General features: G+C 39.5%; 9 protein-coding genes across 9 annotated transcripts; 6 read left to right on the top strand and 3 right to left on the bottom strand.

Annotated features, from left to right (window-relative positions):
* Positions 1-21,007: 21,007 nt before the first annotated feature.
* Positions 21,008-21,244, top strand: K441DRAFT_573756 (uncharacterized protein; the record flags this gene model as incomplete). Its single annotated transcript, XM_067644065.1, has 1 exon — positions 21,008-21,244. A coding segment is annotated over one exon (237 nt), but the record flags the coding sequence as incomplete, so codon positions are not given.
* An 18,254-nt stretch (positions 21,245-39,498) lies between these two features.
* K441DRAFT_698336 (uncharacterized protein) lies at positions 39,499-41,796 on the top strand. The gene is made up of 3 exons (XM_067653054.1): positions 39,499-39,702; positions 39,763-39,913; positions 39,959-41,796. Exons 1-3 carry the CDS (start codon positions 39,609-39,611, stop codon positions 41,433-41,435), a joined length of 1,722 nt encoding a protein of 573 aa, XP_067501301.1. The 5' UTR covers positions 39,499-39,608; the 3' UTR covers positions 41,436-41,796.
* K441DRAFT_573984 (uncharacterized protein) lies at positions 41,494-41,826 on the top strand (the record flags this gene model as incomplete). Its single annotated transcript, XM_067644080.1, has 1 exon — positions 41,494-41,826. A coding segment is annotated over one exon (333 nt), but the record flags the coding sequence as incomplete, so codon positions are not given.
* A 573-nt stretch (positions 41,827-42,399) lies between these two features.
* On the bottom strand, positions 42,400-43,166 carry K441DRAFT_202126 (uncharacterized protein). Its single transcript, XM_067640489.1, has one exon. The coding sequence runs from the start codon at positions 42,870-42,872 to the stop codon at positions 42,477-42,479; it is 396 nt and encodes a 131-aa protein (XP_067501299.1). The 5' UTR covers positions 42,873-43,166; the 3' UTR covers positions 42,400-42,476.
* A 1,584-nt stretch (positions 43,167-44,750) lies between these two features.
* On the top strand, positions 44,751-45,051 carry K441DRAFT_688777 (uncharacterized protein; the record flags this gene model as incomplete). The annotated part of the gene is made up of 2 exons (XM_067652227.1): positions 44,751-44,901; positions 44,954-45,051. 2 exons carry the CDS (start codon positions 44,751-44,753, stop codon positions 45,049-45,051), a joined length of 249 nt encoding a protein of 82 aa, XP_067501298.1.
* Positions 45,052-46,371: 1,320 nt separating this feature from the next.
* Positions 46,372-46,716, top strand: K441DRAFT_664410 (uncharacterized protein). The gene has a single exon (XM_067649346.1). The coding sequence runs from the start codon at positions 46,501-46,503 to the stop codon at positions 46,705-46,707; it is 207 nt and encodes a 68-aa protein (XP_067501297.1). The 5' UTR covers positions 46,372-46,500; the 3' UTR covers positions 46,708-46,716.
* A 6,515-nt stretch (positions 46,717-53,231) lies between these two features.
* On the top strand, positions 53,232-53,951 carry K441DRAFT_202016 (uncharacterized protein). The gene has a single exon (XM_067640488.1). It carries the CDS (start codon positions 53,410-53,412, stop codon positions 53,800-53,802), a length of 393 nt encoding a protein of 130 aa, XP_067501296.1. The 5' UTR covers positions 53,232-53,409; the 3' UTR covers positions 53,803-53,951.
* An 827-nt stretch (positions 53,952-54,778) lies between these two features.
* K441DRAFT_574016 (uncharacterized protein) lies at positions 54,779-54,955 on the bottom strand (the record flags this gene model as incomplete). The annotated part of the gene is made up of 1 exon (XM_067644082.1): positions 54,779-54,955. A coding segment is annotated over one exon (177 nt), but the record flags the coding sequence as incomplete, so codon positions are not given.
* An 855-nt stretch (positions 54,956-55,810) lies between these two features.
* Positions 55,811-55,993, bottom strand: K441DRAFT_508466 (uncharacterized protein; the record flags this gene model as incomplete). Its single annotated transcript, XM_067642068.1, has 1 exon — positions 55,811-55,993. A coding segment is annotated over one exon (183 nt), but the record flags the coding sequence as incomplete, so codon positions are not given.
* Positions 55,994-71,938: the final 15,945 nt, after the last annotated feature.

Genomic DNA, 71,938 nt, shown 5'->3' with positions numbered 1-71,938 from the left:
ATAACCCCGAAGATTAACTCGCGACTATATATAACTAAGCTGTCTTTGCCTTATTCTCTAGTATTAGATATAACCTACATTATAAAATAGACCTAGCTATATCTATAATAGATACTAAGGTTGTAAAGGTGCTAAGGAAGCGTTCTTATTAGAACGTATATTCTTATTCTAATAATAATAAGAGACCTTAATGCTACTCCTAAATTTGCTTAAATTTGCGTTTCCGTCCTAGTAATAGGCTGTCCCTTATTGTATATGCTTTCTAAAGGACCTATTTTCTATCTTCCTCTTTAAGCCGATATGGATCCTTAAGTTTAAAGCGTACGTCTTTAAACTCCGGAACCTCCCTAAACGCCTAGAGAAAGTGGAAAAACTCGACCTCTTCTTTTTTACCCGTTAACGTCTTAACCGTAAATAACTTCATTGTAAGGCGCCTTGGCTGCGTTCTTCATTTAGTGTGGAGTGTATTGACAAAGTCTAGCAAAATGGAGCGTTTGGCATTCTTGAGGTTTTAAATATTTACGAAAATCTTAATATTGTTAACGTATTGAAACGCTTTTCTGCCGAGCAATTGGAGGAGTGTGGATATATTCTATCTCCATCCTAAGCCGCGTCTGTAGTAATATTGGCCGCCCTAATAGAAAGAATGATTATTGATGCTTAAGTCGTCCTCCTTATATTTAAGTCGAAGTGGCTTTATACCATATATTAGACTTATAAATTCTTTATAGACCTATTTGTTAACCTTAAGAAGCCCTATACTACTTCCTTTATACTAAGAAATAAGCCCTAAAAATGGAGGAAACGCGTACTTATAAATTTCGTTTTAGATTTCCCCTAGAAGTTCAAGCAGCTTAGACTGTCTTTTAGGCTGTAATAGGTTGTGGTTACTGTAGTACTATTGTTAGTCTTGTATATCTATACAGACAAATAGCTGTCCGCATTGATGCCTATATATAAGCATTGCTATATACCGGGCCTAAAGGGAATGGGGATGTTTTTAAACGCCACGCTGTGACTATGCCGTGCGCTCCTATAAAAATAACAGTATTATACCAAAGTGAAGTTTATATTCTGCAAAATAAGACTTCTCCTTAGCGCTTAATATAGGTGTATATAATTGCTTATTAATAGTCTAGGTGTTTGCTAGACTTTCATAAAGTAGAGGGTTAAGTGCTAGCTATATCTCTCTATTAGGTCTTCCTTATGTCTTTATACTATAGAGTAAGGAAGCTGTAGAGTAAGGAAGAGCTAGAAAGGAGGCAGATAAGGAGTGTAGAAGTAAATAGTAGATGTTCTTAGAGCAGCAATTTTGAGCGAATATAAAGACCTTTATATATACGGTACGTCTAAGCCACTAAAAATGCTTTACGGATTACAGCGTGGTAATAATACTGTCGTTAAGTTAGAATAGGGTGGTACTCCTCTATCAGCAGTTTTAATTTAAAAGTTAGTAAGATCTATTTACGCCTCTAGCAGTAATAGAACTAAATTGGCGTAGATTGGCGGCAGCCTTTAAATCTACGCTAGCTAATATAATCCTTAGCGGCGCTCTAGGAGCGCTACTAGATATTTAGCTGTTAGTATAGAGGTCTTGGCACGATTTTAGTGTTGGTTGGGAAAGGTAGGTGGCGAATATTATAAAATTAACTATATTACTCCTCCTCCTCGTCCCCCTCTTTAGGATTGTCGCTATCCTTAAGTAGTATTACCTCGCTTAACGCGTCGCTGTCGTCGTCAACCTTAATAGCGGCGAGAGTCTTTTCCAGCGGCTTTTTACATATGGCGACAGCTGTTTGCTCCGCATTCTCTTCTGCCCTAATAGCCTCTTGCTTCGCGATACCTTAGTATAGCGAATGATACTAAGGGGGAGGTGGTAGTAGAGGTTAGTAGAGGGAGGAACGGCCTAATTAAGGGCGACATTGTAAGCAAAGCTGCGGTAGTAGCGGTAGGGAGTAGTAATAATTAGGCGTCCTTAATTTAGTAGCTAACACTATTGCAAGGGACGCGCAGTTATTACTTAATACTCCCCTAATTGGCTATTTACCGCGTACCGACCGTATAGCGCCTAACTTCCCTCCCGGTAGGGTATAAGCTATAGCGCGCTAGGAGCTCTATAAGCTTCAATCCACGCTATACTAGCGTTAAGATTAGAGAATCTAGATCTAGATCTAGCTAGAGCTCTACCGCTAATCCAAATAAACGCTAATCTAATTCTATTACTACCTCTAGATTAAATCCGCAAGCCTTAGTAAGTACGCCTAAGCAATACTAATGCTATGATTTGATAAGCTTGTGGTAGTAAGTCGCCGCCTAATAGCATAAAACACTATCTGCTACTACCGAAAGATAAGACGCAGCCATAAAGCTTGCTATTTAGACTAGGGGGTTTATATCCGCCTTATATAGTAGGGGAAAGGAAGGAGGTGTATAATAGGTAAATGTATATCTAGGATCTGGAACCTATACTTCCTAATAGAAACCCCGTCCGTATTAGAGGCGTAGATAAGGTAGACTGATATATATTATAAACCTATACCGGAAATAGCTTTTATCTAAACTAAGCTGTAAAATTTAAAAACTTTTAACAGCCTTACTTTATAACGTATTACCCTTTACTCCTCCGTGCCTTTATAGCAAGCTACGCTAACTAAAGAACTATAAAATCCCCCTTACCTTAATACTAAGTAAGATAAGTATGCACGCAGCCGGAATAATGCGGCATTTTATATTATACAGTACTGCCTGCCTATCTCTACCTAGGAGGTAGCGGTGTGCACCTAACGATATAGGAGGATATATAATATAGAGTTAGGGATATTAGTGTTTATGCCTATTAAAAACTCCGCTATTATAGGAGCGCTAGGCTATAGCAATTAATTAACTTTAGAGAAGATAAGGGCTTTAAGTCTGCCTTATACAGTAATAGTGCGGATAGGCAGCTTATGCGAAGAAGTGAGGGAGGGCGTAAGTCTATACGATCTCTCTTTTTTAAGAATTAGCTCCTACCTGCTACGGAAATATAGATAAGGGGGTGATAATAAGTCCTATGTTAAACCTCGCTAACTAGTAGGAGGTATAAAGGAAGTATATATTAAGGGCTGACGCACTATAACGCTAAGGGTGTTGAGGTCTGCCTTATCTCTTATTGGCTAAGCTAAAAAGAAAGATATAAAGGAGCTTTATACCTTAAGCAATTTTTAGGCCATCTAATTCCCCTATTAAGCTCTTCTATACCTCTTCCGCTAGAATACGGCCGCTTGCTATACTCTCTTATTAATATATTTAGTAACGCTTCTACTTGCTTTATCTTATCTTATATCTTCTATAATGCTATAATTGTAGCCTTTTTAGCTATCTGCTTCGCTTTCTTATTTACTTCCTTATTTAGATTCTAGCCTACTTTCTTAGTTACTTTCTCGTCTTCTTTAACTTTATTATTATTCTAGAAAACCCTCTTACACAACTATAAAGAGGGTAAGTTTTTTATTATTTTTATTGTACCTAGTGTGCTTACTATATTGGATAGGGCTAGGTACTAACTTACTAATATTACTTCCGCCGCTTAGGTTACTAGTAAATTTTACGCTTCCTAACGGAACTAAGCTTATAATACCTTATAGGCTATTAGTTAAGTAGGATCCTAAAGTAGGGGTAAGTACTATATTCTTATAATGTAGGTATTAGCTGATATTTTGTTTAGATTAAAGTCACATTGCCAAAGTAGTTAATCCTAAACTATTTAGGACCTTTAGAAAGTGGCACTAAAGTGGCCAGATAATAATAGAAGGTTTTGTAGCGGATAAGAGTAAGTCAAATTGTTTAATAATTGCCTAAGTAATTAGTAACTAATAAACTTGCCTTAGCAAGTCTTACTTAGGAAGGCCCGTTGCCTAAGAATCTAGCTCTTATTGCGATCGCCCTTATCCTTATTGAATTAAACTAATATACTAATCTTTCCTGCCCCTAGTTTATTCCCCTTTTCCCTTATATTATAATAGGTAAATTTCAAGTTTAAATTAGAGGTAGTTAGGCATAGATTTCCTACGTTAGAGGTTTTTAGTTAATTTCTCTATTTCTTAAACTACGTAAAAATGTATAGATGCTCTCTACCTTTTACGCCAAGTAGATATCTCTTCCGCTTCCTCTACTTAAATTTATACCCTTATACCATGTATATATAGATATTGACGCTACTACTTAGAAGGATTGGGGTGGATCTTTAAAGTTTTATAATTTTAGATACATTAGCTGTAGATTAGTTAATGGGTTTAAGAGAAAAAAAAGATATTGTCTTAAATTTTCTATTCCCCCGTAGCTAAGTTAAACCAAAACCCGTTAGAGCGTGCGTGCTTTTTATCTTCTCTACTCTATACCCTTATATAGTCTCCCGCTTTCTATTTAACATAACTAAAACTATTAGGGCTTTTATTTAATGTAGTTATATATAATTTAGTAGGGTTTTCCACTATACTAGAAAGACGTTAATTGTAGCGTTTAAATTGTTATATATTTTTACCTAAAAAATTATACTTAAGGTCGGACGCTAAGGGCTTAAGAGGAAGTCCGCTTCTTGTCTTTAATATTAGCAAAATAGGTAAGCATACTTATATTAAAAATCGATATATTCTATTCCTATACTAAGATAAGGGACGCAAAATCATTATAATTGCCGAGAAATTGATAGTCTACCCTAAAATCTTTGCTAAGTTTTGGAGGCTTCTGGTTAACCTATACCTTTATATATTCCTTACTGCCTAACTCTGCCTTTTTGCAAAGCCTATTTATAAAGTCCCTTAGATTACTAATCTTTAATCTTATTCCTATAATGATAACCGCGTTAACAGGCTAATATAGATTATTGTTAAAAGCTGCTAAGATCTCTAACTCCTTAGGACTGCATTCTCTGTAAAGCAGTACGTTTAATTAAAGGCTGCCAGTAGAGCGTTGACGTTTTCCCTCTAGCTCTCGCTGCCTCTGCTCTCTTTCGCAAATTAGGCATTGTTTATTTACTAGTTAATGAAATGACTCTACCGTAACACGAAAAGTATGCTGAGAACGAATACTGTATTTAAGAGTGTTGACCTAACCGTAAAGCATTACCGTTTTCTAAGATAGAGAACGAAGCCTATTGCTGCGGTAGTTAATATTTTGGGTATAATGTCGTTATACGCGACTATACTGAGCCCATGCTTCTATAAGACGGTTAAGTAATATTAGGCTAGAACTTGAAGCGGATTTAAATATAGTTAATAGCTGGTTGTGTAACTAGGTAGCTCGTTTAGGGATATAGTATATAGATAAGTGGAATAGGTTTTGGCTTAACCTTTTAGTCCTTAAAAAACTGTAGAAGTCGTCTACTATGGCTAAATCAGGATACCCTTCTAGTGGAAATGAATGGCTTTAAAACTTACTGCCTGCATTAGTAGAAATTCCGGCTCCACTAATAATTACGATATTTTTCTTTATACTTAGTTCCTTCTTTAGTCACTCTATTTATAATAAGACTTTAATTAATGTATTTAAAATATGGCTAGGTCTATTTTTCCTAACTTTCTAGACGCGTAAATATTTCTATTAGTGGAATCGCGAAAATAATTGCTTTGCCATTTTGACGTTGGAGATAGTGTTGTGTAAAGTGCTAAATAAGAGGAAGAAAAGAGCTGTAAGAACGGAAAAGAATATATGGTATAAGATGGGAAAAGGCCTAATTTATACCAAATACGTATAACGGGTCTAAGGTAGTAACTCGAGTACGGCTATCGGCTATTTTATGTATAACCTACCGTTTCCACACTAATTATATACGAGATCGGACTCTAACTAGACAGCTGCAGGCTGCGGCATTTAAAAGGATCTATTTAAGTTAATGTCTATAGATTGATAAGCTAAGCCAGTAAAAACAAGCCTTAGAGGTAGGGAAGCTTCTATAATAGACTTAGTCCTTTAACATCTACAGCATTAAGTGCTAGGTTTAGCTCGGCCCCTTTACTACCGCTTTAGCAAGAAATAAATGGCTAGCGTTTATTGCCGGCATTATAGCTATTAGGAAGTTCTCTAAATAAAACCCTCTTAATAATAGGCAGCTTAGTTATACCTCTAGTAGGGAAAGAAATATTTAGTGATTTTATAAACGGCTAGTAATCGTGCCGTTATAAGTATTAAGCTTAATACTTAAATTAAGAAAGAGTGGAGAACTAGTTTATAAAGAATTAACAAGTCTATAATTAAGAACTATCGTCCTAACGACCTCCATCTAATAGTAGTACTAAAGAGAAAAGTCAGGTCTATTAACAATTGAGCTAGTAAAAAAACTTAAATTAAGTAGTATAGCCGTAGTACTCTTATTATAAGAAACAATTCTGCTATATATATAGGCTAAAAACGACTACGTGTGTCCCTATACCGACAGATTCTTTCTCTTTACAATCTCCTTGAGCTTCGCAATCGCCGTCTTAATGAGTTTGTTAAAATCGTCAAGCAATAGAACATTGTCCTTCCGGCATAGATACTAGACATTTTTACGCTAATAATATCCTTCCGGGTAATAAATGTCACGTATCTATACATTGCTTAGCCGAAAACCCTACAACTTAGGTATTTAACTAGATGTTTAACACGGTTAATAACATTATCGCTTACAACTGCACTCAATAGGTCATTCTTTTTATTATAGATTATTTACGATTAGTGTTCCTAGTGGCGATAATTATTAAGGCCCATAACCAACTTTCTAGCTAATAGCACCCGTTCAAAAACTCTTCGCTTAACTGCCCTATTATCTACCTCCTTATTTACTACCATCCCATCTACTAAATATACTATAGTTTTATCTTTAGAAGAAGAAAGAGCTAAAAAATAAGACGAGAGGGCCTAATAACTCCATAATCTAAAGATTTAAAAGAGAGAGTAGGAGGAATAGGCACGGATCCGAAAGACGGAATAGGAAGAGGAGTTTTACTAGGTAAGGCTAGCCGCTTTAAAGCAGCCTACTCCACTAGAGTATACCTCTACTACTAAGGCAGATAAACTAGGTAAGTCCTATAACCTACTAGAAGGCTTAAACACGCTTAAGCTTAACCTCCCTAGCCTAGCTAGAAGAGGCCTCTATAATATATAGAAAGGATCCTTCCGCCTAGAAAACCTAGCCCGTCTATAGGTACACTTTAGCCGCCTAGACCTTTTTAATATAGCTACTATTAAAAACAGAAAGCTTATTTTAAAGAGACCTACTACTAGCTATAAGGTCTACAAGAATAAGGAAGTCTAGTTTACTAGATTTACGAACTACGTAGTAATCGTAAGCACTCTCTATATATGCCCAACCAACCTCCATATAAGAATGTTGCTCTAAATAAATAAGATCCGCGACTACTCCGCGACCTATAACTAGACCTCCATCCTAGACCTTACGCTTAACTACTATAGGTATATTATAGATTGCAATTAGCTTAAGCCTAGTAACTAGGACATGCCTACCTAGTTTAAGGCCCTATACTGCTAGGCAGCTAATATAAAGGTATAGAGCCAGGGACTTAAAGTCCGTAGTATAGTATTAAAAAGATTATAAAAGAATACCTCCCCTCCCCTCCCCTTTAGCAAGCCCTATTACAGCTAGAATAACCAGTAGGCTTATAGAGAAGATCTATATCGTTACTACCACACATACTCTAAATGCAACAAAAACTACCCATTAAAGTTATGCCCTAGGTAGCTTACTGCCGTAAGTAGTTAGACCTAGGATTTAATAGTAGATAAAGATATCTTTTTAGGTTTAACTATCTAGATAGACCTACTATAGACACTAAGGCTCCAAGGCAGGCCTAATTTAGTACCTCTTTTTAAAACTTACTTATAAACGACTTTCCTAGCTAACTCACTATCACCTCTAAGACCTCTTACTTGGAGCACGCTCCTTTATAGGTACCCTAAAAATCTCCCAGTAATTTTATAAGGCATTCTCACCTATAGGGCGGAGATAGGTCCCTTATTACCTATACTACCTAATATCTACAAAAACTACCTCTTTTTACACGATAACGAAGACCTTATCTCTAAAAAGATCGTTACTAACCTAGCCCTAGGCCATATACAGGCCACTAACTCTATAGTTACCTCACCCCTAGGCCTAGTGCCTAAGGCAAATGGCGGCTTCTACCGTATTTACAACCTCTCTTTACCTAAGGGCTTCTTAGTTAATAACTCTATTAACCCAGCCTAGGCAGCACTATACTATACCTAAATAAAGACTATACTAGCACACATAATTATAGCTAGTAGAGGCTGCTACCTAGTTAAATAAAACATCAAAGATACCTTCCAGATGGTGCCCATTTTAGTACGGTTACATTACCTACTTAGCTTTATCTAAAAGGGAGTTATATACGTTAAATGCTATCTGCCATTTAGCTTACAAATAGCCCTATTCCTTTTTAACTTATTCGCCAAAGGTCTCCACTAAATCCTAGCACAATAAATTAACTCCGCTATTAAGCACTACCTTAATAATTTTATATTCGTGGTTAAGTGTTTAACTATACTACCATTACTAAGGAAGGTATACCTCTCAGTTTAACTAGCTAGGGGTACCCTAAAATAATACTAAGAATATTAAAGGTACGGAGGCTAAAGTATTAGGTTACACTATTAATACTATAGTAATAGAGATAAAACTCTCACTAGCTAAGCAATAAAAAGCTATTAATTAGGTAACCAAAGCCCTCTAGAAGGGCTAGCTATTATTACAGTAAGCCTAATAACTAGTGGGCCGCCTAGTATAGTATACAAGAGTTATCCGCCTTAGGCGCTTATACTCTTACTCCTTATAGGACTTTATAACAAAATAGCCTACTAGGTTATTAAGAAATATGCCCTAACACCTCCTCCTAAAGCTAAAAGAAGACCTTAACCTCTAGCTTAAGGTTCTTATATTAAGTAATAGTATACTATTCTTTAATAACAAGGAAAGGCCGTAGTTTCACTTATTTACTAACGCCTTATTACTTAAAGGCTATAGAGGCTTCTACTTTAGTAGAGAAAACGGCCACTAGCCTAATTACGCGGCTTCCTTACCCCAGGCCTAGGCCTTTAGCTATTATCCCCTACTAGACTAGGCGGATAACCATATTAACCTAAAAGAGATATATACTATTACAAAGGTATTTAAAAAGTAGTTATTGGTTTAGCGGTATAGGTCTCTCTATATTTATATAGACAATATAGTTACTTACAGCGGCATCTAGAATAATATTATAAAAGGTTTTAGAAACTAATTACTCTAAAAGATACTTATATCTTTAATAATAAATAATATTACTATAATAACTATATAGGTCTCTAGCGCCAACAATAGGCTTACTAATGCTCTCTCGCGATTTAACCACAAGAAATTATTATTACTATACCCTAAGTGGCAAATAAATAACGGCTTCTTACCAAATAAAGGATGGCTTCTTACTGGATAAATAAAGGCTTCTTACTAGAAAAATAATATCTCTCCTCTAGGTGGCTGCTAACTCTTATAGTTAACCCAGAGTTATTTAATTAACCCCCCCTAACCTTTTAAAGTGAGATCGGTAGGTCTTATTACTTTTTACTACTTATATAGCATAGCTTAGCAGCCAATATAAGGAAAGGCTACTCCTCCGCTATTAAGAGCTGGGAGGCCTTCTTAGCCCTAAATGGTTTATTACCGTATCTGGCTAAGAAGATAAACTTAGGGGAGTAGATTACCCAACGAGCGTTTGGTACAGCCGCCCCTCTAATAGGCAGGATTAAGCTAAAAACCCTCTCTAACTATATTTCCGCAATCTAATCTCATTATATAGACCTAGGTTACTTAATCGCCGCCTTTAAAGACTATACTATTAAAAGGGCCCTAATAGGGGCTATATTACTATTCCTATCTACTAAGAAAACTAAACTACCGATTATAAAGAATATCTTAGACAAGATTATTACCTCTAAACCCTATAAGGCGAATATAAACATAGACGTGGTATTTATAATGGCGTTTACGGGTTTCCTATATATAGGAGAGATTACGTACCTAAATAGGAAAGCTAAGGACTTTAGCACTATAAGGGCCCTCCGTAATAATATTAGGATCGCCCCTAATAGCTATTTAATAGTCTTCTACCTAAAACAGAGCAAGATAGATAAAACCTATAGTGGCGTTAATATCCAGATCGCCGCTATATTAGGAGATTGTCTATACCCTATAGCCGCAATAATACGGTTATTTAACTATAACCCCTGGCCTCTATTAGATCTATTATTTAGCGTTAATAATAAAGCTTTTTTGGCGCTAGTAGTATATAAGATTCTATTAACCCGCTTAGCCGCTAGCGGTATCCTACCTAACGGCTACTCTAACCACTCCTTCTATAGGGGTGCAGCGCAGTATACATATAATTGTAGCTTTACAAAGTTATAAACGGCGTAGTTAGGTTAATGGATATTAGATACGGTAAAATTTTACTATAATACCTTAGAAACTAAACGACTTTAATTAAACTTAAATTTCTAGCGGAGTATACCTATACTAGCTAGGGAAGCCTAATATAGGGACTCTATACTTTCTATTACGGGACCACCCTATAACACCTTATATACGCTACCTACCGCATTCTACCGCAATCTGCCGCATTCTGCCATATTCTGCCTACTACCGCAAAATTATCCTATATTCGCAATACCCGCAATATTAGCAATATCCGTAACCTCTGCTAAGTTCTATTAAGTCTACTAAATTCTGCTAAACTCTGCCAAATTCTGCTAAGTCTGCCAAATTCTGCCAAATTCTGCCAAATTCTGCTAAGTCTGCCGAATTCTACTAAGTCTACTAAATTTTATAAAATTCTGCCAGGACTATAATAACGTATTAACTAAGCGACCAAGTTAACGATATATACCCATTCTTCTTATTTCCTTACCTTCTTTCCTTATATAATGTCTTGATTTTATTACACAGTTTATACTACGGAAATCGCTCCCGTTTTAACTTAATTCTTTATAGGTAGTAGGCGCTTCGCTGGTAGGCACCAGGTAGGATTTAAGCTAAATCTCCAAAGTTTAGGCCTAAAAAGCCTTATAAACGCTAAGATATTGCCTAAATCCCGCCCTATAGGCCTATACCCCCTACAATCGATATATTTAAAATGGATTATAACCTATTCGTGCTGTGCAAGAGATAGATATTACGTGTCTATACATTACTTGGCCGAAAACCCTGCAACTCAGGTATTTAACTAGATGTTTAACACGGTTAATAATATTATCGCTTACAACTGCACTTAATAGGTCGTTCTTTTTACCCACCCACCCCCCTTATAATGTATATTAGATTAGTTACTTATAGTCCTATTTAGGTCTAGCGGCGGGCTATCCCATTAGGGGCACCGGGTAGGATTTAGGCCAGATCTCCAAAGTTTAGGCCTAAAAAGCCTTATAAACGCTAGGATATCGCCTAGATCCCGCCCTATAGGCCTACACCCCCCACAATCGATATATTTAAAATGGACTATAACCTATTTGTGCCGTGCGAGAGATAGATAATAAGTTTTCCTAATTAGGAATAGCGGCCTAGCTCTATTAGTAAAACGGGGCTAATAGTATTGGGATAAAGGTAGAGAATAATAAGATTAGCCTTATTTAGATTTGTTATTTCCTAATCTATTTAATAATGGAGGTTCTTATCCTTAATATCTTGCTTTTAGTTAACGTTCTAATGGATATAGTAAGGGTTAAATACAGTAATAGGGAGAAAGGCGATTTTGTCTATAAAGGCGGCTTGCCAGTTAGGAGCTTTACCTATTTTAATACTGCCTCTAAGGAAGATTTATATATGGTTGCGAACGTCTACATTATCTAGAGGGCCGTAGTGTATAAATTCCGGATTTTGTTCCGGCTTGTCCGCTATATATAGAGATAAAGGCTCCCCCTAACTAGTTTCTAGGAACTTTATAGTAGAAAAATAATAACCGAAATGGGTAATAGTATGCGTTCTTTAAGGGAATTATAGTGATAGAAAAAGAATTCTCTTAGTTTATAGGCATGAGCAGTTATAAGTACTTTATTAAGCATTGCTCTTAGGCTAATTAGCGTAGCGCAGTACCAACTTACACTATTCCCGTATTAGCTTACTGGAGTATTATTGACTTTAATTAGCTATAAACTAAATTAAAGCTTATCGTATACTATAAGGCGCAGTAATAGTCTTGGTTTATACCTATTCCATTATATTAATATATTTAGGCTTAGCTAACTCTAGGGCCTATTTAGGACCCTAGTTAGATAGAGCCTATTTAAGCCCTAGAGGCGGCAGAAGACAGTAAAAAAAGATAAGTAAGGCTTATTAAACAACCTTATTTATGTAAACGCTAGCGCAGCTAGCTTTAAAGTTTTTCTAACTAACTTATAGGTTTTTCCTTAAGGACTGCTTTAGGGTTTAAGGAGGCTGGACTAAAGTAATAACCTAAGGTTGTAGTTGGCCTGGCCGGTAGTAAACGACTAAGGAGCTAACCTCCCCCCCTACGTAATAGAACACCCGCCGTGCTAGGACAAATCCGAGGTACTTTGACTTTAAACCAACTCAGAGTCTCCTCATATACTGTAATTCTTACATTTCTATATAAATTGCACTCTTTACCCACTTCTTAATATATAGAACCGTGTCTACCTTAAATATTACAAAAGCTTAGGTGCTAATTAGCTGATTTCTACAGAGTGTACGGAGTGCGCCTTAGGCGCCGCAACAATGTTTCCGTACTATAACGCCACTATTATTGCCTTTTCTTTTTAAAAAGTTGTAAAAAGGACCGATCTAAGTTATACAATCCGGTTATAATGCTGAAAAGCCTTTATCTAAAGTGTAAGTGGCGTTGGAAGCAATTTTAAAATATTTTACCGCGTAGGGCGGTACTTGCGACCGATTAAACTTCCCACTTTTAGCGATCTATATAGCCACGGTATGATTACACAGATATTTAATTGTAAATTACCGCTACTAAGCCAGACTCTCTAATCCTGCGCGTGGCCTTGGCAGCCTAACGCTCTTAGGTAAGGCGGAGTTCCCTACGTAAAGGCATGGTTACCCTGCTGAGCAATTTTCCCTACATGGCGGAGCGAGCCAGTAACTCGCAATTTCCCTACGTAGAGGAACGAGTTACTAGGTCCTTTAACATCGTAACTATCTTATTACTAAACATTGTAGTAGAACTAGCTCTATATCTAAAGGCCTTAAAATATCGAAAAGTAGAAATGGACCTTAATGTACGCGACGATTAATAAGCTAGCGACCGTATGGCCGTTTAAATACTACATACGTAGAACCATCGCAAGATCGTTAAAGATATAACCTCCCCCCCTACGTGCTGAACATCCCTATATATAGAGTGAAATGCGAGATACTTTCACTTTAAAGCGATATAGACTTGATACACGTAATAATATTTTTATAGCTTTCTATTAATTATGCCTTATAGCTACTACTTAATATCTATAACTAGTTTAATCTTAGGAAATTGGCTTAGCATAGCCGTTAGTTATTTATTTTCTATAGAGTACTAGTTCCTAGCGTAACAGAATTTCCCCACCTTAGCACTAACATCGATCTCTTATCGCTTATATAACTGGCCTTTGCCCTAGCCCTAGTAGTTACTTACTAGGCTAAAAGCTTATCTCTATCTACTTCTCCCCTACTATATATAACTTTTAATAACCCTATATAAGCAAAGCCGCACTAGTTCTAGCGGTGTGACTTCGCCCCTTTCTACCTTAATATAGGGTGATTGATAGAAATTTGTGCATTTTGGCTCTCCTTTTTAATTGTAATTTTTAGGCGTTATAGTATATTGTATCCCGATGGCAGAACTAGATCCTAAACGCTATACTGTCATATAGCTTGCTCCGTTAAAAATCGAGGCACAAGCTACTATATATATGCTTAATAATAAGCATAAAGGAAAATTTCTAGTAAGCTGTGGTAATGACTATATTTTTTAAGCTAGCGATTTATGTGGACATAATATCATTATTATAACTCTGCTAGCCGGTTAAGAATATAGGGTCGGCTCTACGGCAGCTCTTGCTAGCTAAGTTAAGAAGTTCTTCCTAAATCTTTAGTTTAGCTTGTTGGTTGGTGTTGCTGCTAGGCTTCCTAATTTCTCGCGAAGTCTACCGCTTAACATTCGTCTCGGTGACGTTCTTGTTAGTCTCCCTACGGGTGAGAGCGCTGGGCTTATAGTATATGACTTAGGCAAGGAGACGGGGGATGGCTTTTAACTTTTGCGCTTTGGAGAAGTGCTGGCCAATACGGAAACTGTTGTCCGATCGGCAATCAGCAGTATTAAACTTATGGCACTAAATGATATAGAAGCATTTTTGCCCTATTATAAGCGTATTAAAGATAAAGAATACGCTATAGGCACTTTTTCCGACCCTGGACAAGACTACGATAAGCTCTACAAAGTTAAGAATGATAAAAATAAGTATCTAGCGGAATGGAAGCGAAGGCCGGATTCTAAGCGCACTTAAGTATGGTATAGTCCTATAGGCTCCGGTAATAAGTTGATAAAGAATACCTAAAAACGGAATAAATTAAGGGATAAATATAATGTAATTGGCCTTAAAATAGAGGCTGCTAGTACTATAAACTGTATTCCCTTTAATGTTATCTAAGGTGTTTATGACTATAGGGACAAATATAAGAATAAGGAATGGTAACTATATACGGCTGCTATAGCTGCTACCTATGCTAAAGCAATCTTGTTTAAAATTAGACTAAGGAATATAGCTAGACCAGAATTAGTGTTTATAAAGAATGGTAAGTATTACGTATATTTATGGCCTAGATTGCTAATCTGTTTAGAAGGCTATCTGGCTTATAATACTATCTTAAAAATAGGGTTTAACTAAAAGTAGATGCTAAAGATACTTTAATAAACCCGCTAAATACTAGCTACTTAAAGAGCTTTCTTATACTATTTATATGGCCCCGGTAAGTACAAAGTCTTAAGGCTTTATAATGGTGTTACTTTTATAAGGACCCGTATTTAACGCTTAAAGAGCATTTTAAACCTAGAAAAGAAGAGGACTATAAAAGCTGGTAGGGTAGAACGTATTTGTTATACTACCCCTCTAACTCTTATACTATAACTATTATTATTAAGGTAAATTGGCTTAGTATTAGGGATGATAAAATAGACCTATAGAGTCCTATTATTGAATGGACTATAAAGACTCCGTAATCCCTTTTTCATCCTAGTATATATATAGGTCATATTCTGCTTACGAAACTATATCTAGGCCCCTTCTCGGACAGAAGTATTTAGATAGTTTGGAAATCGCCGATATTTTCACTATTTATAATATACAAGGGACGAATAAGCAGCGAAGGTAGTCTGGAAGAGAGCTCTCTATTCTAGGATTTAAAGGAAATATTCTACAGTCTAGCCTATTTTCTTGCCTTTAGTCCGTATAAAGGCTCTTAGGCTAATATTCCAGCACCTTTCCTATACCATTCTAAAACGGGTAGAGAAATGTTGACGTATTTTTATGTGTGCGAATCTAACCCTAACAAATTCGCTTATGCATTGTCTTTCTTTTTTAAAGTATTTAACTTACCTATGCCGGGTAAGGATGAATTTATTAGTAAGGGCTTTTATAATGGATGTCGGTAGAGCTCTATAATAGCTATTATAGAGTTACTAGATTTTTATAAGCGGCGTTAAGCTACTAAATAAGTTTAAGGAGAGTGGGACTATCGACTTACATTTTAGGAGGTGAACTCTTAGAGAATATGGGCACTTAAAGAGTAGAAATGGGTAGATAAGCTTATCTGTAACTATAAACTTATCTTTTTAAATCATTCTAGAGCAGACTACAGTAATGACCCAACTTGCACTTATAAAGTCTTCTACTTAAAGCTACTAAGTCTAATAGAACTATAAAATTCGAGCCCTGGCTACGCTTAGAGCGAAGTATATATAATGGCGCGACTAGCGTCATCGTCCAACAAACTAGACGAGAGTGTAACGGTAGTAGAAAATTTGCTAAAATTGCAAATTAAGCAGAGTGTAGGGGCTTATAAGGATAAGAAGCTAGCAAAGCGGAACTGTCTAAGGTGAGTTTAAAACATACCTAAACTAATATGCCAATGGCCTAACCATTGGCATTAGTAATTGGATAGACTTACACTATATAGTTTAGAATCACGACTTTAAGGCGGTTGAAACGATTATTTAAGTAGATAATTTAATCAATTAAACAGATCGCTAAGGATAGACTGCTCTACACTTTACTTATACCTTGCTAGATAGTAATATTTTCCTTTTATAACAGTCTATAGATAGAAACTTAAGTATAAGTATAAACGGATTGTAGACTAATTACTATCGTTAATGGGGCCCTAATTGTTATATGGACCTATTAGTCCATAGAACAAATAAGGAGAATTTATCGCATTATATAGTAAAGCTTTTACTATTACGAGGCGCTGATCTTAATACTACCGCAATAGCCAATTACACGCCGCTTATGTGCGCTGCGAGCAGCGGTTAGACCTAAATTGCCTAAGAACTTATCTAGGCTGGAGCTAGGGTTTACTCTGGATTGAAATGCGGACTATTATACTGGGTAAAAAACGGCAGCGGAAGTAATTATCCTGTCGCCGTATTACTTTAGGATAAACTTAGTCCCTAGGGATTAGAGTAGGTCAAAAAAGATTATAAGGCAATGTTTTATAAAGCGTAAGGTAGAATATAGGAGATAAAGGGGAAGCCGAAGCCGTAGCAACGTCTCTTAAGCAGATAGCCCTCGTAGTATAGTAACTAAAGCTTGAGGATCCTTATAGGGATAAAACTTAATAAGATATAGATCTATTAGAGGAAGCTATAAAGCTACGTCTTTAAGAATGTAAACAGTTTAACGTATTAAAACGTATAAGTAACCCCGAAAATATTTTTAAAAAGTTTGGGCTTAGTTATTAGGAAACCCCGGAAGTTATTTATAACCTTTTTTTCTAACAACTTCTATAGGATTCTTGGGATTTAATATACATTCTTATATATCTAAATGGCGAAGCGATTTCTAAATTTATGCTTTAGGCGGTTATCTAAAGAGCTATAAAAAGTAGTAAGCCTAGATAATATGTAGCCGATCGCTATAGAAACTTATAGAATCTTATTTTAAGTGGTTTTTTATATAACGTATATAACCGAAATAATACGCGTAATAAATACAGCGTAATCAACGCTAAACTTGTTAAAGTCTTGGCGAAAATTATTACGTTACGGCGAAACTTCCAGAATGCTAGCTATTAAGGACTAAGTATTAATAAAGCCTAATACGAGAGTGACTTATAGTAGGACTTCCGTTTTATACCTCCGAAAATTTAAAAAGCTCCTAAAGTTAAGGTTATAGCAGGGGCTAACAGCTCGTGTATATCTTTATACGATAAAAGAACTAACTAAGGAATTGGTAAAGACATTTGTAATTTTAAAGTTAAAAGTAGGAAATGTATTAAACAGAGACCGAAAATATAGTAGAATTGACGACAGATCTGTAAAAGAAGGGAGTTAGGTATACGATGTTTATAAGTTTAATGCGTCCTAGTATAGCGGGTGTCCTATTACGTAGGGGGGGAGGTTAATTAAAAACTAGTTCTACCTAGCTTTGTACTAGAGGAACGCATCGCCACTATAGCTAATATTATAGGAATTTATGCGGTTAACACTGCTATTTATAGATTAATACGTCCCTAGCTCTTAGACCGGATCTATAGTACCACCTAAGGTATAATATTAGTCTATAGAGGAGTAATACATATCTCTCTAAGGGCCTAATATTAGGAACTGTTATAAATAGCACTATAGCTAAAATAACTCCTTTATGGAAATTTTTCTAAAAGGGCTCTTTAGAAGGTCCTTAAATAGGACCCTCCTAATAATAGGAGCTTAGTTATACCTCTAAGTTAGTGACTTTAACCTCTTTTAACTAAATTTACATTCCCTAAAACCTAGGCTAGCACGAGAAACAATTTTTTAGTATTACTATAGATATCTAGTAGTTATACGGTCTTTAGTGTAAGTATTAAGCTTAGGATTTAAATTAAGAAAGAATGAGGAACTAGTTTATAAGAATTAACAAGACTATAATAACTATGGAGGAATGGAAAAGAATTAAAGCTCGAACCGGTACTAACGTCGCAGGCCTCGCCATCGTTTATGCCCTTCTCCACCGTTTTGATTTGCCACCTTTATCCTCGGTCTTTTCCCCGTGCGACCTCTTCGGTCTACTGGCGTCATCTTTAGACTTACTTCTTCTTATTCTCTTTAACTTGCCACCTTTATCCTTGAGATTGTCACTGCGTAACCTCTTCGGCCTACCAGCATTATTCTTAAACTTGCTTCTTCTTATCCTCTTTAACCCAACACCCTCATCCTTGGAATTCTTGCTATATGACCTTTACTACGGGCCTCTATCGTTGTCGAATCTACCTTTTACCCTCTTTGACCTGCCTTCTCCGCCCTCAATCTCTCTACTAGCTTTCCTCTTCCTTATAAATGTGCTAACTTCTTTCTTAAGAGCGTCTATAGAAACCCTAAGCTCCCTTAAACTGTCTATTTGCTTAAAAATAATACCCCGACGAACTCGAGGAGCTATTTAAAGTCGTTAGCTTCTAGATTCTCGACTTTAACGTCATATTAATAATACTTAAACGCTTTCTTTATATTATACAGTCTTGCGGGGTTAAGTGGAGGGATATATTAAAGACTCTAATTCTCTAGTCTTGTATATAATAGTTATTTATAAGTGGCTTTAGACGGGACTAAAAGTAGGATCTAATAGGATAATCGAAACTGGGCAGCACTATGGGACAAAACAGTCCCCTTAGGGGAGTTACATTCCAAATTTGTTACAAAATTTATTTTCAGTTTTTCTATATTTAGTGCATTAGCTCTACCAATCTCTAATTAATAGTACGGCTTTTACACGCTGCTTAACCTTTTCCCGCTAGCGCTTTAATATACACTATACTCTCTTTAAACTAGCTTCCGCTAAGCGTCTTACACCCTAATCCCCCTGTTAGATAGATAGCTAAGTACGCCACTCCGCCCTTAAATTAATAATAGTTTAGTAAATGTATGGAAGATAAAGAACATTAATATAATAACATAGGCCTAACCCGACTGGCTTAACTAGTCTTAATAAAGGACGACTGTTATTGTCCTTTAAGCTAGTTTAATGCTATAACTAGGAGAACCTAAAGATAAAGGGAATATAGGACCCTTAGTAGAACAAAAAGAATAAATTTTATATCTTCTCTCGACCGAAGAATATTCTTTACACCTTAGCCTAAAGAGGCTAATATCTAACACCCCCTAACGTTCCTCCTATATCCGATTCTTTAGTAGGACAGTTTTTTTTAGCAAGGGGTCCTAAACGGGTATAAAGACAAAGGGCAATAATAGGCTCGTATAAGGCCAATAATATATCCGTCAGTTTTTGCTATTTATAGTAGTACAAATTCCTCAAATAGGTCCTGCCTTAGGACGCTCGGCTATCTAACTTAACTGCCCCTTATAAATCGTTACTATCTATATGTATTAGATGCGGTATAGCCATATAGGCTATAATCCCTTTAACGATCTAATGTGTAATACTGCGAAAGCAAAAGCTAAAGGTATATAGTAACTGAGCGGATATATAAGCCTTATCCATATTAGCTTATGTAATAAAAGCGGGGTTAAAGACGTACCAGGAAAATCCCGTGGCGAATGTTAAGTTTTACCCTATCTAGTAGGGTAAGGTAAAGAAGTATAGTCGCCCTAACTAGCTTACACAGCGCCCCAATTGTGTTTGTAACAATAAAGAGTATTAATAACCCTTTAATCTCTTAGTTATTTTGCTCTAAGTTCTTAAATTAATAAAGGTTCTAGTATAAAATTGCCGTAGAAACCAGGGTGGTTTTGGATAAATCTTATCGCGATAAGATGTAATAAGTCTTGGTATACCCCAAATAAATTTTCGTCGCCTTTTTCTTCTTTATTATTGTATAAAATATAGCTTTAGAAGTGGAATTAGAAGCTCTCGACTCTATTAATACCTCTAAATTAAAAAATACAAGAGGTCTCTTAGCTCTTTTAATATAGGAGTATACCCGTCCACTAGGTAGTAATAAGCCCGTATAAAATAAAAAAGCCCGTCTTTTATTCTATTATAAACACTATATAGAGTTATATGCTATATAGTTAACTTCTAACTTCCGAAATTACTTGGCGTTAAAGTATAGTATTACGGTTAAGCCTAAAACTAGTTATATAAAAGAAGTAATACGGGATTAATTAAAAGACCTTTACCTTAAAGCGTTATCTTAAAACAAGATAGAAGAGCTAGATTAGGAAGTACTCCGAGCGGTCCTAAATAAGGAAGTTATTAATAAGGCCCTTATTATATTAATTGTTATACAAAACTTACTATTTTGGATAGTTAAGTGGCCAGAGTTCTATATTCTTCTATAGTTAATTAATCCTAAAGTAGACGGCTATATAACTATAGCCCATTTAGCAGTTAGTAAAAAGATCTATAACTTATAGCTATTATAAAAGGATATTATATAAAAGAGGCTATAGTCTACACTAATAAGTATTTATCTCTTCGTTAATATCTAGACCTCTCTAAATAATTACCTTCTCTAAATAATTACCTTCTCCTCGTAATTTGCGGCCATTTTATTAATAGCCAGGAAAAGCTTATAAACGCTCTTCTTAGCCTTTATACAGTAGCCTCTTATAGTGGGGACGAGTAATAAAATACTCTTTTTTTAGTACTTAAGGACTACGGGATTATATAAAAGCTAGGTACTGTTATATCTAATAACCATACTATAAATAATAAGCTCTATTATATAATAAGCGACTAGCTTCTTTAGGAAGAAGGAATTAAATAGAATTCTGTCTACTAACGAATCCGCTGTTAGGGTTATATTCTTAACCTTACCGTATAGGCTTTCCTCTTTAAAAACTTAATTAGTCTTAATAATATTAAGTTATATAAAGAAGGAAAAGAGCTAGATCTAAAAGAGGAGAAAGAGAAAAGTAATTTATTTCGGAAACTTGGTGTACTTAAAAAGCTTTATAATATTACCGTATATACCTATAGCTTAGCTAGTTATATAAGGGAGTTTAAAAGTCTTACAGGGAGAAGAATTTTGCTTAATAATTATATAAAATGGAATAGCTAGTATTTTATACTTAGTATAGCAATTTAGAAAGAGTCTACCCTTAATATATATACTAAGCATAACCTTAATACGCTTAAAAAGGACTATCTTAGTCTAAAGGACTAGGAGGCGCTTTGTACAATAAAAAGCTTTCTTTAAATATTCCACTAGGCAACCCTAAAATGCTAGGGATATAAAGCAACGCTTAAGAATTTGCTTTTTATAATAGATGTTATAATTAAGCACCTTAATAAATCCTAGATTAGTTTATCTCCCCTCTTTATTTCCTAGCTAATATATAATAGAAGGAGTATATATCTAATAAGGAGTTCTCTAAACGTATTAAAAATGCTTAAAATACCTTTAATAGGTATTACTATAAAACAGATAACTCGCCCCTTTACGCCGCTGCATTTATTCTTTATCTAGCCTATTATATAAGATATATTAAGCAGGTTTAAAAGAAGAAGTGGCGTAAGCCTGCACTTAATAGCGTTAAAGAGCTTTAGGAAAGATATTAGAATAGGAGTTCTATGCCTAGAAGTATATTATTATACAAAAAGTATAAGGTGAGGATGTGGATAGGGAGTCTAATAATAGAACAATAGGTATATTATATAGACAGAGACAAATCCTTAAGGGAAAAGGAGGAGTCTATATACGAGGTAGGAAGGGTTTTCCCTAGGTATATATAGAGCACGTACCTTACGGGCGAGTTACCCCTAGGTTGCCCTAGGGTCGCCTATACCTTACAGCTATATAACTATCTACTTAGGTTTTACCTAATAATGCCCCCCTCTTTAAAAAGGGTCGTCCCCAATCCTTTATATACTTAAGCCTTAATAAAACCCTATAAAAAACCTTAGTAAGGAAAAAATTTAGAGGGAAAAGAGCGTCTTAATTTTATATATAGAGAGACGGGTAGTATACGTGCGCGGCGTAAAGATATTAAGGAACTTTAACTAGCGGTTAAAGTTGTCTAATTAGTCAGATTTGCCTTATTAAGACTCCCCCGCATTTAACTAAGCTAGTAATAATTTTATATGCCTGGTATAGAAAATCCTAATTAGTCCATTTAGTAGGTAGACTAGTAGAGCTTAATACCGTCGCCTGAATTTAGTAGACCAGAAATATTCTAAAAGCTCGCTTAGGTAGGTCGCTAGTACCTTACGGGTCAGTTATAGGTTATTCGTATACAGCCAGATTTATAGACGGTAAGGCTATATACCTATTAAATCCGCCGCTAACCCTACTTTATCTTTACGCTATACCGGCGTAGCGCCGTATATACTTCGCGGGTAAGTTATAAGTTACTTATATATAGCTAGGTTTAGGACAGTAAGGCTATATACCCGTTAAATCCGCTATTAACCTATACTTTAGCCTTACGCGTTATCTGTATAGTATATATATAGAATAGTATAAGTTATTAGTATAGGTTACTACTAGTAGGTCATTAGTAGGTTATAGACCCTAGTTAAATAGACCCCGGCTATAAACGGGCCTGTTTTCTAATATATAAGTAATCTGCTTAGCTAGTATAGAGTAATAAACTAGGTTTAGGAAGGGTGCTTTCTAAATTAAGCTTCGTTGCCGGTATATGCTATAGCCTTACTTATAAGTCACCAGCATTACTAGGTTATATTAGAGTGTGGCTTATATAGGATATTAATGAATTAAAACTTTACCCTATATATACGCCGCAGTTCTTATAGCGATTGTTACTTATTCTTTAATTCTTTAAAACATCCTCTACTCCGCTTTAATATAGGTTATATTTTAACATTAGCGCTTACTTTTCGCCTACACTTTAGCTATAAGGCTAGGGTATCCTACTTACGGTACTTATCTAGCAGTTATTAACAATTCTTAAGTTCTATCTCGTATTTCCATTTATTATACTTATTTGGCCATCCTAGCTATTTAATAAAGTACTATAGTTATCTAGCACGATCTTAGTAGGTAATAATTACTTCTACTTCCTAGCTACCTTCCTTAAGCTCCTTTACTACTAGGGGTTAAAACCTAGGGCGTGACCTGTAAGGCTCTAGTAGGGAGATATAAAAGACTAGGTGGAGCTATACTATAGTAGGTAAAAGCTTTAGCTTATATACTTATTGCCCTACGCACTCTAAGATCTAAAATAGTCCTATAAACTTATAGTTAAGCTTTTTATAGGGACGTTTTATGCGGATATTCTTAGAGGAGAGTAGGACTTATTTACTAACGGCGAAATACTTAGCTAGATAGTGACGATTATAGTATTTTACCTAAAGCTGTTAGGCGTACATTATTAACGCCGCCGCTGCCTTATATATAAGGCGTAGGCGTTATAGATATATCTCTACAAGTTTAATATTTATTAACTTAGATCTCTTCCTACCTTATTAGGCGTCTTAAACGCCGTCAAGGACTCTGTCTAGGATGTTTAGTAGCTAGCTATAGGCAAGCTTAATAGGGGAACGCTTTATTATAGCATAGACCTTAAAGTTTGTCACGGAACCCCACCGCAGGGGCCTCCATAGGAGAGCCCCGTGCTCTCGCGTACACCTCGCGTACAGCTTATGTCAGCTACGCGTAGGTATATCACCTCCTTACGCCCTCGACCCTTACGATCGATCGCGTAACGTCTTGTAGACTCCTCGAATACATACGTCTTGTAGCCACTGCCCCGTCCCGTGACATTACGTTGCGCCTTTTTACCACCGACACCCAGCCTACAACCAATTCTACATCTTTGTAATACTACAGGCGCTACCAGAAGCAGCATGCCTATGAGTTACCTCACTTTATACTTCCAAGGAACCCACAATAGTAAGATAATATTCCTTACTAGCCACTATATTAAACCCAAAGAACAATTCAATACCTATACTTAACCTACGACGCCAATCAATCCCAGGAGAATTCAATTTATTAGCCCTAGCCTTAACCCCTAAGGAGATAGACACCAACAATATCTTATCTTTTATTGACTACACAACTACGGACAAGCAAGTGGAAGGGCTACTACCTATTAAAATTAAAATACGAGACGCTGAGACGTTCGTAAAAATGGTAGTACGAGAACCTAATAAATACTACCGCCTTCTATAGAACTACCACCTAAAGCTTATATGAGCCGAGATGCGTACTGCCTAAGATCGTGATATTATCCAAGACCTATAAGCTTATAAGGCGCTCGCCGACAACACGCGTTAAGAAACTAAAGACAACCTCCGCGTGTCTAAACGCGACATCCAATAGTTAAAAAAGGCTAAGATCGTACTTATTGCTACGGTCACTAAAAGAGAAGGCATAATTAAATACCTATAATCTCAGCTTAACAAGCACATTCGTAACAACGCTAGACACCTCTTTACTGTATATAACGCCACTTAAGTCTCTACGCCCCCGGCAACTTCACCTACTTAACGCTTAATAGAGGGTCAGCGCTAAGCAGCCTTACCTAACGGGAACCCTTACTAAAGTGATGATAAAAGCTATAACAACTAAACCTAAGCTACTACCGCAGGGTCTAATGCACGTTACCCTAATCCCCTAGTTTTCTAGGGAGACCGCAAAGAATACAGCCACTGGAAGATGCAAATCCGCGAGAAACTAACTTAGAGCGCCTGCCTTTTTCCTACGGAAGACACTAAGATTGGCTATATTATTGGGCGAATAAAGGGTATACCATTTAATAGACTCTTCGCCCAATAGGAGACCAATAGCCCTTAGAAGTGGCAGTCCTACTAAAAAGTCCTTAATAATCTTAACCTAATATACCATAACTATAACCTACTGGCCACCAACCGAGCTAAACTACGTGCCCTAAAGATAAGCCCTACTAAATTATTTAACGAGTTCTATGTTAAATTCCAGGAATACACCGAAGCCCTTACCCGAGATGATACTAAAGACCAGAAAGATCTCCTTAAAAAAGTCACTTATCGCCTTAGTCACGCAGCCGCCAGCTATAACTATAATAATGTTTATAATATGGTAGCAGCCATACGGAAGATTAAACGATGACTAAATTAGATCACTACTACAAACCCCTGCCCGAAGACCTCCCTATAGAAGCCCTCCGGACCTACTAAACTACTAACGCCTACTACCCTAAGCAACACTACTGGTCCTAATATCGACCTTTCTATACTAACCTTCCCGCAGAAGCTACTAAACGGAGAACGCGAGCTACTCTGGAAGCTAAAGCGTTGCTATAGATGTTGTTAAGAAGGTTGTTATAGCTATAGCCTAAACTGCCTAATGGCTAGGTTTAGCAGCCGCCGCCTAATATCTAATCTAGTACCTTAAACACTAAATATATCGCTACGTGCCACTACCGTATAAGACGAAGACGCAGTAATAGCAGTAGAGTTAGATACGGAAACGGAAAACGCCAAGTCCTAGCCCTAAGTCGCAGGTTGGGACGCCCTAATAATAAGGGGATCTATATATCGGCCTACTTAATAGATAACTTAGTAAAGATAAATAGACGGAAATAGATAGTTTTACCCGTAATAGGAACTACTACTAAAAAATAATATAAAAGCCGTTCCATAATTAATTGCGGAGCTACTAATAAATTTATAGATACCTAATTTATGCGCACTTATAACCTACCTACCTTACCCCTTACTAAAGCCTGCGCCCTATAACTCGCCGACGGTAGTTATACCGCATAGAAGATTACCTATATAGCACAACTCTACCTAGATATAAATGGGCACCAGGAAGAACTCTAGGCCTATATTACACCACTTATAGCAATAATGCAAATAAAGGGCCTTTCCGCGAAAGGAAGAAAAACACATCTACGTTTTATCTGGACGCCTAAATACGAGAAGGCGTTCTAAGATCTTAAAGATGCTTTTACTAAAGCACCCATCCTAGCTCACTTTATACCAGGACGACAACTCTATCTTAAGACTAACTCCTTAGACCATGTCAACGCAGGCATCCTCTCCTAAATAGGCAATAACGGTCTCCTCCACCCAGTCGCATTCTATTCATCTAAGCTTACACTATAAGAATGTAACTATAAGATCTATAATAAGGAACTTCTCGCGATTATATAAGCGTTTAAGGAATTCCGACCGGAACTTTCCTTAGCAGAACCTAACTAGCTAACTAAAGTCCTTATAGATTATCGCAACCTTAAGTACTTTATAACTATAAAATAGCTAAACTAACGCCAAGTACGCTGGAACGAGTTCCTCTCTAGTTTTAACTTCAAAATTATATATAGGCCAGGAGTACAAGGTACTAAGCCTAATAGCCTAACACGCCGCTTATAAGACCTTCCTCAGTCCAAAGATAACCCCCGCAACCAGTTCCAACAACAGACAATCCTAAAAGCATAGAATTTAGCCCTAGGTATATTACCTATAATAGAGCCAACTATACCTTAGCTCCACACCATAGAACTAAAATTACCTCCTAAAATTAATGAGCTTATTACCACAGCATATAACACCTCTGTTGACCTATTACTATATTAACTTATTACCGTAAAGACCGCTAGCGCCTATACGCTACTGACTAAACTCCAAAGCTTAGGCTAGATTAATATAGCAGCCTTAGAAGTAAAAGAGAACAGGCTCTATTATAGAGGCCGTCTATTCGTCCCTAACTTAGAAAATCTACAATAGTAACTAATCCAAATGGCCTACAACCTCTGATTAAGCGGCCACCTAGGTAGAGGAGGAACCTATAAGCTTCTTAGCCGATACTACTTCTGGCCTAAAATAATAGACTTAGTCGAACGCTTTATAGGCGCCTACTACGGTTATAAGCGCGCTAAGGCCTTTAATATAAAGTACTAAGGACTACTATACCCTCTACCAGTACCCATATAACGATAGGCAGATATCGCTATAGATTTCATTGTTAACCTACCACCCTGTAAGCGACATGGCCGTACCTATAAGAACATCCTTATAATAATATACCGACTTATAAAAGAGCGCCACTACGTCCTAACCGAAGGCGTAGCCGTTAGCGACGTCACTAACGCCTTCCTCCGCGAAATCTACCGATTACATAGGTTACCTAACTTAATTACGTCTAACTAAGGCACACAGTTTGGCTCTAATATATAGAGACAAATCTACCAACGCCTTAGCATCTCCGTCAAGATATCTACATCCTTCTACTACGAAACTACTAGGCAACCGGAAAACGCTAATGCTAGCATAAAAGCGTACCTATGATAGGTAGTCGCCTATAGTTAAAATAACTGGGTGGATTACCTCCTACTGGGTAAATTCGCAGCAAATAACCACATCTTAACTACTACAGGACTTACCCCGTTCTTCGCGAATAAGGGATATTACCCCCAATCCGGCATAGAACCACTAGAACCTATTAATAAGAAACTGCTATATGGAAAACGCCTTAAGATGCTATTTGCTAACCAGCATGCAGACCACATAAAAAATCTACTTGACTACTGTAAGGGAGAAATGGCCTAGGCTTAAGCAAAGCAGGCCTACTTCGCCGACCGTTATAGAACGCCACCACCGGAGATGCGTGTTGGCGACTGGGTATGGCTAGATATACGCAATATCTCTACGCAGAGGCCTATGAAGTTACTTAATTATAAGAACCTTGGCCCCTACCTAATTAAACGAGTTATTGATAGGGGAGCCGTATACGAGCTAGAGCTCCCGCCTACCCTAGCCACCCGCGGGATATGGCCTGTATTTCACCTATAGCTACTATACCTTTACTAGCCTAACCCCTTACTGGGGCAGACACAGCCCGAACCCCTACCAGTATTAATTTAAGATGAGAACGAAGACGAGAACCACAAGGAGTGGACTATTAAACGAATTATCGACTCTAAATACTTTAGCAAAGGCAGAGGACGATGGCTCTACTACAGAGCTATATATACAGGATTCGACATAGATTAGCCAGAATGGCAACTATAGGAAGACTTTAAAAATGCAAAGGATCTAATTAGCGACTTTTACCACGCGAACCTATAAAAACCGGGCCTAAGCAGAGATTTTATACCTAATCCTCTATAGGAGCCCTTATAGAGTTAAACCGTTATATATTACCACGTAGGGGCAAATTGCCGTTAAATTGCCGTTAGATTGCGGCAAAGTGCAATTACGTAACCGGAATATCGTTAAGATGTCCAGGAACTTTAACCGGCGGTTAAAGTTGTTTAATTGGTCGGATTCTTAGATGCCAAGCCTTATTACATAACGTTATTTTAAGCCTTCAGCGATACCCCCCTTTCTTCTTTTCTATACCCTAAGTGTCCCTTCTATATATATATAGTAACTACAGCGTCACCGGAGCTCCGCCTCTATANGAGGGGGGGTAGTGTTACGGAACCCNACCGNAGGGGCCTCNATAGGAGAGCCCCGTGCTCTCGCGTACACCTCGCGTACAGCTTATGTCAGCTACGCGTAGGTATATCACCTCCTTACGCCCTCGACCCTTACGATCGATCGCGCAACGTCTTGTAGACTCCTCGAATACATACGTCTTGTAGCTACTGCCCCGTCCCGTGACAGAGTTATAGGTAAAAGCTACTTCTTTAAGTAGGGAGGCCTAATTAGACTATTCCTAGTTCGTAAATATATATAGGTATACCTTAAGCTCCTAGTTCTAACGCTCTATCTAACTATCTATCTGCGGGTAAAATGCGGTACTAAGTTTATATTAAACGCGGAGATAGTAGTATATAATGCTCTAGTACTTGCTTATAAACACACTACCCTTATTAAAGACAATATTATCTAGAGGCCCTATTTATATAAAGACTCTAAATAAGAGTTCTGCGAGTTGCGTAGTATTAATTATCTTATATACTAGATAGTAGCGTACTAGCTTTATAAAACGGTCAATAAGGATAAGGATAGAGTTATACTCTACGCTATTAGGAGTTTTAGACTCTAGGAGATCCGTAATAAAGTTAAGTAAATAATATTGCTAGGCTTAGGTAGGGACCTAAAGAGGCTATAGCTTACTATAGGGTTTATAGTGGCGTGATTTGGAGCGTTAGTAAGTATTATAATTATCTAGGTATTTATAAAGGTCCTAGGTAAGGCCGTTCTAAGTATACTTCTATATAACTACCTTAAAAGTATAGTTAAAACCATAGTGGCCGCCTATAGAATTGTTATAATTCTGCTTAAGGATCTCCTATTATAATAGCACCTAGACCTTATTATTTTGCCTTAGGAGTCCTTAATTATTAAGGGTATAGTCCTTATTACTAGCAGGAACTTATTTTTAGGTTAACTAATTATATATAGAGCGTATAAAGGCGTCCCTTTTTTATACTCTATAAATAAAATTAACTAGTAACTTAGGGGGGTGTTCCGTAAACGCCGTTTTAGCTAAAGTAGCTACTACTATCTCTTGCTATGGCGCGAGACTTTATATAAAGTTAGTGCTAGCGAAGTAATATATAATATATAGGTAACTCACTAGGTTGTTATAGGGGACTGTAGCCTAGGCTAAGGGGTCTTTCCTAGGGTTAAGCGCTATTAGGCTAGTTAAAGTAGTCTTAGAGAGAATAGCAGGACGCTCTAGTCCGCTAGCGCCAATTTTATAAGGGTTGCTTGTATACTGCACGCATACTACTTACTAGTATAGTGTAGTAGCACTAAGGCCGCCCATAAGGCCTATAACCCGCAACTTTTGCTATAATATAGGCAGCATAGTATTAAGGATTGTCCTCTTACTACTATCTTTAAAGCCTTTAGCATAATCTAGGCGCTAAAATAGTATATTAACGGGATTAACTTTACCTAGCTTATATTTAATCTTAAAATTAAACTTAACTAGTTCCTTAGCGTACCGGGCCTAGTAAGTAGATAAGCTCTTAGTGGTTATAAAGTACCTAAGATTGTTATAATTGCAGAGTANNCGCGTNANATACGCGGNNTATTTAAGGTANTAGCGCNATATCTTAAAGCNTTGCACTATAGNNAGTAGTTCTTTNTTATACGTATTATACTATACTTCTAGGCTAGTAAGCTTTTAATTATAATAAGTAATCGGGTACTAGTGAAGTTAATCTCCCTACCCTAAAGGCTGCAGAAGTATACCGCTATAGGCATAGTTAGAAGCGTCAGTAATTACTATTAGGGGTAGATTAGGGTCAAAGTAGCGAAGTAGAGGAGCCTATATAAACGCAGCGCGTAGCTTGCAAAATACCTACTATATATTATTAGGCCAGGACCAGGGTTAATACCATTTAGTAGGCCCTTTTAACTTACGCTTTTTCTTCTTCTCCCTATCTAACGTTAGGTCGCGATATACCTATATAAGATATATATATAGGGGGTATGCGGTATCTAAGTAGTTCTAGATAAATTACTTATAAAAGTTAGTAAAGCTAAGGAAGACCTAGATGTCCCTATAGGACTTAGGCTTAGGCCATTCCTTAATAGCTTTTACGCGGTTGGGGTTTATTATAATACCCCTAAGGGTAATAATAAAGCCTAGGAACTTAACGTTCTTAGTATAAAAGATATATTTTAATAGTTTGGCGTATAGGCCCTAAGCGCGAAGCTGTTGCAGTACCTGCTTAACGTGCTTAACATACTTATCCTCGTCATTTAAGTAAATAAGAATATTATCTAGGTAAACTACGTAGATAGTATCTACTAGGGTTTCTAGAGCTTTATAAATATAGCTTTAGAAAGTTATAGGGGCGTTAATAAGACTAAAGGGCATTACTAGGTACTCGAAGTGACCGTAGCGTGTCTTAAATACAGTCTTTTATTCGTCTCCCTTTTTAATATAAATCCTATAGTACGCATTATAAAGATCTAGCTTTATAAATATCTTCGCATAGCTAAGCCTATTAAAGAGTTCGCCGACCAGCAGTAAGGGGTACTAATTTTTGATTATAATCTTATTTAGGCGTCTATAGTTAATACATAGCCATATTATACCGTCTGCTTTCGGCACGAATAGGATAAGTGCTTTAGTAGGTGACTTACTAGGCCTAATCTAGCCCTTTTTAAGAGCACTATCTAGGTACTCTTATAAGATCTATAACTCTTTCTATAAGAGGTTATAGAGGGGCATTTATAGTGGCGTCTTGCCTTCTTCTAAGTCAATTATATAGTCGTACTTAGAGTTCTATAATAGCATACTTACTGGCTCATTAAAGAAGATATTAATTTCCTCCTTATATATATCTAGCAGGCTAGGGGCCATAAAGGTCAAAGCAACTATTACATAGTAGTGTACTTCTAGGAGCTAGTAAAGAGAAGGGTGCGGCTAATATGTATTTCTGTAACGGCGCTGGAGCGCGTCACCTAGTTAGGGGTTCGCGTAAGACTTGGCATGTATATATAGACGTCACCTCACCACCTTCTCTTGCTCCTTAGCTTAATATCTTCGTAATACAGCATTCGTTCGCTTAATCTTGCAAGCATTTGTTTAAGTCTCTATTAAGACATTTATTTAATAGTTCGAGCCGTTATAATTTCATAGGTATGCTTACACAAAGAGTATATATAGCTCTGCTATAGTATACTTAATAGTTTTAGGGTTTTAATTACCTCCCCTTTACGTATAGGTAATCTACGCTAGCACTAGAGGGTCTTTATAGGTACTCGCTGCTAGTGACGGCAGGTCCTCTACTATATTTATAACCGGTATCTTTACGTCTAGAGGGTCTATATAGGTACTTACTACTAGTAATAATAGGTCCTCTATTGTGTTTATGACCGGCGTAAAGAAGGAGTCTTCTAGCTATAGCAAATAGACTATTTCGCCAGCCTCGATGTCTACTAAGAGAGCGTTAAGGGTAACTATCTAAAGGCGTTTAGGGTTTAAAGTACCCTAGATAAACTATCTAGAATGGAAGCTAATTAATAAATCTACTTCCGCGAGCCAATCCCATCTAAGAACTATATTATAACTATTAAATAAGCCGCCCTAAAAGGTCTGCGGGCTAATAGTGCGAGAGGTACCCTAGGAGTTGCTAGTGGTGACTATTAGATTATAAGTATCCTAAATTATTATCTAGTTGCTATTAAGGAAATATATAATAGGTTTACGTAAATATAGCGTATAGTATATAGGCAGGTTAAACTTATAGACGATATCTTAATTAATAAGGTTAATTTAGCACCTATTATTATATAAAGTATATAGGCGGACTTCGCCCTAGGGCGTATCTATTATAATATATACCACAATACGTTTCTTTTCTCCCTCTATATTAGGCCCTAGTTGCAGTTAAGAGAGATACGCTACTAGGGCTTTAGGTTTTCCGAAGGCCGAGCTAACTTCTCTTTATTAGCCTGCTTCTAGTATTCCTTATAGTGGCCGCCTATGGTCCTTTAACTCGCCTATATAGCACTAGCGTTTAGGGGGTCCCCTAAACTATCTAGCTTTTAGGTAGTCTCCCTAGGAGTTTACTTAGAAAAGTGTCGCCCTTTTTAGGTTTTATTCCCTAAGCCTAAGTTTATAAAGCCTATGCTGCGACCGCGCTTTATATATAATGATTTACCGCTACTACTTACGCGATCTTCCGTAAGCTTTGTGGTATTAAGCAATTACTCTATATAGCGGATTTTATTAAAGAGGTCTTTAGCGGTTCTTACCTATTAGGCGAAGTTCTAGCAGAAGAGCTCTGCTTATAGGTAGGCTAGGAGATATAAGAACTAAAAGTCTACCTATTGTTTAGGATTAATAAAAGGGGTATATAAGAAGAGGTCCTCTAAGCTACGCATATAGGCTAGGAAGACGTTAAACCTCTAGTTCTTCTTTATAACAGCCGTATAGTATATTATAGTATTATTAAAGCATCTTACTATAGGGTTCCTAATCTAGTCTTAGACCATAGTCTTAAATTTATTCTATAGTAAAGAACCCTTATCCTTAGTGCCTAACCGGCAATAAACTAGTTAGGTAATTATCTTCTCTTTTATAAGACCTTTAATGGCCTAGCGCGTACGTCGCTTATAGTTGTAGTTAGCGTTATTAACCTTAAATTAGTTCTTAACTGCGGCGATTTACTGGTTAAAATGCTGTTAAGTAATACCGCTAATATTAGGTAGTGACTTCTTAACCAGGGCGTTAAGATTTAATTAGCGTATACGTTCGCTATATAACTTATACTCTTTACTAAAGAGGCGATAGAAGGGCTTTATTAAATTAATAATGCTCCATAAGTTAGCTATTTTCTTAGCTGGCTTATCTAGCTCCTTTATATTTAGCGGTATTAGGTAGGACACTAGTAACCTTACTAAGCTCCTATTAAGCCCAGGTATATAAGTTAAACTAGTCTTTAGCGTTTGTAAATATCTAATTATTTTAAGATTTAGAAAATGGCTTAGATATTACTAGTGTGCTTCTAACGGTTTCGTTTACACTAGATCCTAAGGCGTTCTATAGTTGCATTATTAGCGTATTACCATTAGGTATAGGCGTCGGTTTTCTTTTCGGAGGCATTATAGAAAAATTAAACCGGCTATCCTCCTAAGGGGATTAGTAAGGATTTAAATATAAGGTAAGGATGTAGATAGGGAGTCTAATAATAGAATAATAGGTATATTGTATAGACAGAGACAAATCCTTAAGGGAAAAGGAGGAGTCTGTGTGCGAGATAGGAAGGGGTTTCCCTAGGTATATATAGAGCACGTACCTTACGGGCGAGTCACCCCTAGGTTGCCCTAGGGTCGCCCGTACCTTGCGGCTATATAACTATCTACTTAGGTTTTACCTAACAAAAAGCTAGCTCTAGCTTAAGACCTTAATGAGTTTAATAAGATTGCCGAGGATTTTAATAGTATAATGTTTTAACTAAAAAGTTAGGATAAGTATAAGGACTTTATCTCTAAGACGCTATATAAGATTTTAATAACTACACTTTAGTAGTGGTTTTAAGAACAGCAACGAAAACGCTGGCTATGGCTCTCGCTTATAGTAATCGAAATTCTCTTAATTCTAGTAATAAGTGATAAGCCAGAAAGAGTCTTTTTAGGAGAATGTCGTACGGTATTATAGAAGAGAATGCAGATAGATCCTAAAACTCTTAAGAAAACAGAGTATTTAAAGAATTGGCATTAGAGAAGAACTATAAGAGAAATAGGTAATTTTTCTCTAAGTATATAGCTATTATATAGTTAGGGGGGAAAGGTAGATAGGGACCCTATAATACCTTACGCCTATCTATAATATCCGTAATATCCGCAGTATCCGCAATATCTGCAGTATCTGCGATATCCACAATATCTATAATATCTGCAATATCCGCAATATCCATAATATCCGCAATATCTGCAATATCTGCTAAATTCTGCTAGAATCGAGTCCTATTCTACCTGGTTAGGGTAAAAAAGCCCCACACAGGGCACTTTTATCCTTATCGATTGCGATATTTATGCATATTCTATTAGATAAAGGATATTTTATGCTCGCTTATTTGCATTATTTAAAACTACCCTAGTAGAAACGAGGGGTCCTATAGCGAGAGAGAAAAGGACTACCGATTCGTATATAAAAAACATCTTTATCCCCCTATTCTAGATAAGAAGGCCTAACAAATCTAGCGTTAAGGGGCTCTTAAGATAGAACACGATATCGCGTGCGGTTAGGAGAATAATCGCTATATATGGCAGGTACGTAACAGCATAGTTAATAGATAAGGCACGAAGATAGCGGGCAAGCTATTTATGCTACAAGTTAGCAAGTTAACGGATTCTAATAGGGGTTCTTACATTCGTGCCGACGATTAACTAAAGGGTGTATGTAATAGATAGATTTACCCAGTTAAACTAGCTAGTAGAGGTAATCGTCATCAAAACTGCCACTATATTATTTATAAGTAAGGCAACTTGAGCTAGGTCGAATATAACAGCCAAGACCTTCTCCTAGCGCCTATCTACCCTAGGCATCCCATTTATCTTGTTTATTCTATACAGCTTAGCATCCCGGCGTATAAGCCTAACGCTTAGAATTAGCCCGACTAAGTAGTAAATAATATAACTAATAAAAATAGCCTATGCCATTGTAACGAGGAGACAAACTGCGGAAAATTTGGCCAGCTATGGCTTAAACGGTGCCTCCTTATATGCTAGACGCTTCGGTATTTATCTACCTCGCGCCCTTAACTAGTCCATCTAAACCTGTTTTAAGGCCTAGCCATAAAGGAAGTGCCGCATAAACAAGGCATCGCTGGTGCCTCGGCGCAGTGATTATAATTATTAAGTAGCTCTCCAGCACAGCTAAACGCAGCGTTGGTTGGCAGGAATGACCGGAAAGTATTATTGAATCGGGGCCACTATAGCCTTATGGTGCATCTGCTGCGCCTAGAAGCACACTGTACTAAAAAGTAAGGCTTATTCTCTCGTCTATGAAACCGTAGGGGATAACGGTAGAAACGTTATTATTATATAAACGGAGGATCCTAAGCATCTAGGCTTTAATCCTGACCAGTTAGAGGGTACTAACGGATACTAAGGACAGACGGGAGTCCATATCTCGATGGCTATGGGGGCTTACTAATGCTTACATTGCCTGCGGTATAGTATTACCGGTGCTAGGGATAGGCTGAGGTTACAAATTGATTTGATTGCGTCTCTTAGTCTGCGATCTTAGATGCCTACTAGCTTTGCCGTTAGGAAATCCGCATAAATATGCCCTAGTATATAGCGTCGAGGCGTAGCTACTAGTGAATGTCACCAAAGCAGCGTAAAATAGTAATCGTATTAGGTGAAGACCTATAAACCACCGGAGTCAGCCTTACAGATTACACGAAAGGGGGTTTATAAAATATGTGATTGCTTAGAGACCCTGGCCAAGACTCTTACGCAACTTTATACTCGTCCTAATAGGCGTAGGGGCATACGGTATAATGTGGCTTTAGCTACGCAAACTCTAAGCCCTATACTGCTAGAATGAGACACCAAGACATATTTTAGGGTATGGGTGCCTCCTCGTGGTTGGGTAGTTTGTGCGAAGCTATCCGGACAAGCTGCGTGCATTTCCGCCTCGGAGTGCATAAGAGAAGGGCTATGCACCTATCGTGGCAGCATTAAAACGCAACATTAATACAGCCTGCATCTCCCTAACTATGGGTTTATAATACATTCAAGGTGCAGAAGTCTGCCTTAAGCTATCCCATTAGCTAAGTAATGGAGAGCAGGATATAAAGGAGCTTCATACCTTCTAAACGACATTCATTAAACCATCCGTTTCCCCAAGAAGCACCAGTTCCCATTAGTACCCCTTTAACGATAAGTATCTCCAGTACTGCTATTAGGAACCCCCCCATCCAATATTAGAACATAGTACGTGCGAATATCGCCATATTCTAGAGAACCGCTAACTGCGTTTAAAACACTTTATATAAAGCCGATCCCAAAGGCTCTCTTAAAGCGATTGATACTACTACGCAGGCGTATAATTCTTCTTATGCTACTTTAGTCTGTTCCTAACATAATTAGAATATCTAGCCAACACCAGAACGTAAAGATAATGAAAGTCGCGGCAAGACAAATGTAGAGAAAAAGAGTACGAAATACCTAAACGCTAGAGGGACACCTTCCGCGTATGGCCCGCTTAGTAAGTCATTCCGAAGTGCTCTCGAAACCTAGCTTACGCTATTAGGTGCGATAGAGAGGATATTCGCCTCGGTCATTCATCTAAGCTGCAAACTTAGCACTCTTGAAGAGCACGACCGTTATATTATAAGCCATCTAGGGGAGTTGGACAATCGGCTCGATAACCTAAGAAGTGAATGTAATAAAAACACGGACACTATTCGGAGACTCCAAGACGAAATTTACCGTTTAAAGGTAGGAAGCAATAAAACTGAAGCAGATAGAGTCAGAAAGGTTGGAAATAGGGTCGAGAAACCTAGAAAGAGAGCACGTAGAGCTTGAGGATGGGAATGGCATAATAGGAATGGCAGCTTTAAAGGGTCCGTTTCGTTTATATCGTTAGCTGGAATGAAGTTTGTAGGTTAAATTTAGAAACAGGCTTTCGGTTCCTGTTCCTCGAAGGTCTATCGCTAAGTCAGCCCAATGCCAAGAACGAATTCCGTAACGACGTTACGTGCCTGTGGGAGGAGGCATGGTTCAACTGTGTGATGTGTCAGCAAACGAAACTTTGATTGGGGTGTTTAGCCATTTGCCCAGTAGGGAGGTAGCTAACCATATCCCATCATTCTCCCCTATCCTTCCTCTGGATTTCCAGGCTTTGCCTTATGCCGCGCATATTACAGAGAAATTCCCTTTTTGCTCGTGGATCTGTACTTTCACGGTAATGGCGCGACCTGGACCTGCCGCATAAAGCACATTCGTTTATTTTGCCTTGACGGTTGAACGAGTATCGTGGAAGAGTCGACATGATTTTCCTTGAGTCGAGTTTTGTCAGGCGGAATGGCCTAGGAAGTGTTATTCAGATCAACTACGGTGAGCATGAATCACTTACTATTAAGGTACAAGATAGTGGGCTAGCGGCGATTTATTCGAAATGCTAGTGTGCAAACCGTGCAGCAGCAGAGGGGTGGATGTTGATTTAACGTTGGATAAGGGAAAATGCACTGATTAGACAGAGCCCTGAATCGGCCCCGGGTAGGGATCCCTATTGTGGTCCGCGTTCTGCCCGAAATAGTCATGGTAAGCGCCACTACTTCTAATTTAAGAAAACCCTATTTCGACCCTCAACGAAGTCCAAATTTGACCACCATGCAAAAAGCCATGTTCGCACTGCGCACTCGCAATTCTGCTGTTCAGTTTGGCACTTCAAAATATACAGTCGCTTGCAAAACCGGCTTCACCTTTTGTGCACGCAAAGATTCTTTGAGACCCTTGTCGTGCTGGGACCCCCTTGCTCTGCTCTAACCAATCACCCGCTGTCAAGCCTTGAGGATCCCGAGTTGGCTAGTCTGCGGAATTCGAGCGGTTTACCTCAGCAAGCTCAGACGTGATTCCATTGGTGCGGATTTTCAATCGGTCCGCAAGCTGACTAACTACGTTTGTGCGAAACCACTGGAATCACGTCTGAGCCACATTTCCGAGGTTTCTTACGCGTTCCAACAATATCCGCGTTGCGGAGATTGCGGAGATTGAAATAACTTAACACCAATATTTTATATTACTTCCCAAAGTTGATCGATTATATAACAGAACCTAGGCTTTTAGAATATATAATTTTTATTACTTAGGCATTTCTAGGTCTTGTGATCATTTTCGTTAAAAAAAAAAAAGCGTTATTAGGAATCCCGTAACTATATATAACTTTATTAAATGCTAGCTAATATATATAAAACCCATATAGATCTATAATAGCCACCTTAAAGAACCTATTATAGCCTGGCGGACATATAGCATCCGCGTTGTAGTGTGTAATATAGCTGTAACTACGCCAAAGAAAGGTTACTAAAGGACCATCGCCAGTCACGTAAATGCTCTGCAGAACTGTCGTACGCAGAACCGTCGTACGCAGAGCCGTCGCGCAGAGCCTCCGTACGCAGAGCTTTGTGCGGAGCTTCGTGCAGAGCTTCGTGCAGAGCTTCGTGCAGAGCTTCGTGCAGAGCTTCGTGCAGAGCTTCGTGCAGAGCCTCCGTACGCAGAGCTTTGTGCGGAGCTTCGTGCAAAGCTTGGTGCAGAGCTTCGTGCAGAGCTTCGTGCAAAGCCTCGTGCAGAGCTTCGTGCAAAGCTTGGTGCAGAGCTTCGTGCAGAGCTTGGTGCAAAGCTTGGTGCAGAGCTTCGTGCAGAGCTTCGTGCAAAGCCTCGTGCAGAGCTTCGTGCAAAGCTTCGTGCAAGGCTTCGTGCAAAGCTTCGTGCAGAGCTTCGTGCAAAGCTTCGTGCAGAGCTTCGTGCAGAGCTTCATGCAAAGCTTGGTGTAGAGCTTCGTGTAGAGCTTCGTGCAGAGCCTCGTGCAGAGCCTCGTGCAGAGCCTGAGTAGGCGAATCGCCCGCGCTTTCTGCTTAACATCGCGGGGGCTGATGAGGTAGATATATTCATCGATTATAGAGCTGCTTCTGCGGATTAATTTAACGGTATTTCTGAGATAATAGCTGCTGTGGGGGTGTAGATTAATTTCGTTGAAAAAGGTAACTGCTTTACATACAAACAAAGTTGGATCGCTTAAGAAACGCTGGAAAAGTCTCTCAGACCATAGAATCAACTTTTTGACAAAAAAGGTTAGCGATATCCGCTTGCGGATATACGTATGTCCGCTAATTGATTCTACGGTCTGAGCTTGCTGAGGTAATCGAGCGGTTTCACAGGCTTAGCAGACGCCTTTCCATACAATTCAACGCATTACGTTTCACTAATCTAAGCGAGGGTGGCCTTGGTAAGGATTCGAGGCTTCCATTCCAGCCACCTGATAGGGCCAAAGCGATCACGGCGCTTCGCCGCAGAAGCCTATCGGCACACTGTATTGCTGCTACAGTATCATGGCAACTGCGATATCCTTTGGAGATGCAAACTCCGGCCTCCAGGCCGGCATCATCAACGGCCCAGTCAACACCACGTTCCACCTTCCTCCTGGTAAGTGCGCAAGTGGTCCCAAGGGTCTAAGCGAATGCTAACCGATAGCCCCACCCTAAGAACGACCAGAGACTCCACCACACCCGTCCGCCGTGATACCCTTCAGTCGCGACACAGACTTCGTCGAACGAGAGGCCATACTCGATCAGATCTATCAAAAATGTGCTGTGGCAGGTTCGCGGACCGCGCTCGTCGGCCTAGGCGGCGTTGGGTGAGTAATCAGCTCCACCGATACCGATTGCTGACTGCGGAGAAGTAAATCGCAGCTTGCCATCGAATTTGCGTATCGAACCCGCGAGCAATCGACCGAGACGTGGGTTTTCTGGGTCTATGCAAGTAACGCAGCGCGGTTTGAGCAGAGCTATCGCGACATTGCCGACTGCGTCAAGATCTTTGGGCGGCAGAACCCCAAGGCCAACATATTCAAGCTGGTGCATGACTGGCTGCGCGATAGTAAGCGGCGGTGGATGCTCATAGTCGATAACGTTGATGATGCTCGTTTTCTTCTCGATCCCCCGGTTAACGGCCGAGGCCAGCCTACCAACTCGGAGGTCGCTCCCAAACCGCTGCGAGAATACCTTCCCCACTGTCAAAGTGGCTCAATTCTCATAACAACGCGGAACAAGGAGGCGGGGCTGAAGCTGGTTGAACAGCGCGACATCATTACTATAGAACCGATGGACGAAGCGCACGCGCTGGCGCTCTTCGAGAAGAAGCTTGGGCAACAAGGGGACAGCAGTGATGTTGCCAAACTCGCAGCGGCACTTGAGTTTATGCCACTCGCAATTGTTCAAGCGGCGGCGTATATTTCTCAAAGAGCGCCTCGATGCTCGGTAAGACAGTATCTCGAAGAGTTCAAGAAGAGCGATCGCAAGAGGATAAGTCTCCTTAATCGCGACGAGGGACAACTCCGTCGAGATTGGGAGGCAAGGAACTCTATAATCATTACTTTGCAGATATCTTTCGATTACATCCATCAGACCCGACCATCAGCGGCCAACTTGCTCTCCCTCATGAGCTTTTTTGACCGGCAAGGAATCTCAGAGACCCTGCTTCGTAATCGAACCGAACGGGAAGACGACCGGAGAGATCAGAAAAAGCGCGATGACAATGACTGGGATAGTGCTGAAGAAGGAAGTGAGTCGCAGTCTAGCGCGAGCGATGATGAGTTTGAAGTCGATGTAGTGGCACTACGAAACTTCTCCTTCATCTCTGTTAATACGGATGGGAAAACCTTCGAAATGCACGCGCTGGTGCAGCTAGCGATGCGGAAGTGGCTTCAAGCCAACGGCAAGCTCGAGCAGTGGAAGCACCAGTTCATCGGGAATCTTTGCGCAGAGTTTCCGACAGGAGAGTACGAGAACTGGGCAAAATGTCAAGCACTTTTCGCACACGCCAAGTCAGCCTCGGCGCAGCAGCCGGAAAGGGAATCCTCGCTAGCAGAATGGGCCGCACTGCTCTATCGTGCAGCATGGTATGCATGGAGGAAAGGGGGCGTAGCTGATGCAGAAAATTTAGCTGTAAAGTCAATGAAAGCACGGAGGAAAGTATTGGGCCAAGAGCACGAGGATACTCTGAGTAGCATAGGAATGGCAGGATTAGCATACAATCTTGGAGGTCAATGGGACGCTGCTGAAGAGCTGTTTGTGCAAGGGATGGAGACTTGTAAGAAGAAACTCGGAGGACCATCCTTCTACGCTGAGCAGCATCAACAGCCTATCGGTAACCTATAAGTACCAAGCGCGGTGGATCGAGGCGGAAGAGCTGGACCTACTAGTGACGGAGACTCGTAAGAGGGTGTTTGGCACAGATCATCCTGACACGCTGACCAGCATGGCCAACCTGGCATCGACTTACCGGAATCAAGGCCGGTGGAATGAGGCCGCAGAGTTAGACGAGCAAGTGATGGAGACTCGCAAAAGGGTGCTTGGCTTTGAGCATCCAGACACGCTAAGCAGTATGAGCAACCTGGCGTCGTCATTATGGAGCCAAGGACGATGGGATGAAGCTGAAGAGCTAGACGTGCAAGTGATGGAGACGAGCAAGAAGAAACTCAGAGCGGATCATCCAGACACACTGAGCAGCATGGCCAACCTCGCATCGACGTACAGGAACCAGGGCTGATGGGATGCCGCCGAAGAGCTGGAGGTGCGAGTGATGGAGACGAGCAAGAAGAAACTCAGAGCGGATCATCCAGACACACCTGAGCAGCATGGCCAACCTCGCATCGACGTACAGGAACCAGGGCCGATGGGATGCTGCTGAAGAGCTGTTTGTGCGAGTGATGGAGACGAGCAAGAAGAAACTTGGAGCGGACCATCCATACACGCTGAGCAGCATGGGCGGCCTGGCAGAGACGTACAAACAATCAAGGACGATGGGATGCTGCTGAAGAGCTTGGGGTGCAAGCGATGGAGACTTGCAAGAAGGGGCTAGGCCCGAGAATCCAGACACGTTAAGCAGTATGAACAACCTGCGTTAACATACCGGAATCAAGGACGATGGAATCAGGCTGAAGAATTGGACGTGCAAGTGGTCGAGGCTCGCAAGATGCTGCTTGGCGCGGAGCATCCTGACACGTTGACTAGCATGAACAACTTGGCGGTGACGTACAGTAATCAAGGTCGATGGGACGAAGCCGAAGGAGGCTGTTTGTGCAAGCGATGAACTCGCCAAGAGGGGTGCTTGGTGCGGCACTCCAGACATGCTGAAACAGCATGAACAACCCGGCGGGTGATGTACGGGAATCAGGTCGATGGGACGAGGCCGAAGAGCTACAAGCAAAGAGTTAGAGATGTGTAAGAGGATTCTTGGTACGGAACATCCTTCCACGCTAACTGGTATGAACAACCTTGCACATACGTGTAAAGAGTTGGGACGAGATGCGGATGCAGTGAAACTGATAGAGGAATGCATACTGCTATAGAAGCGGACCTTACTCGTTTAGGGGTTAAGAGTACTCCTTGACCCGGGTTCCTCTCGGATAGGCATCGTAACCTGGACGTGTTTCTGGGCTTTGAATGTGTGGGGCAACATAAATAAGCCTCTTCGATGATTTCATAATTTAAGGAAACCACGAGAGTGCAATATACCTTCCGGAAGGAAGCGAAGGAGATGAGCCATTGTGACATTGATGAAGACTCATGCCTTCGTCTAGAAAGCTCCCACATATCCTAGTACCACTTGTACGAACATTTTCTTCCGGACAACTCGTGGAAAAAAAATTCCAAGCAAGTATATGATAATAGCATACCTCAAAATGGTCTCAGTAGACGAACCTCGAACAAAGAAAAAGCTCTAGTCACGAGCATCTCTAATCTCTAATCTGCCAGAACTTGGACTCCTCTCTTACTCACCGCTGCCATGGCCCTTCATTAATCAAAATAACTTAGGGGTCGTTCGGTTGCAATCTGGAGGCCTCAGATTCAGTTCAGAATAGAGTTGATCTGGAGCTCTAATCTGATTCTGAGCGACCGTTCGGTTGAATTCCAGTTCAACTTGACTTCAGCCACAAACTTTTGATGTTCCTCTGACCGCCTAAAAAACACGCTAAAATAGGCGCACTTTACCATATATGGAATCTAAACTAAGGTCTTGGCGTTAGTTCAAATCAGGAGCTCAAAGCTCCTCATTTGAACTCCAGATTAAGGGTATGTTCGGTTGCAAATTGCCTCCAGATCAGAATTGTCTTGATCCGTGCATCCTTTGGCGTCAATTAGTAAGGTACTAGTGGCGTCTAATTTGATGGCTTCGTTTGATCTGTAATTGAGTCAATTGTTCGGTAAGGCTCCAGAAGAGGCTCCAGAAGAGGCTCCCAAATCATTAATCAATTTTTAAGCCCACCTTTGAGCCACCTTTGAGCCCACCTTTGCGCCCACCTCTACCCTCAGGCCTCTATCGCGACTTCCTCTCTTAGTGTCGTAATACAATGGAGTCTCCTACTCGTGCCAATCGTCAATCAAGCCGATTAAGGCCCTCTACCCTGTCACCCATATCACGCCCGGGTCGCCGCGCATGCGCAGGAAGACTCTAATTACGAGAATAAGAAGGACGTCATATATAACGGATAGGTGCTATGTGAGGATCGTGTACGCAGGTGGAGTCGCCATATTTGACAATGGCGTCGTCGCGTAGAGCTCCAGATTGATTCTGAATCTGGAGATAGAGGTCAAGGCCTCCAGAATATTCTGATGCCAAGAGCTCCAGAACAACTACCTTATACGGTGAAGCGTGCAAATTTAACGCGACTGCCGATCTGGAGGAGCTCCAGATTGAAAAGTCGTCAGAATCACCGAACGATCGCGTCAGATTCAGATTTGACCTCCAGATCAGATTGATTCTGGAGCCTCCAGATTGATTCTGGAGTTGCAACCGAACATACCCTAAATCTGAAGGCTTCAGATTGCACACGTCCGTGCAACCCGTAGAGCCACAGACGCGTGCCAAATCGGGAAGGTGCGCGTTCTTTCTGCCGGACTTTCAGTTCAGATTCAAAAACGTCAGGTTGCAACCGGACGACCCCTTAGACAACCTTGGGCCACAGCAGTTCGGCCTTGCATGATTTGTTCGCCGGATTGGGCGCGTGCGGCTGAAGAGAGTCTTGGCGCGGTGTCACACCGCTGTTCGATGTAGCACCCAACGTACGCAGCTCCACAAGTCCTGCAGCTCACTCTAAGACTGGCGAAGGGCTTCTTCGTCGTCCATGTCGCGTGCTCCGGGAACAACGGGGATTCCGGTATGCATCTGCTCTGCCGCGGCTGACATCGTTCTTTCTGCAGGCATTGACACCCTTGACAGTGCCTATCACCTCCTACCGACTACTTTTCCGCGGTAAAACAGACCGCTGGACCTGCGTTGTAAGAAGCAGCGATATCATCTGGCTGTTCTACAGATTCCCCAGCTATAAAGACCGAGCCAGCTTTCATGGTGAAGGTGTTATCGACACTTTCCTCAAGCCACCGCCTCGATACCAGGAAACCTATCACGTTTTCAACCTCTAGCAGCAGATCACACCCAGTCACACCAGTCGACTCGGCAATTCAGGCACCATGCGTTCGATCAGTCTGATAACCACCGCACTTTCGCTCTTGACGATGACCAGTCTTGCCTTTCCTGTCCAGGAAATCGAGGAGCTGACTACCTCTGCTGCTGCCACATGCAATACAAAAGCTGATTGTACTGGTGGGAAGGTGTGCATGAGTAAGTCGCTTCGGTCGGTTTAAGAAACACTTGCTAACCTCGACCGCAACAGTCGTTGGTTGCCACGGTCAATTTGTGGGTGCCAGCTGCGAGGAGGCCAGTTACTGCAATAACTTCTCCGCACCTACTTGCGGTGCGACTTGCAAGTAAAAAAAGTATTTAGGGTTAGCGCTGTATTATTGCCATTCTGTTCTGCCTCTTGCGAGAAGCCGCTTAAATCGAGGGCTGGAGTGGTTGGTGTGGAAAGATGTGAACAGTCTCGAGCCTGAGTATGCAAGTAATAAACACACCTTAGCTTAACGTTATCAACTAGAATTCTATGCGGTTGAGCTACTACTAGAAACCAGCTTAGATACTTGGCAATCCTTTAAGACTTCTAATTTTCTTCACGGGAATATCCCGAAATGCTGGCTAGGGACCATCACATGTTACTTGTCCGCCAAAAGGAATCTTTTGGTCACGAGTTTCTTGTTTCTTGAGCGAAATGCGAATGTACTATCATGCTCGCTCAATGAGTTCAAGACAACGGCTTCGCTAATACAAATTTACGGCCTTATGAGTTCTCACCCCGCTGCGTGTTTGGCAGCCGCAAAGGCGTTCGGAAGTAAGTGCATACTTTAGTTCATACACTATGAATCAGTACTAAGTTTGTCATAGATGGTATCGGCACTGTGCGCCTTGACTTCATTCGCAAACATGCGGCAGCTGTCATGAAGCATCTCCAATCGGTTATGTCAAAGACGCCGATCTACGTGGTAGTCTCTTTGATACTGGGAGGACAAACAGTGTTGTTTCGTCGGTATATACCAACTTTTTCGTTGATCACACCGAACCACTTGAGGCACTTGCGTGGGTGCGAGATGGGCTGGATTGGCCTCTCGGAGAATTGCTTGACGGTCATGAGTTCCTCTTCCTCCTTGAAGTCAGGCGCCGTGATCGGTCGAGATCTCGGTCGACTTCACGGCCTCAAACCGCCTCCTAGGTAATTAGTTTGGTAATGGGTTAACATAAGATGCCTACTTGTAATTTCTTAAGCGGATATACTCCGTCTAGAATGGCGATTTTTAGTAACGTTTGGAACGGACCGCTAGCTTCGGGGAAAAGCAACCGCGCCAGCTGAAACCATGATTTGTGTATGTCATTCTTGATGCAGCTCTACTCCAAAGGTTAGCCACTACTATTGGCAGCGGCTTCCCATCTCACCACGGCGAGCTGCAAGCTACCATCCACCGCCTCTGCACTTAGCTATCCACCAGAGAAGCTTCCCTGATGAATATTTCCAGCCACGGCGACGAGGACGCGTGCAGTAGGACTTCGTGGCCTACTTGGAAAGGTCATCGGGGATCGGTGAATCATTTTTGCCGATGGTGATGACTCCGGCTCCGAAGAATTTCCGGCTTGGCATAGTCTGCGCCACGCGTTCGGCATTTCATCTTCTCCTTACAACCTCTCAACAAGCCCAAAATCCGGCTCGTATCTTCTTACAACCTCTCTTTGATACCCTATCTCTATGGATTTGTGCCGCTCCTCATTCACCTGCCTTTTACGTCACCTTGTTCATTGACTACCTCGGCGTCTCGTTCTTCGCGCTTCCTCACCATGGCAGACGGGACGAGATTAGAGATAATCAAGGCAAACCCTATTGGCAAAGGACTAAATGCCTTTCGCAACTCTTTCGAATCCACCTGCAGAAGTCTGGCTATCTCAGGCCCTGACGCGCTTTATAATATCAAGGGTGAAGGTATGGTTCATTGCGAACTTGCGAATATTCCTAACACCTGCAGGAACCAAAAATTGCCTCCTTGACTTGATATATGCTTTGCAGGGTCTCCTCGCCACACGTTCACTTCCCTCTAAGAGCAATAGCGTAAACCTCTTCGGCGATCTGTTGGAGCTGAGTTCAGCAGTTAACTCCGGCAACTTCGATATTGAGCATATCATACCGCTCTTTAGAGCGGTCCTCAACAACGAGCCTGATGAAGTCATCTGGAACAATGTCTACGCCGCCGTCGCCGTGTTTACAGCTTTTACAGTCGCTAAACCTACAACTCCTCCGCTGTCCGCCCCGTCCCTCACCGCCTCCTTCTAGCAGACGCCATGGCAGCACAACACGGGTAGCTTCGCGAACTCTACCGAACACCGCAAATATGTGGACGGTGTGCTAAAGGAGGAGCTAGGATAACTGTACGTCGAGGTCCCTAGTTTCTTTAAAGCCTACTTTGGAAGCGTCCCAGATCTCAAGTCGGTAGCGCAGGCCGTGTTCAACAAGTGCAAAGAAGGGGATAATCCGCTCTACCGACAGGAGAGCGGTTGGCAGGGCTGGCCTGAAGGAGCGAGGGAACGCGACGTCTTGAGCTGGTTTGCGCCACTTACCAGCCAGCTCTTGGACTTCGCAGCAGAGAATTAGCCCGCCTCTAGGCCTCGACGGCGGCCGCTGGCACAGCCCCACCAGCCCATATAAGGCTCCACCGCCGACCGCAAGTTGGATGTCGGCTTCGTGGACGACCTAAGCGCCGGCGTTGACTCCAAGTGCCGCTGGTCGCAGATCCTCACACCAGGAGAACTCAAGAGCAATCTATCGGCCGACACAGCCTCCAAAGCATGGCTCGACCTAGGTCGATATGCGAGAGAGGTGCTCGTCGCTTAAGATAGTCGCCGCTTCGTCCTTGGATTTACTCTCTGTGGGTCGCTCATGCGGCTGTGGGAGTTCGATCGACTGGGCGGTATCGCCTCTGAGCAGTTCGATGTCAACGAAGATGGGCTGCAGTTCGTGTCCGCCGTGCTCGGGTTCCTGTGGCTGAACGAGGAGCAGCTTGGATTCGACCCAACCATTATCACAGCCGGGGACAAGCGGTACATCGAGATCGAACGGGACAACCACGCAGAGCGACTCATTATCGATAAGGTCATGAAACGCGTGCCTTGTGTCGCCGGTCGAGCGACAACCTGTTGGAAAGCCCATCGTGAAGGAGACAATACGCGAGCACCCCTTGTCATCAAAGACTCATGGCAATACCCGGAACGAGAGGAGGAGGGCGAGTTACTGCGAGAGGCGACCGACAAGGGCGTGGTTAATGTCGCGAGATACTATTACCACGAGACGGTCTGTGTGGGCGGCCAGGACGACGACATCCGCGTAAACGTGCGACGAGGCCTGGACATAACGAAAGCGAAATACTACAAGCTGGAAAGCTCGATGCCGCCTCCAAGTATGGCTGGGCGTCGCGTCTTGCGGACAGGCCGGAGCAGCAGCGTCGCTGGGCGTAAGCGGTCTTCCAGCTGCACCGGCGCGCCGTTGCCGCCTACGAAGCGAACCTGTTCGAGCTCCCCTATAAAAGGGGAGAGGGTGACCGCGAATCGAGTGCATCGCCGCGTCGTCGTCCGTAACTACGGAAAGCCAATCTATAAGGCGAGCTCCCGGACCAGCCTTCTTGCCGCGCTAGAAGGTTGTATCGACGGTTACGAGTCGCTGCACACACGGGCCGGTATGCTATAATGCGATATCTCTCCAAACAACCTCATGGTAAATGAAGAGGACGAAAATCCCTCCTGGCCCGCGTTCTTAATCGACCTCGACCTTGCCATTAAGGAGCAGCGGGAGAAGTCTTCAGGAGCGCGAGGGAAGACCGGTATACGAGCATTCATGGCGATTAGTGTGCTTCTCGACGACAAAAACCATTCGTTTATACACGATCTGGAGTTGTTCTTCTGGGTACTATTCTGGATATGCGTTTACTATAACGGGCCAGGCAAAGATATTGGGGCAACTAAATTTGAGTGCTGGAACTATGAGAGTGACCAGAAGCTGGCGGAATTAAAATTGGGGCTAGTTAGTAGAGAAAGGCATTTCCTTAACTAAATAACTAATGCCTTTACGCTATACTATCAGCCATTGATTCCACATGTTAATAGGTTGTGAAGGGTTGTTTTCCTAATAAATAATCCGTGGGAGAACGAAGATAGGACACTCTATTTTTGGATAAAGGAGATTCTTCGGAACGCGCAGAAGGATCTAGAAGACTTAGGGAAATTATAGTAGAAGGATAAGTAGACGCAATTATTACAAAGCATCGTTCTTATAGAGCCGATCACTTCACTCGATTCAAACGCTAGCATTAAATTGTGATCCTAACTCCATATGTATCCTATCTGCCTCTCGAATTTGCGCGAAAAATGCAGCGTGTCGTAGAAGAGCGTATTGTACAATATGCTCGCGGGATAGATAGGTTTGCGTTAAAGGTTAAGAGGGATGGCACTGGGCTGTTTAGCGTTGGGGGTTCAGTTCTGAACCGGCATCCTATTATTAGCTAGGTGGATTAGATTAGCTTAGCATAATTAGGTGTTGCGATCGGCTAATAAGTAAGCGATTTCTGGCATCTTTGCGCTTAAGGTTCTTCACTACTAGCGCTTTAACTTTAGATTGAACACTTCCATAATCGACCTCCGAAAACGATATAAATTATTAACTATGGAACTTAGCCTAACTAGCTTCTGCAAGCAGCGGCTTCACGATTCCCTGTCTAGATCTAGCTAGGTCTCTCCTTTATAGCTAACTTGCCTAAACGACTGGAATTCCTTAAGACCTTTGCGGAATCCTTAACCGTAAAGGCTAGTAACATGTTCCGCCCCATTAAACTCACATATAAACTTCTCGCTTATAGTTAGAGCTTTAGAAAGGTGCGTGAACCATATCCTACACTCCCCCTTTGTAGCTAGCGCGTGGGCCGTAGAAACAGTATTCTTAATCTAAAGAGTTCTTGGTCAACGGATTAATCTAATATATAATTAAGGCGCCTTACCTGCCGCCTATTAAGCTTACTACTAACCAACCGTTCCAACTCCTCATCATGTATATGTGGGGCTCTATAGGAGGTACGCGATCGAGAAAGGAAATGGCCCTAGATCTGCTTCCTTGTGTCGCTGCTTAACTTATTATATCTTAGCATAAGATAGACTCGGCTAAGAATCGCTTCGTTAAACTTGGATACGCGGTTTATCGTTAAGAACAGGATCCCTTTCAGATATTCCAGCTTGCGGAGAAATATAGTCACGAGGCTGTTGCGAGATAGGTCATGGGACGAACGCCGCTTAAGATAGACATCTGCTTTATCTAGGAGAAGGATTACCTTCTAATAACTAGCGATTTAGAAGATGTCTAAGAGTTGCCCTTCTAGTAATCCTGCTCTGGTGCTTAATTCACCAGCAAAGATCTACGGAGTTAGAAGGCATTAGGTAAAAGGAGGTAAAGGTTACGCACTAAATAAAGTGGCTGTTTAAGATATTTAGCGACAGCCTTGGCCGTAAGCGTCTTTCCCAGTCCTAGAGAGCCGCTAGTGTATATAAGCAAGCAGAGAGATGAGAATTCTGGGAACTATACTGCAAGAGTACAACCAGACCGCGACCTTTTCCAGCAACAAAGTTGTTAAATTTAAACCCGTTCGCTAGATTAGTACGGGCTTCGGTAAGAGCCATAATAACCTCCTTCTACTCCTTCGGGATAGTTAGGTAATTAAAAGGTGCAGAGGACTATTGGATCTTGTTAATGCTAGCAACTGGAAATTCCGCTGTATCTACGGATTAGCGAGATAGCTACTAGTAGGAAAGATATACCCTACCCTATATCTTTTCACTAAGGCTGAACCCGGGTACGGTAGGGCTATAAATAAGTAAATTATCCTTGGTTAAGTTATTAGGTTCCAAGCCGGTGCTCCTAACCCGCTTAGGCAGCGGCTGGGTGGGGTAGAGAAGGTTAAGCAGTGGAATTAAACCTACGTCGTCTTCTTTGTCGACCTTTGGCCTGGCGTAATTGGGATTTATTATCCTAAAGAAGGCAGCATCCACTATAATCCGGCTGTCAACGGGAAATCCAATCTCCTTCCCTTTGTGCATAAAGAAAGCCTACCCGTTACAGTAACAATGGTAAGTCCCGATTAAGCGAATAAACTTCTTTCCGCACTCAAGCAGGTTAGCCTTAACCTCGCTGGCATTCACATGGTATTAAAGAGGGAATGTAGAAAGGTTGTCGATTTGCCTTACTCCACGGAACTTAGGAATCTTGACCTTTGTAGATGCTTCGCCAAAATCGGTACCGTTGAAATTAAGATAGCGGCACTCGATCTTCTAGTGCTTTAAACCGGACTTTGTCTGCCCTTGCTCCCCAAAATTGTACTTAACGTATTAAGGGCGGCCCGTACCGGAGCAGGCCGTATACACGAGGGCATTTGGTTTAAATAGGGCCCATAGCAGGTCGTAAGTAATCTGGCCGCTCTGTAGAAGTGCGCCCAGGTGTTGGGCCGTGGCCTCATGGGTATTCTTAATATAGTCGACGAGCAATTGAAGGTGCTCCTTGCTTGTACGGTCTACAGAATAGACATCGTTCCAGAATTAAACTAATTCTAACTCTGGGAGAAAGTGGCATACCAAATGTTGCTCGATCTTAACTTAGTAAGCTACGGATTCCAGCGCGGAGAGGGCCAACTTACGGAAAGCTCTGCTTCGTCCAGGCTGATCACATCGACACCCTGTAAGACAGTTCTCAGGACCTTTCGTAAAGACTCGGATTTGATGTCAGTATAATATGTCGTCTCTTTTGTGTCCCGATCTGGCGTACCCTTATTAGTAGAGCACACATTGTTAATAGCGATTACACCGACCTATCCGCGCGCGAACAATGAACACGTAGTGGTCCAAATTCTCGACCTCGTCACTTGGAGATTCCACGATAGTGTACCGGTACGCCTTCTGGTCCCAGCTAGGATATGTCAGCCGGTTAACTTGTGCATACCGTTAGAACGTACATATACTTCATCGACTGTTTTGAACCCAGGTGCGCAAGAAAGATCTACAGCCTCAGATTCAGTAGAGTGAGGGTTATTAGCCTTCGAAGTATTCGCAGTTGCTTGGACTGCCTTGACCACATCCTTCAGCAGCTCGGCTAGAGATATAGCAGTGATTGGATCCGAATGCGGCAGACCTGGGGTAACCGCAGGTGCTTGTGGGCTGTCACAATGTGGAGGAGTGTCGGGAGCCGTGTTGCATGGTCTTAGGGCCTTGGATTCGACTGACATGATTCTTCTGCAGGTGGTAAAAGTGATGAGCCGAAGGAGGTTGGTTCTTGCTCTCGAGGAGCTTTCAACCGTTCTTATAGCTAACCTGTGCCCGGATGAACCGTCCAGGAAAAACGCCAGGCTACGCATGCTGATATCGTTGCAACGTGCGTGAAAGTCCGATCGAGTTAAGTCGGTGGGGTATATGCCAGCTTTCCGCCCCAACCGTGTGCTTAGCTTGCATTTACATCACTAGTTCATACTGTGCATACGTATCTTCCTACGCTGCTTGCCCACGCCCACGCCTCTCTTCTCTTGTGTTCTTTTGGTACTATCGAGCATGAGCTATCCCTTATCAACCCTAGAAGACGCCAGGTCATATATTGGTATCAATTGACGTGGCGGGAAGCTTTTTTCCTAGTAAAGCCGTGTTGGAATGGGGCTGCTTGTGTAGACATCTGCAATGGTTTGGACCCGAGATCTCAGTGGCAGTGGCGCAAAGCACTAGCATGCCCCACGACTTAACTTGATCGAGCTCACAAGCGCGCGTCGGAACGATATTGCATGCGAAAGCATGCATCAGACAGAAGTGCTTGCTGATGTTCCCCTGCATTCGTTGTTTGGCTTCGCTTGGCTTCGCTTGGCTTCGCTTGGCTTTGCTTCGCTTCGCTTCTCTCCTCCTTCTCTCCTCTTCTCTCCTCTTCTCTCCTCTTCTCTCCTCTTCTCTCCTCTCTTCTCCTCTCCTCTCCTCTCCTCTCCTCTCCTCTCCTCTCTCTCTCTCTCTCCTCTCCTCTCCTCTCCTCTCCTCTCCTCTCCTCTCCTCTCCTCTCTCTCTCTCTCTCCTCTCCTCTCCTCTCCTCTCCTCTCCTCTCCTCTCCTCTCCTCTCCTCTCCTCTCCTCTCCTCTCCTCTCCTCTTCTCTCCTCTCCTCTCTCTCCTCTCCTCTCCTCTCTCTCTCTCCTCTCCTCTCCTCTCATCTCCTCTCGGATTCTGTCCTTTTCGCTCTTCGCTTCCTTCCAATGTCGAAAAACGATTAGTTCTATAAATCTCTTAAGAAAGAAAGACTTGCGTACGCCGAAGGCAATTATACCCTATCAACATTTTTAGTCAAAAGCTTCGGGCAGTGGTATGACCATCTATAAGAAGATGATGATTCTTTGCAGAAGGCATCTAGTGGGCGCCAAAGTATCAGACGTCGCTCGCGAGATATTCTAAAGGACATCTTAAAGGAGCTGGGACCTGAAGTACTCCTGTTGTGCACTTTAGTGGCAACAATCAATAAGCTTGCAAAGTTGGAACTGAAGGGCCTTATATCCGCTCTTCGACGGTGGTGGGATAGGGCTTCGCATCCTCAATCACTTACTAAAGCTGCCAATACAATCTGTAAAGCGTATTCCCTAAACAAGCTGATTTCTGGAGTAAGGCCATCACCAACAGAAGAGCCGGATGGACTGGCAGTGGTTATGAGCGACACCACAAACATACCCTCCACCTACGAGACGCAGAGCGAGATCACGGCAGTACTAGAAAACTCCAATCCAAACTCCGCCACCGGACATGCAGTAGCTGCCTTTAGTATATCGGTTTCCTCTATCTATTTAATACTAATCTCTTGCAGAGAATGCAATATATCTTGCGGCACAGTGCATTTCAAAAACGGAGCAACAGACTTGGATTTCCTCATACCTCGATCCTCTGCAATCGCTCAAGCGGCTTACCCACCTCCAGCCGTTCGTACCCGAAGGAGTGTGCTTAGTAGCCTACTGGGACAGGCTGGAGAATATTCTTGGAGACTACCTTTTCGGAGGTATAGAGAAGAGCTAGACAAGATATATGGAAGAATATTTAGAGGATAAGGGACGGATAAGAGTTACTTCCGCTGTGAACTTGTATCTAGCAGATTCAGAAAGCGATGATTTCATGTTAACAGTCTTCCTATCCCTTGGAACGCCAACTTGCGTCCATCTGTTATCGATAAGAACTAGCCAATAGAATCAATAGGATTAAGGCTCCGTGATCAGAAATACAAGGTTCGTGATATCTGTCGATTGCCATACAAAAGGCCTATATACACTCAATCCTTTGAGTTTAGTTGCTCTATATGAATAAGAACACTTAAATACCCGTACAATTCGTCCTTGTACGCTGGCTGCCATGCCCGCACCCATGACGATTGTTCCTTGCCCTCGAGCCGCTGCTCTGCGTACTTGTTTGTCCAATCTGCCAGCTGCTCCATAACCTCATCTGTGAAGAATTGACTGAATATCGCGAAAGGATTGCTCTGCTCGACGCCCGAGGGTAGAATTGGCTTGCCATGATCGTTGAAATCGTCGATGTGAAGGTGTTTGAAAATAGGCAGAGGCCACGGTTCTGGGGGGGGGGTTCTTTTGCTTTGCAATTTGGATCAACTCGATATTAGGTCGGTTCAACAAGATTTATATCATTAGAAGTACGTTTGGAAGGCATGGTTGGTAATGATCTGTTGCTTGAATCTATAGACAATTTGCGCGTATTTTTGAGCTCGGTGTTCCGCACGGACCACTTTCTAGATGGACGCAGGCGTTCCATGGGATATCAAGCGACAGGCGAAGCCATTTCCGCAAACAAGGCAGGCATAAGCTCTTTCAAAACTTAGAAGAGGATACTAGGCGACTACCTTTTCAACGGTATGAAAGCCAGCAATTATAGAAGAAAAGAGGAGGTGACGGGAATGCCAGCATATACTGGCGCTGTGGATGTGCTTTTCCCTAGTGACATAAATAGTAGCAAGGACTGCAAATTAGTACTAATGTTGGATTTTGCCACGGGTCGTCAAATATAGAACCAAGCTTTCTAACGCTTTCGAACCAATTTGAAATTCATCGTGTCCACTGTTGCTCTCCACCCCGAGCGAAGGAGAACATCATTTCCGTCCACATCTGTCTTCAAGGAGTTCATTTCTCTTGTACCTATACTTACTTTGCCTGGTCCAGCTTTCCATAACATCAATCTATCGTAACTGACGGACTTGGTTTCTTCGGTTAATCCGTGAACGCCCGTCTAATCTAGGCTGCTTTACTCCGTCAAAACCATGACTTAGCTCTATCCCCTTAACTTATAAGGGCTAGCTCTACCCAATTATAGCTAGTTATCGTCTATTTTGTATAAATCCTACAGCGTCGCTAGGCCTCGATAATGCCGACATTAAGCAATCCAGTCCAGTCCCATAGCTCCGTTGGGTACGCTCGTATAAAGTCGCCCCACTTAATTAACTTCTAGAGAGCAAAGCTGTCCAGTCCTGCTTTAGCGTTTGTTACTGATGCCACAATCGCCATCGCTAAGCCATGTTCGCATGAATTCTGCACCCCCTCTGCTGGCCCGTTAAGGCTAGCACTGTCTCACCGTAGCTTAGTTCTACCCTCCTGTGAAGGCCAGCGCCTCTAATCGCAACCGTTGCTCTCTGCTTAGAATAGATTCGTACGCTGATCACTTAGCTTGGAGGAGGAGTGCCGCCGTTCCGTCAATTGCGCTTGCATGAATTTGCCACACTCCATTAGCTTCCATATACCGGACGTGTCCAACCCTACCCCAGCGTATGCTATCCAAGCTAGGTCCATGCCGGCGCAAGGACTGGCTTGAGTTATTCTCTCTCCTCCACTCTGCGCCACCCTGCTGGTCCGTTGAGGCTGACATGTCTCGCCATAATTCAGCTCCATTCGCGGAAAGCCAGCGCTCTCTAATCGGAACCGTTGCTCTCCGCTTGATATGGATCCTCTACCGCTCGCTTAGTCCGAAGAAACCGTGATTTGCCAACCCACCCGCTGTCCTTTGCCGAGTATATGCCTGTACTCTGCCGTCGCTCCGCCGGAGGCTGTTACTTAGCTTTTGTGGCAGATAGAGTGAGGCGATGGCCTCTTCTGTCAAGGGGCTCGCCCTTGAGTCGCTCGTAAGGATCGGGGGATCGCAATTATTGGCTAACTGCATTATTGGGTTCACTTTGTCGTTAGAACCCTTCTGCTTCGCAGTTGCGCCGAGCGCAAGAGAGCGTAGGAAACGATCTGTGCTAAACTGTCCGGTCGTTAGTAGGAGAACTACGAGAGCACTAAACACTAACGATGAGAACAAATGCAGCCACAGTGACCGCATGTTTTCGCTCTATAGCTTTTAGAATACTATTTAGGTAGATAAGAAGATGGGTGATCATAAAGAATGGGGGCAGTTTCTGGGAACTTTTCGTGAGGTGTGGTCGATTTTGGTCACCCTGGTTTAAAGGAATCGCGATTAGGCAAGAACAGCCGGCTTCAAGGAGGTCCGAAACAGCCCCTGTCTAGCGTGCACAGGGAGTTGCTCATACTAATCAGCCTCCGCTTAGTTCGCTCAGCCTTAACTCAGGGAGCTCACGCTCGACTCAGGTTAAAGCGGCGGCTACCTAGGTTAGCGGCTGTAACCGGAACCAGTTGTGCAAGAGAAGTTTGACTGTCTCTATAGGTAGGGACTATGGTCCTTTAAATATACAATTATACGCCTAGGAAATCCTCCTTATATATAATATACGTATACTATATAAGGTATATAGGTTCCTCCCATTCCTCTTATTTAATATATAGCATATTATATAACCTTAGTAACTATTCCTTATTACATAGTTCTACCGGCTCCATTCTAGACCGTGCCTTAATTAACCAACTAGCTACTTCTAACTCCTCTCCTAGTAGTTATAATATTGTACTTAAAGCGTCCATAACACTATCTCTCTTCTCTTTATTTTTATCCTTAAAGATTCCTAATATCTTTAAGTCGTTTACTAGAGGTATAATATCCGTCTAATTAATTTGGTTAATATTGTTACTTATTATACCTAAAGCTTCTTCTTCTTTACACGCCCAATGTCGTGCTCGCACTATTGCTGCGATATTATTACTTAGTGAAATTATACTATCTCTCTATATTCTCGTTATGCAAAAGAGGGGTTAGTCTATATTGCGTTAGTAAGTCCTTCTTTACGACAACTATCCTCTTATTTAGAGTATACTAAAGTAAATATTTACTTATCCTATAACATTTACTTTACTTCTAATGCCAAATATACGCGCTTTATTATTCTTAATAGTCGTCTAGTTCCTTAATTAATTTATTTTAGAGTCTTATATTTAATCTACTGCTGTTTATCTTAATAGTAAGTTATTTTAAGCCTTTATTAAGTTAAAATGTTCTTATAATGCGGAGCAGAAGGCCCTAAATACCTATATTACGGCATCTACTTAGTTACTCTATCTTAAGAAGGTTTATAAGAAGGTGTATTTTAAAAAGTAGAAACTTATAAAATAAGGTTTATAGGAACTTAGTAATAAAAAAACGGATTCTCTTCTATTTAAGAGGGAAATAAATCTAAGTAGTTTAGCAACCGCTCCTCTTAGGTCCCCTTTAGGTAACTTATTCTTTAGTAATTCTTCTTTATTAATACTGCCTAACCTAATCTCTTTTAATACTCCTATACCTTTCTTATAGCGTTTTTTAAATTTTATAATAGTTTCTAAGTAGTCTTATTATAGCCTATCCACTTAACCTTATACTATATTTTATTATTCATGTCCTTATAACTAACGATCTTTAAAACTTACTATTTATCTTCTTCTTATTCTCTATACATGTCTGCTTTATAAATTAGTGGCTTAACATTCCCGTATACTGCTTTAGCAGTATATTTAATAGGCAAGCCGCTTAACAAGCGCGTCTGCGATTGATTAATTATTAATCAATTAATCGCAACCAGGAATTGTTATTAAGTAATTAATTACAAATAGGAATTGTTATTAAGCGCCTGCGATTAATTAATATAAAAGCCTACTAATAAAGAGGTGGTTCGTGATAGACTTTTAGTGTTAAGGTGTACGATTTTAATAAGGTATGCAGTATTAATCTAATTAGATCGCTTAGGAATGCAGCAATTAAATACGCCAAGATTAATAGGTTTAGCGTAACGTAGCTAACTAGAAAGCGAGCCACCCCACATAGTAAGCTACGTATAGGTGATACTTAATTAATTTATAATAAAATCAACAATAAGCTTAACGTATTCGATAGGCGAGCTGGCCATATAGGCGAGCTGGCCACCTCAAAACCCCACCAAAAAGTCGAAATTTACACTTTAATATCTCAACAACCACTTAATAATAAATTCTAATAATTTAGATTTAGACTTTTATATACACTCTATAGCTTCTATTAAAGTTGCATAATAAATAGTTTAGTAGTTTTTAAGATATTAAAATTTAGGGGCTAAATTAAGGCTAAATTACTATATCTTAAAAACCACTAACCTATTTATTATGCAACTTTAATAGAAGCTATAGAGTGTATATGAAAGTCTAAATCTAAATTATTAGAATTTATTATTAAGTGGTTGTTGAGATATTAAAGTGTAAATTTTGACTTTTTAGTGGGGTTTTGAGGTAGCCAGCTCGCCTATATGGCCAGCTCGCCTATCGAATACGTTATATATATTTTAAATAGGCCAAATTAAAGCCTTTATATTACTCTTTCGATCTTAATATTAATTAATTTAATTTAACTATGTTATAGTAGTAATATAGACCCACGCGCCAACTAATTGCACGGACGACTACTATATTCCTACGACATCCCTTTCTAGATTAACGACCCTTTAATCTACTTATTTATAGGCTATAGATTATACCTAAATATATAATAGAGCCTTTTAAAAGCTAAAATATAAAGGGATTAAATATACCTACTGCTTTACGCACTCTAAAGACACTAATGACTTTATTAGAGCTTAATATTGCTATATTAAATAGAGTCGTTCTAAACCCTAATAAGTATAATTAGGATTAGGCTTACCTTTATACAGGTAAGAGTCTTTAAAATAGTAGTATAATTATAAGATAGAAGGCCTATAGCTTTCTAGGCGCTATAAATTGTATTAGAAGTAAATACCTATATATATACCTTTAGGTAAAGCTTTAAAAAAATTCCTTATTAACGCCTAAGTGGCTATATTAATAGAAGGTATCTACTTACTCCCTATAGTAGTAAGAAAGTGGCCTAAAATAACCTATATTTAGTGGTTAAAGCTTATAAGTTAAATAAGGTAGTAAGGCTATTAAGATAGTCTTATACGCGAGCATATACTTAATAAATTGCTAGGTAAGGTAGCTTTAATAATTATCTACTAAAATTAGGCGATATTACTATATTTTACCTTTAGAATCTTCTATAAAATGTCTTATATATTTATTATAATATTTAATATAATATAGGCCTAAAGAGTTATCTATTTATATACTAGGGAGTATAGCGTATATATATCCGCAAAGGCTCTTATTTTACTTATTAATTTAATACTATCTTTCTTAGTAGTATCACGCCTTTTAAATTAAGAAGGTAGGTAGTAGAGAGCTATTAGCGTAAATGGTTTTAATTATAGATACTAACTTATAAGTACCTAGCTATATAACTATTAAAAATTTTAACCCTTCTCTATATATCTTGCCCGATATAATTACTTAGGCCACCGCTATAAGGCCTAGTAATACTCCCTTTTCGTTAAAGTTATAAATAATATTTAAATACTTAACTTAATATCGCTTATATATAGTTTAGAAGAACCTAAACTAATTATATATAACTACTAGATCGCTATTTTAAACTCTCTAGCAGTTAAGCTAATAACTTAGTATAGTACTAAGACCGTGGTGTTAAATAAATTTTTGCCTCTAATGCTTATTTATAATACGGCCTTTACCTAAAAAGAATTAAGCTATTTTTAAAAGTATATAAGCCTTTAACAGAAGGTCCTAGGATTAATATTTATAAAGCTATTTAATAATTTACTATTCTTATAAAGAATATAATAAACCTAGGTAAGCTTTATATTGAGGAAGATAGCTAATAAAATAATATCTAATAATAGATCTGGGTACTCTGCGTGCGCTAAAGGCCTTATAAATTAACGGCTTAATACTAGAAGAAAGATCTTATATAATATTTTTTATATAGTAGTTTTGGCTTTATAAGAGGGTAAAGATTAATTTGGTATTATATAATATGCTAAGGCCTTTTAATTTTAGTGTAATTTGCTATAAAATTAGAAATAGTAGGCATTTCTATTATAGCTTGCTGAACGTCTTGTTATCGGGAGCTCTTGCTGCACCTAGCCCAAAAAGACTAAAAACAACCAAAAGAACCCTGAAAAACACCTAGAGAATCCCCCTAAGATACATGCATCGCAGGGGAGGCACACGTCGAACGACGGTGGTTTGTACTTGCGCGCGCCTACTAGAACCACGCCTAGTAATGGCCCTCCATAATAAGAACGGGCGAATACCACACTATAAAACGGAAAGACCTCTATTAAGAAGGCATCTGACAAAATATAAAGCCTATTGGACGCGTCTAGTATCCGTAGTTACGGGGGAGCGACCGTTAGCTATAACGAACTAATATAGCTAGTAGAATGGCTCTGCCAATCTAGCGTACCTTAGGCGCCCCTTTAGTAAACCCTTAACTAAATCCTCTAACGGCTAAACAAAATCGAAAATAAATAAAACCCCTCCCTACCAGCGAACCGCACCTGGGCCGCCATAGCTACACCTCTACAGCACAGGGAGCCTACCCCCCTAAAGATAATATCTGGATATATAATTACAATATAACTAAATATAGAGAAAGTAGAGGGGCTTAGGGGATAATTAGAAACAGAAGTCCTTATAGAAATTCGTAAAGAGGTCTACGATGCCGTTATAGTCCAATACCTTAGGAGCGGAGATATTAGAGTTACCCTAAGGAACTAATAGGTAAAGGAACGAGCTATAAGGGTAGGGGATAGGCTAGGAGAACGTATTAGCATAAAAGTGCTCTGTAAAGATTACCTAGTTGAAGTCCTAGTGGTTCCCCTAAGCCTTAGGGTAGAAAAGGGACGCTAGGCGGATAATACGGCAACTATATATAAGATAGTAAAATAAACGGAACGCCTTATACTAGGACTTGAGATTACCCAAATCTAATGGCTTTAACAGGAAAATATAAATTAAGCATATAATAAGAATAATAAAAGAATATAAGGGTCGCTAGAGACTCGCTAGGGAGACGCCGGTTGAACGTATGGCTCCCTTATTATTAGCACATATATACTAGGAATGTAAAAACTCCTTATCCAAAAAGGTATTATTATAAATGGCCTTATATACAACGCAAGGCTCTATAACTATAAACTCTACCTAGAATGATGCTACCGCTGTATATAATGGGGATATACCTAATCCACATGCGCAGTATAGGTGTGCTGCGGCCACTGTATAGGCCCCTATAATATAAGAAACTGCTTAAATTAAGACTAAACAAAATGCGCAAACTGCCACTAAAGCACACATAAGGCGTAGGAGAGAGGAGACTGCATTAAATATAGGAGATGGAAGGTAAGGGCTTAATAGCTGCGGGAACAACTACACGCTAGGTTATATAAATGGAAACAATAGGCGATAAGCTAGGGGGGCGTAGGTGCCTTTCTAGCATTTCCTACCTTTAACACTGGGGGGCTAGGCTAGCCATCCCAAGCCTTAACGGGCTAGAAGCGTTGCCGCGCGATATTATTAGACTGTATAGGGATATAAGGGTCATAGGGGACACAAGGGAGAGGACGCCCTGTAGGAAGACCATTATGGACAGCTATAGCAAGCTTAAGACCAGGACAATTAAGAATTAGACTTAACGCGGTAAATATAACATTTATAGCCGACTCTTAAAGGGTATATAGCTAACTAGTAAGAATAGGGGAGGAACCGGAGATAATAACAGATTTAGATATAAAAGCGCTACTAGGAATATAAGACACGGGAATAGAAAGCTTTATATAAAATAAGTAGTAACTAGGATATAGACATAAGAGATAGAAGCTTTGAATGTTCTAGAGAAAGTGGAAATAGAGGAAGCGAGGAACGAAGGAGAGGCGAAGGACCCCCGCTGGGGGTCCGCCACCTATCCATTATATAGTATAACTGCGGCAACACAAACTACCGTCTTGTAAGGCCCTTGCTAGACAGCTTAGACCTAGAGAAATACTACATCCTTGCTATATAAGAGCCGTATTATAATGCCTATATATAATTAACATACTGCCCCCGAGGATTCCAGCTCCTATATAAACTAAAAGCAGCCACACGCGTGTGCTTTATAATCAGCAAGGCTATTAGCCTATCCTTATNGTTATAGCAGGCAGTTAACCTAGATACTATAGTTATAATAATCCAGATATATAGGGGACCGGTTTAGATTATTAACGTATATAACCCTAGGGTCGAAGGGGTCCTATAAATAGAGAATATTATATCGGTAATAAGCTTACTAGAAACCAAAGATATAGAGTTTATCCTATTAGGAGATATGAACCTCCACCACTCGCGGTAGGGGGGTATCTATATTACTGCCGAATAATAGGTAGAGTGCCTACTAAAAGCTATAGACACCTAGGGCCTTAAGCTAGCTACCCCCCTAGGAGCAATTATATGGCAACGAGGCACCGCTAGAAGCATAATTGACCTTATATTTATGGACGAAGGCCTATATTAAAGACTTAAAAGATGCAACCCTAAAGAAGAATAGGCACTTGCTTTAAACTATATCCCTATTTAAATACAGCTAGATCTGGATATTAAGGCACAATTAAATAGCAAAAGATACGTAATAAGAAAGCTTAAGATAGACAGCTTCCTTAATACAGTTAAATAATAACTTTAAGACCTAGAAGAAATCCACCCGATACCAAATAAGCGAGGCTTAGTGGCTACCCCTAAGGAAATTGACTAAAGACTAGAAAGGATCTAGGTAGTAATTAAAAATGGGTTAGAAGAGCACTGCCCGGTCTTAAAAGTGGGCCCCTATATACGACACGTATGGTCCGCATAATGCGCGGTTCTTATTACTAGCTAATAACGAGCAAGAAGAAAATATATAAGCAGCCACGATCTTAAAGACGAGAGATATTATAAAGATATAAGAAACCAGCTAAAGAATACCCTGAAAAAAGAAGTAAGGAATAGCTGGAGACGGTTTATAAATAAGTATACTACTAACCCGAGCCTCCCCTATAATAAAGGTCTTTGGAGGATAGCGAAATAGGTAAAGAAAAAGGCAGGACGTCTAGTAGAAGACCTATACCTTCCGCCCCTGCGAAGACTAGGTGAATTACTGGCCATAAGCGACAATAATAAGAAGGCAAAAATCCTTATAGAAAGATTTTTCCCCTAACTAGCTCTAGTAGACCTTAGCGATATTACAGGTAAAGTACTGGTGACTCACCTAAGGGTTAACAGTGACATAATAACCGAAGAAATGGCCAGAACTATTAGCCGCCTTTTAAATAATATAGTACTAGGACCAGATAGGATCCTAAATAAAGCCCTAAAGACCTGCGGACCACTAATAGCACCTTAGCTTGCGGATGTAGCTAGAGTATGCTTTATAATAGGCTACTACCTAAGACTTAGAAGAGCTATAATAACGTTTGTCCTATATAAAGAAGGTAAAGCAGACTACTTATTTCCAGGGAGCTACCGCCCTATTGCCTTAGAGAATACCCTTAGTAAGATCTTAGAAAGGGTAATAGCGGACCACATGGTAGATATGGTAGAGGAACACGCCCTACTACTATAAAGCTAAATGGGGGCAAGAAAGAACCGCTTAATACTATCAGCACTTACGCTACTTACTGCCACTATTAAATCAGCATAGGTGATGTGAAGGGACTTTGTAGTATTAATGCTTAGCCTAGATATCAGTAGCGCCTACGACAATATACCCTATAAGCGTCTCCTATACATCCTTAGAGTAAAAGGCTTCTTAGAATGGATTATATAATTTGTTTAAGGGTTTATAGGCTAAAAAGAAACATTGCTGGTCTTTAGCGGATACTAAAGCCCCCCTATTGCAGTTATAATAGGAATACTACAAGGATTACCCCTCTCGCCTATACTTTTCCTTTTCTTTATAAGCAACCTATTTAACTTCTTTAAGGAAGGGGCAACCTAGGGGATAGGCTTTATTAATAATATAAACCTAATTATATACGGGCTAACAGCCGCAGAGAATTGCAGAACGCTAGAGAAAGCTTATAACACCTATATAGAATAGGCAAGATAATATAGAGTCTAATTCTTACCAGAGAAGTACTAGCTAATCTATTTTATAAGAAAACGCAACTAATCTATAGATTTTTAGCATATAATTCGCATCTAAGGCTTTAGGGGTTAGCCAGTTTAGGGCCTAAGAGTATTAGGAGTATAGGTAGACAGTAAGCTTTAGTAGAGCGTATATGCGGCCTAAGCGGCCTATAAGGGCTAAGCACAGTATATCGCATTATCTAGGATTGTTAATTCTATATAGGGCCCATGCTTCTAGAGGTTACGCCTACTATATACAGCAGTTGTCTGGCTAACCATAATATATAGGTCCAGTATTTAGGCCATTAGAGAATCTAAGAAAGGCCCCCCTATATCGCTCCTTAAACCACTCTAAAAGGTCTAAATAGCCTGCCTCTAAAGTATAATAGGCGGATATAAGCGAACGGCCACAGCACTGCTTAAGAAGGAAGCTAATATCCCCCCCCTATAACTATATATTAAAGCCGCTGTAATATAAAGGGCGCAAAAGGAACGCAACTCTAATGTTATAAAGTATATCAAAACACGCCTAAATAAACTATGGAGGGACCCTAGGGCGCCTTATAGGAGAACAAACTAATAACCCTAAAGTAGGGAAGATATATTAGAGAAACAGGTAAAGAAAGCAGAAGAAGAATAGTGCTACTTTAGGGCCTAGGCCTATATAGAGGAGGAAGGGAGACGCGCAAGAGGCTAGTAAGGATAACAGTAAGAGAGAGAAAAGAGCTAAAGTAAAGTATAAAAGAACGCTGGGAAACCAACTACCGTAATATAATACTGGCTAGACCAATACTGGAGAGGCGTATGGGAGTTGAAGGTATAGAGGTTAACTAAGGTAAGAAGAACCTAAGCCGTAGCATGGTTAACGCTATGGGGGGTAAATACTCTAGGGCTCCGAGAAGGCCTAATAAAGGCAAAAAATATAATAGCAATACTCTTAAGAATAGGAGTAATAGGACTAAAAGACTAGCTCTACTAGGTGGGTGTCCTAGTAGGTAGCCTAAGATACGAATGTAGCTGGCTAAGACAGACACCAAAGCACGTAATACTGCTATACCCCTTATGTACTAACTAAGAAGCAATGCTTTTAGTAGCTGGCATAGAGAACTATAAGACACTGCTCTTAATATAAAAAGGCCTTAAGGCGGTTACCTAGTGGCTTATTAGCCAAAATGTACTAAACTAGTTCTGGGTTGCAAAGGAAATGGTAATAAAAGGCAGGGGGGCAAGCAATGGGTGCCCCCTAATGACTTTATAGTAGTAGAATAAAGTTTGCGATACTAGCGCGTCCGTAGGCTTATTACGGCAGCAATGGTTCCTAAGGAGGTTAAAAAGTAAGGTAGCAGAAGCACCATAGGTGACTTATAGGCGCCTCGCAGGCGCCTTATAGGCGAGTCCTATAAGGCGGGGAGATAGATTACGGGGTTTTCTTAAATAGAGTTTTCTCCCCATATGTATATAAGGAGTAGTCCGCGTGGGCCCAATAGGGATCCAAATCGGACGTTAAGCAATGAATTATTATTATAGCTTGCTTTATAGGGTAGCTCGCTTCCTAGTTAGCTATATTAGTCTACTACTAGAACGCGTTTTATTAGCTATATTTACTTACTCCTATCCCTAAAGAGTTTTTTTTAAAATTATCTTCTAACCTTTATTACTTTAACTACCTCTAATACTATACCTCTTAACCCCTTTTAACAAGCTAAATAAAGGCCTAGAACCTTACCCTTACCCTTACTATCTTTACCATTATTAAATTTAATACTATTAACGCGTAATTCCCCTATTCTAATTAACGACGCGCCTAAATTATAGGGTAGTAAAGTGTCTAAAATACCTACTCTACCTTAACTATCTCCATTAAATATATAACTAGGCAACGCTATAGCTTCTTATATCTTTATAATTAAGTAGGATAAGCTTTACTATAATTTAAACCTATTAAAAGAACCTCGCTATTAAGTTAGGCATAAGCGGCATGTTAATACTAGTTTTATACCCTTACTAATCTATAGGCATAGTACAGATATTAAGGATAAAGAGGGTAGGCGCTAGTGGGTTTATAAGCTTTGCTATATCTCTAAATAATAATAGGAGGGCGTATATTTATTAGAAAGTACTACTAGAGTAGCAAGGCATATAAGAAAATAGTATAAATATTATTATTATATAAGATAGCGAAAACGTTAAATTATTAACGTCTTTACTAGGCAGCCCTTTTAAAGTTACCGTTACTATAACTTTAAAGCCTACTACTAAATCTAAAGCAGCGAACTCTTAAATACTATTTAATAGTAAGAAATATAATCAGAACTATATAGATTAGATTATTGCTAATAATATAACCTTTTAGTAGGCATATAGCTTATAGCTTAGAAAGCTACTTACTATACCTTATTTAGCTACTACCTTAGCTAGCACTATTAGTAAATAGGTGCTTAAAGCTTTACCTAAGCAACGGCTTGTAATTAAAGGCCTTTTAAGGGAGAGTATTAGTAAGGTTAATATTAGTAGCGATCTTTAAACGGGAGGAAATAAGCGTAATTATATTGGCGTTATTGCTTACTAGATTAGTGTAACGAAGCCTTATAGGTAAGTACTACGGTGGACTTGTTAATAGGCTAGGTATATAGGTATAAAATAGTCAATAATATAGATATAACTGGTGGAGTAGTTACCTAACAGATTAACTCTAATTATATTCTAAGATTTACTATAAAGGAGAAAACTATCTAGGTAGGGACTGTGGTCCTTTAAATACACAACTGTACTCCTAAGAAATCCCCTTTATATATAAGGTACGTGTTATACGTGTTATACGTGTTATATATATATTCCCTTTATATATTGCGTATACTATATATAACGTTATATAACCTTAGTTACTATTCCTTGTTATATAGCTTTATTAGTTCTATCCTAGACCGTACCTAAATTAACTAACTAGCTTCTTCTAACTCCTCTCCTAGTAGTTATAATATTATACTTAAAGCGTCCGTAACACCATTTCCCTCCTTTTTATCTTCGTCCTTAAAGATTTAAAATATCTCTAAGTTATTTACTAAAGGTGTAATATCCGTCTAATCGATTTAGTTAATATTATTACTTACTATACCTAAAGTTCCTTCTTCTTTGTAAGCGCAACGTTGTGCTCGTACTATTGCTGTAATATTATCTCTTAGTAAGATTATACCATCTTCATATTCTCGTTATTTAAAAGAGGGGTTAGTTTATATTACGTTGGCGAACCTATTTTTGCGATAACCGTCCTCTTACTTAGAGTACACTAAAGCGAATATTTATTTATCTTATAACGTTTGCTCTATTTCTAATGCTAAATATACGTAACCTATTACTCTTAATAGTTGTCTAGTTCCTTAACTAATCTATCTTAAGGTCTTATATTTAATCTACTACTGCGCAGCTAGATAGTAAACTATCCTATACTCTTATTAAGTTAAAACGTTCTCGTAATATAGAGCAGAAAGCCCTAAAGGCTTAAATTACGGCGTCTACTTAGTTACTCCGTTTTAAAAAGGGTTATAAAAAGGGTTATTCTAAGGAGTAGAAACTTATAGAATAGGGTTTATAGGAACTTAGTAATAAAAAAACGGATTCTTTTCTAATAGAGAAGGAAATAGATCTAAGTAACTTAGCAAGTGCTCTTCTTAGGTCCCCCTTAGGTAACTTATTCTTTAGCGATCCTTTTTTATTAATGCTGCCTAACCTAATTTCTTCTAATACTCCTCTACCTTTCTTATAGCGTTTTTTAGATTCTCTAGTAGTTTCTAAGTAGTCTTAGTATAGCCTATCTACTTAACCTTATACTATATTTTATTATTAATGTCCTTATAACTAACAATCTTTAAAACTTACTATTTGTCCTCTTTCTATCCTCTATACGTGTTTGCCTTATAGACTAATAGCTTAATATTTCTATATGCTGGTTCTAATATTATAATATACTATATAGGGTAGATCTTTATTTTAGCTGGTAGGTTTAACTTAAACGTAACTAGTAAAATCCTTTATATAATTTTAAAAGGTCCTAGTCTAACGTAGTCTAACTTCTTACTTAGTTATTAACTCTTAAAATTTTTATATAGTAGCCACACTTTATCTCCCTCCTTAAGATCTGGTCCCTTAGATCTCTTAGTATTATAGTACCTTTTTATTCTTTTTTATACTTTTTTTACTAATTCTATAAGGTCTTTATAAAGATTTATTAATGTCTTTATTCTTTCTTTAGCTATACTACTTATTTTCTTTACTTATTATAGTGACAATGATATTTTTAGCTTATATCTATAATTTGCCTTAAATAGTAATATGCCTATTCCTTTCTGTGGTATTACATTATATATAAACTATATAACTAGTAATAATAATACCCAATTATTCTGTATATAATTAATATAATATCTTAGATACTGCTCTAGCGTCTAATTTAATCTTTCTATTTAACTGTCTATCTGTAAATAATATATAATAGAGGTTACTACTTAAACTCTTTACTCTGCTAAAAATACTTCCTAGAATACTGCTATAAATCTTAAATCTCTATCTAATATAATTTTACTTAGTGCTCTATATCTTGCGAACACTTCCTTAATATAGATTCTAGCGATATCTTCTACTGATATTTCTTCTGTATATGCTATAAAGTAGCCCTACTTAGTTAACTTATCTACTATTACTAGGATTACGTCATGCTCTTATCTAGTAATAGGGTCTCTTAACTTTAGTAACTTAATAATAAAGTCCTATAATATAACCTCCTATAGTCTTTCTGGTATTTTAATAGGTTATAGCCCTCTATATAGCTTATACCTTGTTAATTTATTTCTTTAGTAATCTAGACACTCCTTTATTACTTTTCTAGCTATACCCTAGATTCCGTTAATAATGTACTCCTCTTAAAGTCTTAATACTAAGCCTATTACTCTATTATGTCCTTAAGTTATTCCCTTATAGAAATCTTCTATAAAATATTCTGCTATGCTTCTTAGAATGTACTTTACTTCTCTGTGTTTATATAGTATTTCTTCTTCTAGATATTTTAGCTGTTCTTCTAGCTATGCCTTAAAGATCCTTTATACCTAAAAGCTCTCTAGTATCTTATAGATTCTTTCTAGTTTATTATCCTTTTAAGTTGCTGCTAGCTTAGGGTAATTATATCTAATTAACCCATTACTATCTCTGCGTAGTATTGCTTCTAATAGTTTCTTATTATTCTATAGTTTAGCCTTTCTACTAAGTGCGTCTACTCTTATATTCTTAGTTCCTTTAGTATACTAAATTTTAAAATGGTATTCTATAAGCATCTCTACCCATCTAACTTATTTCTAATTAAGTTCTTTTATTATTAGGAAACCCGTTAGGTTCTTATAATTCGTCTTAACTATAAATAGTTTTTCTGCGCCTTATAAGAATGCTCTCTATTCCTTAAGTACTGTAATTATACCTAATAACTCCTTATTATAGACGTTATAGTTTAACTCTAGTAGTGTTATCTTTTAACTATACTATGCTACTGGGTGCCATGTATCCTTATGCTTTTATAATAAGTATACTCCTAGTACGTAGTCTAATATATCCGTTTCTATAACCGTGTCTAGTCCTAGTTAATAGATCTTAAGGATTAGCTCTTAGGTAAACAATTTCTTAAGTTCCTTAAATAACTGTCTTTATTTGTTTCCCTATGCCTATAGTTCCTCTTTCTTTATAAGCCTAGTAAATAGTTTAATATTCTTTAACTACTATGCTATAAACCTTTAGTAGTAGTTACAAACCCCTAAAAATAACCTTAACTATATTATATTCTCTAGTTCTTGCTAACTTACCCTAGCTTTAATTTTCTTTGGGTTTATACTAATATATTTTAGTTTAATAATAAATTCTATAAAATTGGTCTTTCTTATAAAGAACTCGTATTTCTTAATTGCTACTAGCATCTGTTCTTCTTATAGTCTCTTTAAAACCCATTTAATGTGTTCCCCGTGTTCTTCCTTAGTTATTAAGTAGATAATAATATCGTTAAGGTATGCTATAATAAACTTATTAAGGTGTTCTCCTAATACGTTATTAATTTGTTTCTAAAATATTACTAGTGCATTTGTTAATCCAAACTGCATTACTAATAGTTTATATAGTCCTTCTCTTAATCTAAAAGCTGCCTTCTATTTATTGCCTTCCTTAATTCTGATCTAATAGTACGCCTATTTTAGATCTATTTTTATAAAGATTTACATATTACCTATCCAATCTTAGATTTCGCTAATTAAGGGTAAAGGATACCTATCCTTTTAAGTAATGCTATTTAACTATCTATAGTCGATGCATAACCTAAGTTTTCCGTTCTTCTTTAGTATAAACAGTACTAGATAACCTGCTAATAACTGCGATGGTCTAATATATCCCTTTCGTAGATTTTCCTAAATAAACTCTTTAAGTGCTCCTGCCTCCTCTTAAGTAAGCTTATAGGTTAAGTAGAACCTTAGACTTATTCCTAGTTTTAATTCTATCTTATAATCCTAAACTGTATAATCTACTAGCTTTTTACTTTCTAGTAACTATAGTTTCTTACCGTATTTATAGTATCTTTTTAGTATATAACTTAAGCCTCGTTTAGTCTCTTTATATATTGCTCCGACTTAGTACTATACCAACTTAGTCTATTATTATATTTTACGGCGTTAAGTATCTCTAATATCGACCTGTCCTATAATCTAGTTAATTTTTAAATTGTATTCCTGTAACTAAGGCATCCTTAATACTGCCTTATCCTGTCCTAATAGTAGGATGTTAAAAAAACATCTCAATTTATCTCCCTTTAATAGTTAGCTAAATTGGTCCTATTTTAAGGTGAATAATCCCTCCTCTATAGGTTATTAGATCTCCTAAAATTATAACTAATAGGTAAAGTTGCTTCTTTTATCTGTAAGGTAAACCCATTTTTTTTAACTGCTACTAGTAAGATATAGTTCCGCGTTACCCCACTATCTATTAATGCTTTAAACTTTTAATCTTACTATTTAATTTGTAAATTTAGGTGCTGTTTTTAAATTCCTTTAAGGGTCTAAGGCTCTACTACTGGCTCCCTCTAGTTTTATAGGCCTCTACTTTTCCTAACTAATAGCTGCTTAATCCTATTTATACTTAGTCCGTCTTTAGCTAATACTTAGTTTACTTTTTATCCTTAATATACTATAGACATATATTCTCTAGGCATTCCCACCACTATTATCCGTTTAAGCATTTTTTTATAAAGAATTTTTTTAGTTAAAGTATTAAGTTACCTAACTCCTAAACTTCTATTAGATGCTATCTATACATATACTTGGTATTCCTATATTACTACTTATCTGGTACCTAATATATTCTTATTAAGTACTTTTAATATTTATCTTTAGGTACTCTATATATATTACACGTATTATTTATATATACAATCTATAATAATATATAGTATGCTAGGTGCTTTAGGTTAACTCTTAGCTTGTCTTTATTCTTAAGTTTAAACCTTTACCGTGTTAATCTAAATATTGCGACTTTATTTACGAGTACTAATATTTACCTTTTACTTCTTTAGTCCTTTAATTATTCCTCTAGATCTTTTAATATTATAATTAAGGCTCCTTTAATATAACTTATTGCCTTTTCTATAATTAGGTAGTTTTAGATAACTCTCTTATCTAACTACATATAGAAATCTTCCTACTTATTATTATGCCTCTATCTATACCACTTTTAGTATAGCTGCTAGAGTATATATAGTTTATCTATAAGGAAGTATCTTCTTATTACTGCGTTATAATAGCCTTTTATATATTATTCC

Source organism: Cenococcum geophilum, assembly GCF_001692895.1.
Source record: "Cenococcum geophilum 1.58 unplaced genomic scaffold K441scaffold_37, whole genome shotgun sequence".
NCBI classification, from domain to species: Eukaryota; Fungi; Ascomycota; class Dothideomycetes; order Gloniales; family Gloniaceae; genus Cenococcum; species Cenococcum geophilum.
The sequence above is the reverse complement of the archived record's forward strand: the minus strand, read 5'-3'. Positions and strand labels throughout refer to the sequence as shown.

Coding starts and splice junctions, on each gene's coding strand:
- K441DRAFT_698336 (XM_067653054.1), top strand. CDS start 39,609: ATGGCAACTGCGATATCCTTTGGAGATGCAAACTCCGGCCTCCAGGCC. Junction 39,703..39,762: donor CACGTTCCACCTTCCTCCTG/GTAAGTGCGCAA, acceptor CCCCACCCTAAG/AACGACCAGAGACTCCACCA. Junction 39,914..39,958: donor GTCGGCCTAGGCGGCGTTGG/GTGAGTAATCAG, acceptor ACTGCGGAGAAG/TAAATCGCAGCTTGCCATCG.
- K441DRAFT_664410 (XM_067649346.1), top strand. CDS start 46,501: ATGGCAGACGGGACGAGATTAGAGATAATCAAGGCAAACCCTATTGGC.
- K441DRAFT_202126 (XM_067640489.1), bottom strand. CDS start 42,872: ATGTGGGAGCTTTCTAGACGAAGGCATGAGTCTTCATCAATGTCACAA.
- K441DRAFT_202016 (XM_067640488.1), top strand. CDS start 53,410: ATGAGCGACACCACAAACATACCCTCCACCTACGAGACGCAGAGCGAG.